The sequence below is a fragment of the Suncus etruscus genome, chromosome 3 (genome assembly GCF_024139225.1).
Source record: "Suncus etruscus isolate mSunEtr1 chromosome 3, mSunEtr1.pri.cur, whole genome shotgun sequence".
Lineage (NCBI taxonomy): Eukaryota > Metazoa > Chordata > Mammalia > Eulipotyphla > Soricidae > Suncus > Suncus etruscus.
The window spans coordinates 45,182,072-45,252,716 of NC_064850.1; the positions used below are offsets into that span (position 1 = coordinate 45,182,072).

Sequence of the window (70,645 nt, forward strand, 5' to 3'; positions counted from 1 at the left end):
CAGGGCAGCTCAAGTTGAGGTCCCAGATCTTGTCTGTCCAGGGCTGGCTTTAGACTCTGTTCTCCCAAAAATGCCAGTCTGGGTTTCCTATGTATAATGAATTGTACCCAATGTATAATTTATTAGGCACTATAGATTTATACTTTTTTCCTTATTTGAAAACCAATCGAGTCCAAAGGCATTTAAGGTTTTCAACATAGATCTGGAGCCTTTTTTCGTGTGTGTGTGTGTGTGTGTGTGTGTGTGTGTGTATGGGGGGGGGTGAGTTTGCACCAAGACTTGCACATGCTCTGTGTTCTCTCTCTTTCTTTCTTTCTTTCTTTCTTTCTTTCTTTCTTTCTTTCTTTCTTTCTTTCTTTCTTTCTTTCTTTCTTTCTTTCTTTCTTCTTTCTTTCTTTCTTTCTTTCTTTCTTTCTTTCTTTCTTTCTTTCTTTCTTTCTTTCTTTCTTTCTTTCTTTCTTCCTTTCTTCCTTTCTTCCTTCCTTCCTTCCTTCCTTCCTTCCTTCCTTCCTTCCTTCCTTCCTTCCTTCCTTCCTTCCTTCCTTCCTTTCTTTTTATTTTTTTTTGTTTTTGGGTCACACCTGGCAGAGGGTTACTCCTGGCTCTATGCTCAGAAATCACTCCTGGCAGCTCGGGTGACCATATGGGATGCCGGGATTTGAACCACCGTCCTTCTGCATGCAAGGCAAATGCCTTTCCTCCATGCTATCTCTCCGGCCCCTCCACTCTGGGTTTTAAGTCTGTCCCCAAGGAAGTAGAAAGTTCTGGAATGGGACCTTCTGAGACAGCAGCTTCCCTCTCTGTCCCCACAAAAGAGAAGACAGGAAGTTCTAGCATTAGAACTTTTTAGAGGTGGAAACTCAGAGTCAGGCCTGTGCAGCTCCATCCTACACTGTGCAGCTCCAACTCCTACCCATGACTCATTATCTGTTTATTTTTGGGGGGCCACACCCAGCAGTACTCAGGAATCACTCCTGGCAGGGCTCAGGGATCCTACAGGGAGCTGGGGACAGAGCCTGGGTTGGCCATGTGCAAAGCAAGTGTCCTTTCTGCTGTCCTATGGTCTGCTCTCTCCCCAAGTGAGAAAAAGCACAAAGGTCTTTCTCATAGCCCATTGGTTGCCCTCACCTCACCTCACCCAACTTCACACTAACTTGCCTCACTCACCTCATCTCACCTCACCTCACCTCACCCCACCACAACTCACCTCACCTCATCTCACTCACCTCACTTTAATCTCACCTCACCTCATCACCTCACCTCACCTCAGTGTGGCATCACCAGGCCCATAGGACTTTCCAGTGGGACAAGTCGACTTGTTCAGGGACAATGACACCATCCAGAGATAGCCTCACTGAGGAGGGTGAAGGCCAGGCTCAATGTTTACCCCACACAGTGCTCCATCTTCTCTGTCAGTGTCCCTCCATGCTCCAACTCTCGCACACATGTTCCCACTTTGCTGGAAGGTTCTTTACAAAGCCAAGTAAAGCCCAACAAACACAGTAAACGTGACGGTTGCCTGGACAAACTCAGCCCCAGGAGGGGCCCCTCACAGTGTCTCGTAATTCAGGGGCGGCAGGCTGGAGGGTCCAAGGCTCTCCATGAAGTCCTGAAGGAAGAGGCACGAGGCAGCTGGGATCCTCGTCTGTGATCCTCATGGAACCCAGAGACTGTCCATGGAGTGAGGAAAAGAGATGCAAATAGGCATGAAGAGCAGATCACTATAACTGCTGGTTGGCCTCCATCGTCTGACAGCACAGCCTGGGGAGGGCCTGCCTGCCTCCCCCATCAGACAACATCAACTGTGGAGGGCCCCCCTGCACCCTCCCTCAGACAGAAAACTAAGTAGAAATGACCTCATTTCTCAGTTGCTGTAGCCGCCCACGGTGCGGCCAATAGCCAATACGGCGGGAGGGTCTCCACACCCAAGCCTGCTCCATCTTCATTGTCCCAACCCAAACCTCCATTTCATCTGGTTCATGGGGCCTCAGCCTGGGCTCAGATGGGGAGGAGGGAGAGTCAAAGCAGGGAAGCATCCTCCTCCCTTACCATCTCCCTCTTTGCTGTCACCAAGCCCTACTGGACCTCTCCTCATCTGGTCCTGGACCCTGCCCTGCCTTGCACCTGCCCTGCTTCGCTCTGATCTGCTCTACGGCCTCTACACCCACTCAGACTCAGAGCCTGCCTGCCCCTGGTGGACACACAATAACCTGGGAACTTGGGGTGCTGTACTGGAGCGATAGCACAGCGGAAAGAGCCTTTGCCTTGAACCTAGCTGACCCAGGTTTGATCCCCAGCATTCAATAAGTCCCCTGAGCCTGCCAGGGGTAATTTCTGAATGTGAATCCAGGAGTGGACCCAAAACAACAAAATCTCAAATCAGGGCCTAGAGCAGTGTTCTCAAATAGTGGGGCCCACATGAGGCTCCGTAAAGGGGGTGCGTTTGACCTTGGCAAACACTGTCATAACCAGCTAAGCCCCTTGTTTATGTCTCTGTATGTCTCTGGAGCTGAGTTGCTGTGTCTTGCTTCAAACCTGCTTCGAAAAGCTATGTATTGCAAAACATACTCATGGTAGCCATTAATCCAGACATCAACTCTGATTAAAAAATCAGCTCAGGGGCCGGAGAGATAGCATGGAGGTAAGGCATTTGCCTTTCATGCAGGAGGTCATCAGTTCAAATCCTGGTGCCCCACATGGTCCCCTGTGCCTGCCAGGAGCAATTTCTGAGCCTGGAGCCAGGAATAACCCCTGAGCACTGCCGGGTGTGACCCAAAAACCACACACACACACACACACACACACACACACACACACACACACACACACACACACACATACACACACAAATCAGCTCAAATTATTTTATATATTTTTGTTTTGCAGCTTAAAGTTTTCTTAATAAAGATACTATTTACAGTCATGCGGGGGGGGGCACGAAAAATGTTTTCTTCTTCCTAGGGGGCATGACAGTAAATAATTGAGCACTGGCCTAGAGTTATAGCACAGTGGGTAGAACCCTTGCCTTTCACACTGCTGACCTGGGTTTGATTCCCGGTATCCCATATGGTCCCTCAAGCCTGTCAGGAGGGATTTTTGAGTATAGAGTCAGAGTAATCCTAGAGCCAGGAGTAACTTTTGAGCATCAGTGGGTCAAAAGAAATAACAAACAAAAAAAAAAAAAAAGAAAGAAAATTTCAAGTCACACAAAGTATTGCCGTCTTCCTAAAACTTGTGCCTTTACTACAGAACACCCACAAAGAGTCACAGAGTTCACTGCACACTCACTGTGGGCACTCCATGGGTACTCTGTGGTCATCCAGTGGTTACTCTGGTTTCTCTGTGATTATTCCATGGTTACTCTGTGGTCACCCCAAGGTTACTCCATGGTCACTCTATGGTTACCCCAAGGTTACTCTATGGTTACTCTGTGGTCACCCTATATCCACCTGCATGCTGTGGCCAGATGATTTTAACTGTGTGTGCCAGGCAAAAAGTGGACACACACACACACACACACACACACACACACACACACACACACACACACACAGCTGTTCTAAAAATTTCCAGTAAATCTGGGATTTGGGCTGAAGCAAGTGTGCTGGGGGATGAAATTAATTTAGTGGTGGAGCCAACATTCTTCCCTGACAAGAGAAATAGCTACACCGTGAGTTTGATATTTGGGCAAAGGAAGGCGCTGCTTCTCAGGGAGGGAGAGGCCCTCAGATCACTGGGTGGAGCCTTTCATTCGTTCTCTGTGACTCATCTAAGGCCAAAACAACCCCCAGAACACCATCATCCAGATCTTGCACCAGCTAGCCTGTGAGCACTGAAGGCTGTAGTGACCTGGTGAGGAGGGATCAGGGGGCCCCAATTTTTGAGAGGAATCTTCCAGTTGTCCCCTTCATGACTTTCTAACACCCTCTCCAAGTAGCCATTGCCATCCAGGACATGTCCCAGCCTGAAAAGGCTAAATTGTTTTAACTGTGTGTGCCAGGCAAAAAGTGAATATACACACGTACATAAACTTGTGCAAACATGTGCGTGCACACACACACACACACACACACACACACACACACACACACACACACACGCGGCTGTTCTAAAAACTTCCAGTAAATCTGGGATTTGGGCTCAAGCAAGCATGCTGGGGGATGAAATAAATTTAGCAGTGGAGCCAATATTCTTCCTTGACAGAGAAAAAAAATTGACGATACTTTGTCTGAAAAGCCCTTCAGATAACCACAGGCTGGCCCAGGATGCGAGTTCAGAGTCTATGGGAAACCCGGTGTCTGATGCAGTCTGACTGTGGATGGAGAAATGGCAAGTGAGAGGTAAGGGACAGGAGTGAGCCAGAGGGTGCCCCTGGTCGGAGGCAGTTTCATTGTGAGCACACAATGCAAGGCAGGAAGCAGCGCTTGTTATTGTTGAGTAAATATAGCCGGGTCTCCCCTTCCTGCGGAGGCCCCAGGCACCTTTCCCGCCATCTGCCCAGCTTCTCACCCACAGCCCCTAAGGAGCCTCCTGGGAGCTGCCCAGTGTCTGCCTCGCCCCTTATTCACAATGCCTGCAGAAGCACATATCCACCCTGTGGCCCTGGGCATAACGCAGCTGTGTCTTCTTTTATCCGGCTAGTTCTGGATTGAATGACATTTGGAGGTCCTGTTTGGGGGTTCCAGGGAACAGCATAAGTGCAGTATCCTGTTCACCTTTCCCGGATTCTTGTGGAGTCCACCCTGATGCCACCGCTCATCTGAATCCCCATGTGTGTCCTGTGGGTGCTGCCCAGAGCTCAGGGCTCAACCTAGGAGGGACCTGGAGAGATGAAGAATCAGGCCCCCTGAGAGTTGGGGTCAGATACCACAGGTAAGGGTCAGGCACCCCTGGGCTTGAGACTCTGAGATGTCCCTGTTTTGCCAACATGGCGTGGCTCCCCTTGGTTTAGAGCAGGCCCACTCGTGTTTGAGGGTCTATGCAGAGGGCAGGAAGGAAGAGGGCCTGGCAGGGAAGGGTCCATGACCTGGACCTGCTGAGCATTTGGACCCTTTGCCACAAGGGCCCCTCTCAGGATCTGGGAAAGCTACTGAAGCAGAGTTCCAGAATCCCAGAATCTGAGGGGTTGGCCCAGAACAAAGACCCCCAAGAATAACCTAGGCTTCCAGACCCTCAGAACCCCAGAAGTGGATTGTGTGGAGGTATTCAGGGCTGAGAAGAGGGCCACTGTGCCCACTCTGATCACGTGGGTGGATGGGGTGGCACCTGGTACTCTGGTCCCCAGACACCTCAGTGATCTGGTTTGGACTAGCCAGGCCTGTGAGTGGTGGCCCTTCCCTTCCCTCAAAGCTTTCTGGGGAGACCCGCAGGCCTCCTGCAAGCCAAAGCCTCAGCGCCCAGTAGCCCAGACATTGCAGGGCTGGAGCTGGCCTTGGCCCGGCATGACCCCAAGGCAGCTACCCGCCCATCCCCTCCACCCCCACCATCGCTTTCACCCAGGGACCGCGCCTCTCTTCCTTGGATCTCCAGAACTCTTCGTCCCTGTCCCTGCTCAACCCATCATCTGCCCAGCCTGGCCTTCCTCTGACTTTGTCAGAGCATGTAGGGGTCTCCTGCCTAAATCTTGTCCCATTTGCTCCCCAGGGGCAAGGGCGGGTGTCAGGCAGGGGAGGGGCTATATGCACATCCCAAGCTGAGACGGTGGGTGGCAGGAGGGGAAAAGATGCGGGGTGGGGTGGGGGGAGAGCCCAAGACTGAGGTTCCCTGATGCTCCCACCTTCCCCCCCTCCACCCCCAGCCTCCCAGATCTGGGTCCAATGCTGAACTGGGGTCCTCGGGTCCATCCTGTCCTTAGGAAGTGGAAATGACAGCAAAGAGCTGAGAGGACAGCTGGGGGCAGCTGGGAGGAGCCGAAGGGGGTGCGAGCAAGCAACTGCGTCCCTCTGACTGGGGGAACCACTCCCGCCTCGTTTCAGCTGGAGAGCCTGTCTGCTGAGCGAGCAGGATGGCCCTTGCTTGCCCTCTAGTGGCTGCTGTGCGCCGGGCAGGCGTGGGATGAGCAGGAAGGAGGGGGAGAGGGCAGGGAGCAATGGTGAGGGTTAAGAAGGGGCATTTGGGACATTGAGGATGGGAAGGTTGCACTGGTGAAGGGGTTGTTCTTTACATGACTGAAACCCAACTACAATCGTATTTGTAATCAAGGTGTTTAAATAAAGATATTAATAAAAAAAAGAAGGGGCATCCCAAATCCTATATGTGACACAAGACCAGAATTCGGGGTGACCCACTACGGCACACACCTGGTGAGAGTAGAGGGTCTCCAATCTGCTCAGCACAGACCAGAGACTCCCAGCTAAATATAGGGATGAAAAGAGCATGGCATGCCTGTGTGTATACATGTGTGTGTTCTGTGTGTCTGCTCATGCATGTTGTGTTGTACACACATGTGATGTTTTGGTGTGTGCTTATCTATGCATGTGTGTTTGCATTGTCCATGTCTTGTGCACATGCGTGCATTGTGTATTGTGCCTATGTGAGTGAGCATCTTCATGTGCCTGTTTTTAACAGCGAGTCTCTGTGAATATGTTTTGTGTATACACACATTCGTGAATGTACGCACACAGATCTGCATGGTCAGATGCGCAGTGTCTGGGTTTTCCAACGTCACACTAGATCTAGAAGGTGCCGCTTTGGCCCAGAGGGCTTAGAGACCCTGTGTTGTTCATGAGATTCCCAGGCTGCCACAGCCAACGTGGGACAGACCAAAGCTACTCACAGCAGGTCCATTTCTTGACCATATCAGCCCCAGGTCCTCGGGCCACAAGCTGCTAGTTAACCAGAAAGGCAGGAAGGAGGGCAGCCTGGTTACTCCTGAGGAGAGCTAGTGTCTGTCAGAGTGACAGACACAGGAGGGGAAGCAGCAATTAACAATTCACATCTGCTGGAGCCAGCAGGGGGACCTCCTGGGCCCCCACTCCTGCTGCCCCAGAGGAACAGGGCTGGTGGAGGCTGGAGTGCAGGCAAGGGTGGGCAGGGTGGCAGTCCCTGAGCCTGCCCATCACCTCTGTGCCATCTGGCTGCTGTAGATTCATTAACACCCTCAGGTCCCAGTAAATGTCCCACCCCCAACTGCACATATTCCCAGGGAACTTCATATGTCCCCTGCTGGCTCCCTCCACTTGCAGCCCCCCCCCCCCGTACCCCTTTCTATTACCCCAGTCTACCCCAGCTCTAACCCAGTAGACACTCCTGTGACTGCCCACTGAGGCAGAACCCCAGGCTGTTGTGCCTGCTGGAACATCTGGCTCTGCTAGGGAGCAGGTAGGACACATTCCCCAGCACACAGTGATCAGGAAGGGACGGGCCAGTAGGATGGAGGATGCTGTGGAAGAAGAATGCTATCAGTGGAGGCTGTTGACAGTGCTCCTAGAAAACAGGGGTGGGGGCTCATATGGCAGCCAGGGGTGCAGAAGCAGCTTGCAGATGGCTCAACACCCAGCACCCAGGTATCCAGCACCTAAGGACCTGGCATCCAGGGACACAGGGGCAGAATGACCCCTCAAAGCTGCTGGAGAGTCAGTAGAGCCAGAGCACCAGAACTCATGGATCAGGGTGTCCCGAAGCATTGGCTCAGGCAGCTCTGTGCAGACCCAACGCCTTCCCTTCCCCTCTGCCCTCTCCCTCCTCTGCTCTCCTCCCTTTTCCTCTTCTTTCCCCTTCCCCTCTGCCTCCCCACTCTGCCCTCTTCTCTCTCTCCTTTCTGCGTTCCCCTATGCCCTTGCTGCCTTCCCCACTGCCTCCTGTGCTGTAATATCTGCTTCCCATCCCAGGAGCCCCTCCTGAGGCCGCACCTGCCCTGGTTCTACTCCTGGCACTGCCCCTCAAGATGGAAGATAGACAGATGGGCAGACAGACAGATAGCAAGGGGGAGTCAGGCCCTGGGACTGCAATTCTAGTCCCTTATTTGCATTCAGTGCAGAGGGAGATCCTAGAACATAACCTCCCCTCTTCATTCCAGGAATCTAATTGTTATTTCTGTGTTTGCGCAAGATAAAGGATTAGCTAGAGTGCTTTGCATTAAGGTGGCATTTGTAAATGCGTTATAATTATTTATGAAATTATCCCACCTTTTACAGCAGGGGAGATAACTTAAATCAACTTATTCAACATGCAGAGCCATAATTTCAGCCTCAGCACGTGCTTCTCTGTGGGACCATCACTCCATGATCTGGAAAGTGGCATTCATGAAAAAGAAAGGGCGGGAGGCGGGGATGGGGGACACAGCCTCTCCCTTGAAGACAGTTTCTAATCTGGCCGCAGCACTCCACTTGCTTGAAGTGGAAGCTAATTCCTAAATTAAAAGGCCAATGATTGGGCCATCCCGTCCCAGGATGGATCGATGGACACAGCTGGACAAAACTCACTGGTTCTGGCCCCAGGGAATCAGCTAGACCTCTTTTAGGAATCATGGAGGGGGCAAGGAGCAAGGGACACCCCAAAGATAGGGAGCGGGTGTGTTTCTCACAGTCTGTGTATGGCATTGGGGAAGCAGGGAAAAGGGACCAGGAGATGGGCAGGACCTGGAGTTCAGAGGGTCATAAGGAGCCACTTGGGGAGAACAGTGTGTGGCCTGAGTGCCCTCTGCCGAGCACAAGTGCCACTGCACGTGCTCCCTTAGGCTCACAGGGTACTTCCTGCACCAAACCCAGTCCAGGGCTCAGGGACTGTGTCTAGTGTCTAGCAGGACCCATGGCTCAGCACTTGGAGGGGGCGGGCAAGGCATTCATTTGTTCTAAGGTTTTTGTGCCTGGGTTAAGCACTGAGCCAGGAGGACCCTTTCCTCTGTCCCCCAGAGAGGAGAGAGAAAGTGTCTCCAGCAGTGCTAGGCTCAGTGCACTGACTTCTGAACCTCCACTTGACAGGGATGGTGAAGAGACTCTTCAGAGGGAAGGCCCTGGGATCTGCCATTCAAGACCTGCTAAGTTCCCTGTCTTTCTCAGTTTTCGTGCCCTCCTTTTCCCCTTTTCCCTTTCTTCTTCCTCTCTCTTTCTCTCTCTCTTCTCTCTCTTTTCTCTCTCCTCTCTCTCCCCTCTCTCTCTTTCTCTCTCTGTTTTTGTTTTTTGGGTCACACCCAGCAGCGCTCAGGGGTTCCTCTTAGCTCTACTCTCAGAAATTGTTCCTGGAAGGCTCAGGGAACCATGTGGGATGCCTGAATTCGAACCACTATCCTGCATGTAAGGCAAACGTCCTACCTCCATGCTACCTCTCCGGTCCCCTCCCTTCTTTTTCCCTCCCTCCTTCCTTCCCCCTTCCCTCCTTCCATTCTCCCTTCTTTCTCCCTTCCTTTTCCCCTCCCCTCCTCCCTTCCCTTTTTTCTTCTGCCACCCTTTTCCAGCACCCCAGGCTGCTGTAACCCTGCCTGCAGTCTCTTATTTCTCTTCAGTAGGATGCCCAGAGTAGGTATGACTGACTTGCCCTGCACAGCTTCAGATCTGGGAGGATGGCCCCTGGGGTAGTCCAACAAGGAAGAGCAGCCTTACATGGAGATCCCTGGTAAGGCTGCGTGGGACCCCAAGGCAGGGAAAGCTAGGTGACAGCTTGGGCCTGACCAGGGCTGTTGTCAGCCGATAATGACAGTCCCATTTATTCACATAAAGGCACCCTAAAGAGGCACACTTTTAATTAGCCAATGGGCAGCATGATATTCATTTTCTCCAGCATTAGTTAGGGCCAAGGACCCTCCTGTCAGCACTTACCTTGAGGGAGGGTGACTGTGCAGGACTTAATTAGAAGGAGATAATAAAAGCTCCAGGTGTCTCCCACTCTCCCTAGACAGAGCAGGCTTTGAAAGTCACATAAAAGGGGCCAGAGAGATAACATGGAGGTAAGGCAATTGCCTTGCATGCAGAAGGGCAGTGGTTTGAATTCCGGCATCTTCTATGGTCCCCTGAGCCTGCCAGGAGTGATTTCTGAGCGTAGAGTCAGGAGGAACCCCTGAGTGCTGCCGGGTGTAACCCAAAAACCAAAACCAAAAAAAAAGAAGAAAGTCACATAACCTTATCTAATATAGACTTTCTGAACTTGGGATTCATTCCTTTCCCAGGGAGCATCTGACAAGAAGGTGAAGCACCATCAGGCTCCTGCCAAGCTCTGGGCACCGGCCGGCCGGCAGAGGTTTACTGAGGGGCAGGTAGGAGAGATCCCCAGAAAAAGGATTTGTGATTTGTGATTGTGTCTGTGTGAGCATGTGCATGTCAGTGTGCAAGCATCTCTGCGCATGCACATATGCACATATCTGGGTACACGTGTGTCCTGTACATGAATGTCCATGTATACATATTTGTGTCTTTGTACATATGTGAAATCTTGAGGCAAAATTCATCTGGGGTTTTTGGTGGGTGGAAAGTGAGTGTAGCCTAATCCTATACTCTCAAGCCCTGTATCCCAAACCCTGTAACCTCAATCTGGAATCCCCAGCCCTGCCACCCGCAGCCCAGCAGCTCCCTCCTCCAGCCCCACAGCCCCCACCTCACCACATTTGCTTTCATGAATGTGAGGATGCTTTTATCCAGTAAACTTTATTTATATATAACAACAGTACAAATGTGTCCTTGGCTTGCAAAATAGGAGTTTTCATATTTACAATAGGTTCACAATAATATATTAGAATAACAAAAACCCCATTTTGTTGGGACATTTTAAATACTTCATTTTCTTACAGTGTTTGATCCACAATATTTGTAAAAACAACAGAACCAGACAATGATCATTGAATCTTCTTAAAAATATATATAACACGATTGTAGTGTGCCAGGCTGGCTCCCTTGGGGCACCTGTGGGCCACAGAAGGCAGGGCAGGGTCCCTGTCACAGGGCTCCTGTGTGGGACCCTTTTGACGAGTGGCCCCATAAACCAGAAGAGGCCCTTTGCATTCTTCATGGACAAAGCTGATCCCCCAGATATAGGAGTCAGCCCCGGTAGGTCCAGGGCCAGGAGGAGGAGGGTGCCTCAGAGGTGCCCAGGAGCCTCACAGCCTGACCCCCCATGGCTCTCTGCAGGGCACCAGCTGTCCCATCCTCCTCAGAGGAGGCACCTATATGGGGAGACCCACCAGCCCATCTGCACAGCCAATGGCTTGTGGGGTCAGGGGGTTAAGAATGGAGCCAAGGCTCCGAGCCCCTGTGCTGGGGTCTCTCTCTGGATACACTCTCCCAAACCTCTCAAACTTTCTCCCAGGCCCCTTTGTGGGGGTCTGGCCTCACCAGTAATAAGCAGATAGGCAGGAGCTGACACAAGTTCCAAGCTCCCCTTTGGCCTCTGTCTCCTGTTTCTCCCCACCTAGAGAGGTCCTGGAGGTAGGGCAGTTATTCTTGGCCCGCCCCTGTCCTAACCAGTGGGGCTGTCTCCTCTGCTCCTTATTCCTTCACATGATGGACCATGATGGGCCCTGTGGCACTGGGGGATAGGTGCCCAAGGTGGGCGAGGCAGAGGTGGATGGGGGGCAGGTGCCTTCCGTCCTGGCAATTGCCCTTTTATGACACCATGAGGCTCTGTCCCCATTAACTCAGAGTGCCCAGGGGGTTGCGGGCCAGGCCCTGCTTCTTGGAGCTTCTTCAGAGCTCACTGCGGGACAAAGGAAGTGTAGGGCATCTGCCCCCTCGGGGCTCAGAGAACGATCCCTTTGGCTTGTGGGGAGGCGTGTTCAGCCCATGATATGGCTGCTGTGGTGAGCAAGCGAGCAAGCGAGGAGAGATTCCTGAGTATTGGCCTGGCTGCCCTCAGAACCCTGCCTGGTCCTGCTCCAGCTGGGCAGGGCCTTTGGCATTGGATTTAGGGGCTAGTGCAGTGGCCTGGGGACTAGAAAGGGGGTGGCTAGCCCCAGCCTGCCACATGCAGGTTGTCTTCTTGGGGGCAGGGGTCCCCAGCGCCTTCCTGGGTGGTAGGAGGCCACAGGTTGGTGGAGCTTTGGTCTCTGGTTCAGAAGCTGCACGCAGGAGATGGTCCTGGGTTTGAGGTGTGGCTGGAGGAGCTGCAGGCAGGCAGCGAGGATAGGGCAAATGCCCACAGGTGTCCACAATCTCGATCATTCTTCAAGTATTGCTCGTTGTAAACGGGTTTGACTTCGTCCTGCAGTGGCTTCTGCAGTGTCTGTGGGGCCCTGTGCCTGCTTCCTGCTGGGCTGGGCTGCCTCCTTCTATCCCTTTTGGCCATGTTCTGAGAGCCCAAGGCAGGGGAGCGAGGGCAGAGGCCAGGATCAGGGCTCACATGAAGCAAGCTCGGCACAGGCACAGGGAGGCATTTCTGAGGCTTTATTTCTGGATTTCCCCTTTTCTTAAAACTGTTCAAGTTTCATTTCCCCAGATACATCAGGAGTTTCCATGCAAAGGGGCCAAGCTGGCCATGCCCACCTCTCCACTTGTGCCTCTGGCCCTGCTGATTCTGGCAGGTGTCTGCAGCGATTAGGGGCATCCCCTCTCCGAAGTCCCCGCAGGCCCCATCCTTCCTGGGTGACCTGGTGTGGTCCTTTGTGAAATAGGCCTGTATCAGCTCTCAAAAGACATGGCGCTGATGAGCTGCTCTACCTTGTAGGCCAGACGCTGCCGCCTTGCCTGCTCATCCTGCTCCAGGGCCCCCATGAGCTGTGGAGAGACCAAAATGAGGACCTGCCTCTGCTGCCAGGAACATGGCATGTACCACAGAGCCAGGCATCCCATACACACGTATGCACAAGTGTGTATATACATATAAACACATGTATCATGGATGACTGATCACCCTCTGAACATGCATGTATATACATGTAGGCCCATAAGCACCAAGAAACTCATACATGTAAGTATATGTCCAAGGTAGACCCATGGATGACTAAGTAGCTAATATAATACATGGACATATGTGTACAGACATGGATGACCAAGAATCCCATGCACCTATATGTACACATGTAGGCACAAGGCACCTGAGCAGCTCATATCTGTAGATGAATGTCCTCAATAGACCCATGGGTGACTGGGTAGCTCATATGCTACACAGACATATGTATACACACATGTATATATAGGCCCATGGATGACAGAGTACCTTAAACACATGCATGTACATGTGTATACATATACATTCACACACCCAGTGCACCCATAAGCAATTGAGCACTTCATATATGTACACATATAAATGCCCATACATGGGAGCATGGGTAAACATGTATCTCATGTACATATATGCATTACATAACATGTATCAATGACTAACTAGTATCTCATATATGTACTTACATATGAAAGTACTTCACGTCATGTAGCTCACATGACATATGCCAATATGTGTGTAGTTAATGTGTTCTGACATGTACCTGGTTATGTACATGTTTGTGTATGTGTGGAGGTGATCATCTATGAACATCATGTTCATCCATGTGTGTGCTATAGCCCTTCACATGACCACATGCACATGCATGACACATGCTCACATGGTGCCAGCATACAGGAAAAGCTGCCTTGCGTTTATCCTATGGGGGCCAGGAGGAGCAGGGCATTGGGTCAAGTTCATGCCCAATGCCCATTGTCCAGAGAAGCTATATGGGGCCTGGCGTGGGTGTCAGAAAGGTGTCAGGGCTGCCTGATAGGGCAGGAGGTACACCAAATTCTGGTGGGAATGAGGGTTGGGTGGGCACACAGGGGATCAACTCCTCAATGTACCTGCCCACTAGGAGAATATCTGAGGGACACACTCACCTCTTCACTGAGATATTTGAGGGACACTCACCTCCTCGCTGTACTTGCTCACATACGAGTACATCTCACTGAGGGCACTCAGCATGCTGAAGTCACCTGCGTGCAGGCGGGACTGCTCAGCCAGGTACGCATTCATGTCCTGGTCACTGATGGCTGGCAGTTTGGTGATATCTGCATAGTACCTGCAAAGGAGAAGACAGGGGCTCTGGGGCCAGGGACTCTTGGGCCAAGGTCTCTCGAGATAGGACAGGGCCTCTCAGTGCTGTATGTCTACTACCTCAGGTACCTCCCCTCCCAGCTGCCAGGTGACCTGCACACCAGACCCTAAGGGGCATTTTCTGCAGGGCAGAATGCCCAGAGCCTGACCTAGTGGTGGGTTCCTAGGCATTGGTACAGCCTGGGACCATTTCCTTCTCTTAAGTAGAACAATAGATCGGCTTCTTGTTTGTAAGGGGCAGAGGTCTGGAGTGATCTCACCTCTCCCTAGGCACAGATCTCTCAGGCTTGGGACAGAGCAGGAGCCTCAGTAGAAATGGATGATGCCCAGGGGTGTGCAGAGGCTGGGCTCTGGGTGTCTGCTGTGTAGAGAGGGACAGGGCAGTCCCTACATGAACATAGGGGGCCTAGTCTGGGACAGATAGGCCCAGGCCTGAGGGTCTGGGGGTATGAGGTCCACCCACCTCTCCACCCAGCTCTTGTAGCTGGGAATGTCCTTGGCATAGAGCAGTTTATTGGATGGCGAGTCCTTGCCCAGCCGGTGCTCGGATGTGGAACAGGAGTCCATGAAGGTCTGTGCCACCACTGACAGGCAGGCATCCGTGATGCTGCCCTTGTGGATGTCGAACACGAACTGCGGGTTCTTGATTACATTCACCCAGAAGCGCAGCGGCAAGCTAGGGGGAGGGCCTGGCTGAGTATGTGGTCAGCAGTTCCTCGTGACCCAAGCCATGTGACTGCATGGCCAGGGCTGGGTCTTCTACGAGGGCCCTTTCTGCCCTTTGCTGGCTGCTTGACAATCCCACAGCCCTGGACATGGGCACCACCCAGGACAAGGCCCCAGGATGGCTGTGCAGGGCAGTACGAGTTATGAGCAGTGGGTGTGGTGGGTCACTGCATCCATGGTCCACACCTGCCCATGTCTCAGGCATCATGTGGGAAGGTGGGTTTGTTAGCCATGGTGAAACTCCATAGCACCCCAATCTTTGTTCACTGCATGATACCCCCTCTTCCCTGAGGAATACAGCACCCAGCAGCTCACAGGCTTTTAATGCCAACTGAGACATGTCCCCAAATTCATGCTGTGACCAAACCAATTGACCCAAGGGGACCCTGACAGCTAACCTACGGAGGGGTAGCTCCATCAATGTTGGACCCATCTGTCCCTGTGCTGTCTGGAACTCTGACCCTACACAGAGGCCTCATGCTCTGTTCTTTGCCCAGCGGTAGTGTCGCTGATCAGACTCACAGAGGTCTGTTCTCCAGGGCAGAGAAATAGGGGAGCCTGGTGGGCAGGCGTGGCCCTAGTCTGACCTCTCCCTGGCTCCACAGGTGACAGAGCTGGACTGTCCCTATGGAGCAAGGGGTTAGGGGGTGATAACTATCTGGGAGCCCTGTCCCATAGGGGGTGAGCACAGTCCTAGGAGCCCCATCCCTACCAGTTGCTCTTCCACGTATGACGCACATCTGTGTCGTGGATGCCATGTCTGTCCGCCTGCTCATCCAGAAAGTCAAACATGTACTTGATGGCTAGGGGCAGTGCGCTCCCACGGTGAACAGTGCTGAAGAGCGTCTCCAAGAGGTCATCCACAAACTTCTGCAGTGTTCCCTAGGAAGTCAACAGGCCAGAGAAGGGATACAGGGTGAAAAAAGGGGGCACAGGCCAGAGAAGCATCATAGGTCAGAGAAGGGGCACAGGAAAGCAACATGGTCCAACGATCATGTGTGGGTCCAGCCGCACCTTTGTGGCCAGCAGGCGTGTCAGGTAGACCTCAGACACCATCTTGCCGCCACGTTCTCCCTCCTTCTGTTCACCGTGCTCGTGGTTCCGCACCAGATGCCACACCTTGGCGCCACTGTCCAGGTCGGGTGTGATCATGGGCGTGCGTGACCGCAGGCTGTCGGGGCTGCCTGTGTACCTGAGGGACGAGTCTGGGGGACGGCTCCATCAGGGACACGGGAGACAACCCCCTCCAGGGTCAATATTCTGGTTGAGGTCCCAGAGTGCCCGGGACATGGGGTGCTCCCACTGCGCCCGCAATGGGGGCAGCACAGATGGGTGGGGCAGGGATCAAGAAATACTGGGGGCAGAGGATACTGGGGCAGTACAGAAGCTAGATGGATCAGAGGTACTGGGGTCAGAGTGGGTGGAGTCAGAAGTCAAGGGTCAGAGGAATAGGGGTGAGAGGGAACAGGAGTCAGAGGAAATGGGGGTCAGAGGTACTGGGAGTTAGACGTAACAGGGGCATAGGTACTGGGGTCAAAGGGGACAGGGTCAGAGGTACTAGGGGTCAGGGGACAGGGTCAGAGGTATTGGGGAAGAAGGCTTCTGCATGGCGGAGGGTACTGGGCTGTAGAGCAGAGCTATAGTGCTGAGGCCGCATGTGGGGGTCAGCCTTGTGTTTGTCTTTGTGTGCATGGTAGGAATCCCAGAGTCACTGAGCACTGCAAGTGGGCGAGCCCAGACATGTCCTTACCATATCTGCTGATGGAGGAGCGGGAGATGCTGGCTGAGGCTGGGATGTTGTAGGAGGATGTTTGCTTGGGCACCAGGGCCACTATCGACCTGTCCGATACCTGCTCCAGAGGGTGACAGAAACAGGAGGTGAGGACACTAGAAGTGAACATACAGGAGGTGAGCACATGGGAAGTGAGGACATGGGAGGTGAAGACACTGGAGGTGACCACAGGGGAAGTGAAGACATGGAAGAGAGCTGACAGGCACCCTGGTGGTGGGCAGCCCTTCACTTTCTTTTCCCTGGTGGGAGGTCTATTCTCACTCGACTCCATCCTGGCTGAGCTCTGGGAGATCTTGAGGTGCCCTTGCTGGACCTCACTACCGAGTCCCACATAACTGTGAGTCCAATGCAGACCCAGAAGCAGCTTTCAGCTGTTTCCTATTCTGTCTGGGAACAGAGACCCTGGAATTGTGGGACCCAGTTGGGCATCAGGCAGAGGAAGAAATCACCAAAATAGCACCGTGGGCTGCAGATGTCCCTATTAAGTCATTTCTGATTCCAACACATTTGATGAGTTCTAGAAGTTGTGCAATGGTGCCAGCTGTAACCATCCTTCAGGATCTTGGCCTGCCAGCTGCCTCGCAGAAGCAGCACAATGCCTGGGGTGCTTCCCTAATACTGCCTGTTCTCTCCCCGCACAGCTCTGTGCACCTGACGGCAACACGCAGGCTTCTCCAGGGATGGGGCAGTGCACAGTGAGTGGCTTCTGGCACCCTCCAGGCAGAGCCTGAAGCTCTTTGGAAACCTGGCAGGCAGGTACTCAGGGGGTGTCTGGGGGGTGTCCAGGGCTGGGGCGACCTGTCATGTGACCTCACCTGCTAGTATGCTAGTGAGACTATGACCAGGAAGGTGGGGTCTCCTCACCTGGTAGTGTACCAGTGTGTTGAGCCGCTTCCAGTCTCCCTCGATTTTGGTGGTGATGTCCTCATCCTGCAGCACCACCCGAGCGATGCGGCCCTGGCGCCACTCTGCGGGCAGGTGCATCGTCAGGGCCTGAGCTCCAACCCGCTGCCCCCACAGACCCCACGCTGGCTCCTACCCAGGTCCATGTCGGTGGCACGGGGCCTCTGGGAGTAGGGTACGTTCTTGTACACAGCGTCCAGGATCTTCTCCTTGGCCTGCGTGATGGTGTCACAGTTGAGCACTTTCACAGGGATCTCCGGGCTGTTTTCATTGTCAGGGTTCACGCAATTCAGGATCTGGGGGACAGGCAAGACTGAGACTCAGCACTGGCGACCTGATCATGCCCTCTCCTCAGAACCAGGGCTCTGGGGCTCTGGCATAGGGCCTCTGAACCGAGAGCAGGTGGGTGCTTGGAGAGCAGGGCAATAGCGTGGCTCTGCCCTCACCAGCGTCTTGTAGTCGATCTGCTGCCGGATGAGCTTGTCCTCACTCAGAGAGTAGCGTGCTTCACCCGTCACCGCGTCGATTGGGCCCTTTTCCATCTGCTGCTTGATGGCGCAGTAGAGCATGAACAGGGGCTCCCCGGCACACTCCTGCAGGGTAGAAAGGCAGGTGTGATTGTGGGGTGGCTGCAAGTGGCTGCAGGCTCTCCTGTCCCAGAGTCCTCCCTGCCCTGGCATTTCCTGACCCTGTACCCTCCCGCTGACCTTCAGAAACTTGTGCAGGAGGAAAGCGAACCAGTTGGTGAGCATCTTCTCAGCCACAGACTCCGTCCTGCGGGAGATGGGGGGAGGGATGGCTCAAGGGGCGTCGGGGTACAAGGAGTAGTGGGCATAGGGCAGAACATGGATGGATGTGGGGCCCAAGGGAGGTTGAGGAGGGGGAGGGAGGCAGCGGGGGAGTGAATGTCTCCCTCTGAGAGCTGCTCTGGGCCTTGGCAGCTGGTCTTGGGTGCAGGTGGGAGTAATGCTGGCTTCAGTCCAGGCCTGAGATCACAGCCTGGGAAGGGCTTTGAGGGGGGCAGTGCTGGACTAAGTCTTGGGGAGTCCACACCACAGAATGGGCCCCTCTGCTTCACGGCCTCCTGCAGACCCCACCACCAACTCAGATTTAACCTCACAATTTTGGAGAGCATCTTGAAAGCCCCAACTTTGAAGTTGGTGGGGGGGGGGATAGGCCCCTGAGGCCCCGCCCCACAGAAGCCACACCCCATGACAAGCCCGTGCCCCGCCCATAAGACCACGCCCCCTCTCGAGCCCGCCTACAGCCCATCCTCCGCAGGCTCCGCCCATGGACACACCCCTCGGTGGGATCAGCCAATGGCCACGCTCTCGTTGGGCCCCGCCCCGCCCCACCCACCCTCCGGCCCCGCCCCCTCGGACCTCCGCAGCAGCAGCTTGGGGTGGTTGCGGTTCTCCAGGTTCCTAGCGATGAGGTCGCACAGAAGCTGCTTGAGCACGTCGGTGGCGTACTCCAGGCGCGCCTGCAGCGCCGTCATGATGAGCGAGGCCACCGTGCCGCGGTCGCGCATGGAAAAGCCGCGCTGCGCCTCCAGCGTGCGGATGAAGGTCAGCAGGAAGACCTTGTTGTGCAGCAGCTGCGCGAACAGCTTCAGCGCCCGCTCCACCTGCTGCTGCCCGTGGCCCTGCACCTGGGGGCGGACGGAAGGTCTCTGCACGCTGGCCCGCAGCCCCTGCCTGACCCACCTGCCTGTCCCAGTCAGAGCAGAGTCTCTGCCCTATGTCACCTGCTGAGACCCCATTTCCCCAGCCCCCCCATCCCCCCGAACCACTAGGATTAATCTGTGGACAAGCCTGTGCCCTGTCCAGGGAACCCGGCACCAGGATCATGGTGTGTTCCCGACCCCTCACGCCTCGCTAGCCCCAGTGCTGTGGCCCCCGTGGGCAGCCCACCTCTAGCTCCCGCAGGACCGGGTGGTCCTCGATTCCCGGGAACAGCACACGCATGGCATAGGTGCGGTAGTCCAGGTAGGGGATACCAGCACGGTCCAGGTCACTGGTCAGCTCGTTGATGTCCGTCTGAAGCTCTGCAAAGGCTGCGGGGCAGGAAATTAGTCACGGAGTGGATCAGGGAGAGGGTCAAAGGGTGGGTCAGAAGGCAGATGGGGGTGGGTGAGGGGCGGGTCAGGGGCAAGTCAGGGGGTTAAGGAGATTGTCAGAGCGGTCAGAATGAGCCAGGGGCAGCATGGCCTCCACACTCATTGTGTGACTGGGAGCTGAGCTGGGGGACCACTTGGGTGGATCCCAGGCTGCGTGAACGATTCATGTTCTACACATGCACACCCAGCACACACCAGCTCCTATACACGCATTCGCACACACGACACACATGCACTTTGACATACAGGACACATGGATACCCACAGGAACACCCACTATCACACACAAGTCACACATGCACATAGGTACCCCTGAACACACACATCACACGGACACACATGTGTATACGCACGCACATATGCACAGGATGCAAGGTGCACACACAACACATGCATGTGCTCATATACACAGATGCACAACAAATACTCACATGCACGTGCTCACATACACCCACATGCACAGGGCACCTGTGTGCTCACACAACACATGTGTGCTCATATGCATGCACAATGCATCAGATGTACTTACACGCAGCACAGACACAACTACATGCACACGTTGCACCCACAACGCATGTTCGCTCCAGGACAAGTCACATGAGTGATGCCTCCACTGCCCCCTAGCTTGGCTTGCTTTCCCAATAGGCCAGGGGTCTTCAAACTTTTTAAAGTGGGGGCCGGATTACGGTCCCTTAGAGAGCTGGAGGGCCGGACTATATGAGCTACTAATTCCTACTCACACTGCACATATCTTATATAAATAAAATGAAAACCATTTATAAATAAACAGATCATGCACCAGTATTTCAATGGGAACTGTGGGCCTGCTTTTGGCTAAAGAGATGGTCAATGTCCGGTTCCATATTTGTCACTGCCAGCCGTAACAAGTGATGCAAATGGGCATCAGTTAATCTTGATCTGGTTGGAGATTTCAGATGTTTCATTCTTGAAAAAGTCTGTTCATAGGCATAAGTGCTACCAAAGATGGTTACCATTTTGAGTGCATGGTTCCTGATATTTGGATATACACTGAGTGTTTATGCTGGCAGGTATCTTGGCAACCAAACAGCGCTCACTGCTGGCAGGCCGGATCAGACTCCTCTGCGGGCCGTAGTTTGAAGACCCCTGCAATAGGGGCATCTGTCCTGACCTGCTGCTCCACCGGGTGAGGAGACAGGGCCTGTCCTCTCCCAGGGCAAAGGAAGAGGTGGCCCAGCTGGGCTGTATGTGGGTGTGTGATGTATATTGTATATGAGCTGTATGTGGTGTGTATGATGTGTGTGAGCTGCATGTGGTGTGTATAAGCTCTGTGTTGTGCGTGTGATATAGATGAGGTATGTGAAGTATGTGCGCCGTGTGTCATGTTTGTGGGAAGTGTGTAATGTGTGTGGTGTGTATGAGCTGTGAGTGGTATATACAGGCTGTGTGGGGGGAGTAAGGGTAAGCAGACTTACCCTCCTTGCACTCCAGTGCCACACGGGACTCCAGACTGTCCATCTGCATTTGCAGACGCTTGAGTGTGAGATCGTTCTCACGGGACTTGCGCTTGTAGGCAACCAGGACGATGATGACGATGACGAGGAGCAGGCTGCCACCTGCTGCGATGCTTACGATGGCAGGCAGGGTGAGCAGGCTGTCGGCCGCCACACTCACCAGGCCAGGTGAGAAGACCATGCCACCCACGAGTACCTGCAATAGAGGTTGTGAGCTGCACCCCCAGACCTACCACCTATGGCCCTGACACCCGCTGTGTCTTGTGGCCTCAGCAACTCCCCACACCACCCCTGGGGCTGCTCTCACACCCCCAGAAACAGGCTCAGTGGGGGTGGGGAGCAGGGGCTGGCTAAGAACAGGGAACAGAGGACACGTGGAGGCCCAGAGACTCACCATGACCTTGTGCTGCCCTGTGAGGTTCGGGGGTTCACAAAGCAGCTGCGTCTCAGACACAGTGACAGCACATGGCGTGTCCCCCACGAGCACTGTGTAGTTGAGCTTGGCACCCCCCGAAGTGGGTGGGCAGAGATTCTTGCCCTGTGGAGAATTGCTGCTCAGAGGGGACCCAGACCCCTGGCTGAAGAGACTCCAGACTGGCTCTCCCACTATGGGCATGCCCCTGGGACAACAGCCTGGACTCAGCTGACAGGGCAAGGTGGGGACAAGTGAGGCTGGGAAGCGTGAGGTGCTGGGTGGCACCTGGATGGAAACAAGCTCTGGGCATGGGCATTTGTTTCTGCTACAGGCCCAGAACATTCTAACCCAGTGAGGTAGAGTACCAGGAACTCATGAAACTCGGTTCAGAGTCATCTGCCAGCTCCATAGGTGTCATGGCACTGAGGGCCCAGAACCCCATACAGGGCCCTACAGAACCCCACATAGACAAAACCCACAGAGACAGAACCCACAAAAACAGGACAGAACCTCCTAGAGACAGAACCCCACACAGATAATAGAAGCACACAAAGACAGACAGAGCCCGGCTGGAGCGGTACCTTCAGGATGATGGGGGAGCCAGGCTTCTGGTCCAGGATCCCAGTGGGGCTGAGCAACTCGAAGGTGGGGTTGGGGTAGTAGGTGAACTTGGTATCGTTGTACACGAGCAGGGACCGCACATTGTTGAAGACGAAGCCAAACTCCTCAGGCCGCTCCACGGTATCCAGGCCAGGCCGGTAGTCAGTGGTGAGGGACGGAGCCAGGCAAGTGAGCGTGGTGGTATTCACAGTCCGGCATACCTGAACCATGCACAGCCCTCAGCATGGCCAGTCGTGCCCAGTGGGGGTAGGAAAGGCACAGACACTTCTGGGGGGCAGGGGTACAGGCTGGCTGTACTGTGATGTCCTTTGCCCACTGCAGCCTCACCAGGGCTCCCACTTGTTCCTGAGCAGGGTGAGCCCAAGAAGAAAAGGCTGAGTGTGGGATGCAGCCATTACTGGGTACCCAGTGCCAGGTCAGCATTAAGGGGGCAGCTAGTCTCATAGGCCTGGAGGCACATATGAAGCTGCAAGAGCCCTGGGCAGAGAGTGTGGATGCAAGACAAACATGAGTGTGCAAGGAATGGGGAGAGTGTGTGGAATGTGCAAGGGAAGGAAGAGATCCGAGTATGCAAGTGTGAGTATGTAAGAAAGGGAGAGAGAGAGCATGGAGTGTGCAAGTGTGAATGGGCAAGGAACGAGAAAGTACAAAGTGCAGGTATGTACAATTGTCCGTGTGCAGGGTGCACAGGTGTGAATGTACCTGCACGTGAAAACATGCACGAATGCATGTATGTGGGTACACATGAATGTCTATTGCAGGGCTGCATGTGCATATGTGTAGTGGATCATAGCTCTGTGTAACTGAGTTGCACAGGTGTGAACATGTGTGGGCAGGCACATACAATGACATGGTGCATGTCTGCATACGCAAAGGCAAAGGGAAATCCAGTTGGGCACATGGTGCCATGTGACTGATCCTTATGCCCCTGCCTGCACAGACACATGCTCATACACCCTGTCACTGCACCCTCGCTCCCTCGTGCCCATGTGCCCTCACTCACATTCACAGACTCTTTGCCATTGAACTTGATTCGGACTCTGGGCTCCTGGATGACATCCAGATTGAAGCCTGTGATGGTCAGGGGCGTGTGGCCACTGTGGGCAAGGAGAGCCAGTCAGGGTTCATCCTGGCCTCCCACCTGCCCTTCTGGGCCCCCTGCCCTTACCTGGCAATACTCCAGGCAGGCTCAATACGCTGCACCCGAGGGTCATCGATGTACTCAAACTGCAGGTCGTTGTCCACATGAGCCCTGTCCACACTCACCCAAACAGGGACCGGGCCCAGGCCGATGGACGAGGGCGGGGACAGGCACATGATCTCATTCATGGACCTCCTGGTAGGACAGCAGGAGTAAAGGTTGGACCGGGTGCTGCTTTGCACCTCTCCTGCAATCCCGGTGGAGGTAACCTGTGTCCTGTGACCACTGGGTAAGGGTGTACCTATATGCCCTGTGAGGAGGGCAGGACTGAGGGGGCATAGGCAGAGAGACCCCTCTGAAAATTTCTAGGAAGTGGTCCTTAAAGTGACGGCTGGTGAACCTCATGTTGGGCCTCACCACATAACATGGGGTTGTGGGACCCGGACCGGCATGAACCCAACCCCTCCTTAACACTTCTACAGCTGCCGTGACCAGAAATGAACCTCCCATGGGAGCTCAGGAGACCCCGGATGCTCCTAGCACCACCATGGTTCTGGTCACGATGTCCACTACACACCCAGTGTCCTCGCACAAACACACATGAGGACACATGTGAAAACTCATGGGACATGCAATACAAGGGCAAGTGTGCACTCATAGGACATATATGTATACCCATAGGACACATGATTGTGTCCAAGGCGCATATGTGTGCAGTCACACAACATGTGTGCAAACTCCACAGGGCATACATATATTCCCACCCACAGAGCACATGCACACCCTTAGGACACACATGTATACACCCACAGGACATACCACGCAATCATGGGACATGTGTACATACCCACAAGACACGTGTACTTATGCCAAGGACACATGTGCACACCCAACATGGCATGTATGTGCACCCACAGGACACACATTTGTGCCCACAGGATATGCCCCCCACAGGACCACTCACTCAGGACCCAAAACAGGACCCAGCCCTGCCTCAGAGCCCACCTCACCCATAGAACTCGCAGGTCTGGTTGCCCAAGTGCACAGCCACGAGACTCCCAGCTCCCAGGTGGTGTCCAGTGAGGGTGACCATGGTGCCCCCTGACTCAGGGCCCCGGATAGGGCTGAGCGAATGTACAGCAGGGTGCTGGGGGAAAGAAGAAAGGGTGGGTGGGCCAACTGCCAGCTGAACCAAAAGGCCAGCTACTGACTGGGGAGCTGTGCTGAGGAAAGTCTGAGGGAGTGGCTGGTAACAGTCTGGGCTCATCAGACAGGGCCGGAGCTCTGCACCAGAGTTGCTGTGGACACAGGCCCTAGGGCTAGACCAAGGAGTCCTGCCAGGGGTGGGAGTTCAGGAGGAACTGCAGTGGTGGCTGATAGGCAAATAATCCCTGTGTCTATCCAAAGACACAGGGTGCCAGCTTGTCCAGTGGTGTCTAGTGACATGGGGAAGGGCCCAGCTCTATCCCGTGTCCCCAGGAAGGAGTTCAAGAGCCAAGAGGACCATCTAGCAGAAGAGGTGAAGTCTCTGTGAATGCCAACTGTTGTATCCCTTCCAGGTCCACCCCCAGCTGTTGGGTGCCCCAGAGAGGGTGATAGCAGAGGGCCGTGAGGGGGATTCAAGTCTAGACATGGGGCCCTGCCTTTGCCCCAGCTTCCTGCAAGAGCTGATGGGTGGGTTCCCAAGCAGGGTAGAGATACTTTGGAGTGTTTCTGGTGCCTCAAAGACCCCCCCCACTCCCACTGGGAGCCCCCCAAAGGTACAGAAACTCAGACAGTGGACACCTCAGCACTCACCACGAAGGTGAACTCCTGTTGGGATCTGGCTGTAAACTCAGGTCTGCATTCGCCCACACACAGATGTGCTGGCCCTGCTGTAGCAGTCCTGGGGGCAGGTCCCATCTCACACACAATCCTGCATGGATAGTGAACAGGGGACAGAGTCAGGCCTGCTGAGCCAGGCGCAGGGAGGCTGAGGGAGCTGACACGTGGCAAAGATAGTGTCTGCACTTTGGGGCTCTCAGGACTGAGGCAGTGACAGCGGGCACAAAGAGAGGCACCTAGGCAGCAAGGGCATCTGTTCTTCAAGCAGTGAGATCAGACCCCCGAGTCACATTGGGGCCCGGGGAAACTGTGTTCTACCCCTCTCCACCCACTCCCTGCCCACAAACTGCAAAGGAGTACCTCTCAGTCCATAAGCCCATCCCCAATGCCACTCCTGGCACACACCCTCATTTCTAGCCCATGCTGCTCTGGTGATAAATATGTCTGTGCAGGCTAGAACTCAGCTGCCACCAGAGCCCTGGGACTAATACTTTGTTTCTAGGCCTGTGGCATGGGTGTGATGTTAGCCTTAACAGGGGTATCAGTGCTGGTGTGTGAGTGTGGTGGTTGGTGTACGTGTTAGCATTAGTGTTGGTGTCAGTGTGGGTGTTAGTGCTGGTTTTGGTGTGGGTGTTGGTGTAGGTACTGGTGCTGGTGTTGGTGCAGGTGAGTGCTGATGAGGGTGCGGGTGTTGGTGCGGATGTCAGTGAAGGTGCTCTGTGGGTCAGTGGGTCTGTGGGTTGATATGGTGCTCTCCAATGTGGTGCAGGGAGAGACAGGCCAGGCAGGTGGTGGATCCCACTGAGCTGTCAGTGGGTAGCCATATGGATGGTGGTATCACCGGTGGTGTGTATCAGACTCACTGTTCAGCAACGATGTAGTCCTCAGGGAGGGGTGTGCAAGGCACCCCGGCTACCCGCACATACTGCGCAATATCCGCGAAGTTCAGGCCCAGGTTCACACCACGAATGGTCACCCGTGTGCCTCCTTCTGGGGGTCCTGACACTGTCAGCATCTGTGCGGGGGTGGGGGAGTGGAGCTGGACCAGGAACTTCAGGGTTCCCAGAGATCTTCCTCCCCCACATTAATCCTATTCTAGGGAATCAGAGCTGAGCTCACAGCAACCTGGGTCGAGACTCCCACCCAGTCTCGGGAGCTTCCGATAAAGGTTTGGGAATGGGAGTGTCACTGTGGCCGCCTGCAGGCAGTTTCAGGAAACTTCAGGAAGGAGGAGAGTCAGGGTTACTGGAAGGCAGAACAGGAGGAAAAGGTGGGGAGGGACAGAGGTGTGAGGGCAGGTGAAGGGTGGTGAGAGACCACAGGGGAGAGAACAAAAGTGGGGGACAATCACAGGGGAGAGGTGGGAAGAGAGAGGCAATGCAGGGCGGAGAGGCGGGCAGACAGGACTATGTGCCACCTTCATTATGGAGGATGTTGACTTGCTTGGGAATCTGAAGGGCACAAGCTGCCTCTGGCACTACTTTTGTGCCCTATAAGTCTGAAATTATCCCCCCCAAGAGATGTTCAAAAGTGGAAAATGAGGGGGAGAGGGAATGAGAGATAGAGGAGGCCTCAGACCTCAGTTCCTTCAGGCTTCTCCACGAAGGTCAGCCATTTCTCCCAGGACCCCACCTCCGGCATCCGGTGACCCCACAGGTCCCTGTGACCCCCTATTTCCCAACACCAGCTGAGTCTTAGCTCTAAGACCTTTGATAGGAACAGGGCCTGCTCTTGAGTGTCAGCCATGGGGCAACTGTTGGTCACATGTAGGACATTCGCTTGCTGCTCACAGAGCCACATGGGACAGGGACCCACTGTGTAGTCACCTGGGACACGGGCCCCAGTGTGCCACTCACCTCTGTGATCTGGGGGTTGGAACACTTGACGCTGTGGCTGGACCAGTCGAGCCAGGGCCCGGCAGAGCCGCTGCAGTGCTGGGGCAGGGTGCATCTGCGCTCGCCACGGCACCAGCCGCACCCGAACTTGCGCTCGGCCTTGAGGCAGAGTCCACAGCTGTCCCGCTGGGCCGCACACTTGTACAGGTGCACTGCAAGGGAGCTGGGGTGGGCGGGGGCCAGCCACGATACAGACACCCCCCACCAACACCCCCACCTGGAACCCTGTGCTATCTCCCGCCACCAGGGGGTGCTGCATACCCTTCAGGCCCTGTGGGTTGTCGATGACGAAGTTCCCATTCCACACCACAGCAAAATCCACGGCCAGACTGCTGCGCTCCATCCCCTCGTACTGGTACTGGGCAGAGAGAAGGGTTAAAGGTGAGAGGTGAGAGACCCTCCCCAGGAAAGGTCCCACAAGCCGAGGGATTCCCATGTCGAAATGGTGCCTCTTGTCACCAACACCAGCAGGTTCCACTGGTCCCATGCATGGCTGCCCCCCTCGAACCCCTGCACTGCCTCCTCCACACACCCCTGCATTGAGCCCTCCTGTGCCTCACCGAGCTGTTCTGGCACTGCACACTGGAGCTGTTGAAGCGTAGGGCGGGCACGCGGTGGATGGTGCCCTGGATGCGGAGGACACACTCGTAGCCACGCTGCCCCGACTGGGGCTGTGGGAGGTTCCAGGCCTTGAGCGTGATAGGCTCCACCTCCCCCACGGGGATCAGGACTTCGGCTGTGGGCACCAGCTGGGGGCAGTCCTGTGGGGCAGGGTGGGCCTAGTCAGGGCCTAACTTGACCAGGTGACCCTGAGCCCCTCAATATCTGGGCTATTCTGGGCATCCCTGAAGCAGACGGCTTGTTCCTGCCTTCCCATGCTCCAGGTGGGGACCGTCCTCCCCGACATCCATCAAAGACAGCGCCCCCCCCCCCCCCATGGCCTGTTGGGCTGCACACCTCTGAGGCATGGATCCGGCCCTCTTGGAAGGAGCAGCTGGAGGGGTCATGCGTGCACAGGTTCCGGTACTTGCACCAGTGGCAGCGGAAGGCGCTGGTGACGCAGGACAGGCAGCTGGGCCAGGTAGAAAAGTGGGTGAGGCCTGGCACACACACTCCGTGTCTGGGCCAGGACACCCATGTGACAGAGGGAACTGAGCCTCCAGCAGAGACCCACCCAGGGCTGAGCTCCACAGACAAACAGTGTCACCTCTACACAGTATGGGCTGTGCTCCAACCCCCACCTGCTGCAGCTTGTATCACACCCTGCCCCAATACCCCACTGCCTCCTGGAAAGAGGCTATTGCCACTCAGCTCTAGCTATCTTGGGTGAGGCCCCTAGCTGTGGGGACACATGTCTTCAGCAGGGCAGTAGGGCCTGAGCCTCCCTGTTGGGCGCTGCATGTCCCATGGGCACATGAGGCTTTGGCCAGGGACATGGCTGGTAGCTGGCATGCGCTGCGGCCTCCCTGGTGGGGAGAAGCTCCTGGAAGCAGCTATTCTGGACCTCCTGCCCTGGCTCAGGATCCTCCATAAGGGGTTCAGAGATCTGGTGACGAATATGGCTGCTTAAAGGAACTCCCTGGAAGAAGCAGGTGGAGTGACTCCCTTGACCTCAGGGGCTATGGGCCAGGACCAGAGACACCCCCTCCCCCAAATTCCCAGCCAGGCTTACAGCTGGTGGGCGCTGCAGTTGTAGAACTTGAACTCGGTGCTGACGAATATCCGCCCGGTCTCCTTGGACTTCAGCTGAAGCTCCACCCCGTACCAATCTGAGAAGGAAAGTGGGGTCACCTGCTCCGCTGGGGCCTGAAAGGATCCTGCTTGCACCATCTCACCCTGGGGCTTTGCCTCTACCATCATACTACAGGGACCCTGCCTGCACCATCTCATCATGATGATCCTGCCTGTACCATCTCACCATGGTGGCCTTTCTTCCACCTCATTGTGGGTGCCATGCTTGTACCACTTCAGCAAGAGGGCTGTGTTTGCACCATCTAACCATGGGGCCCTATCTGTACCACCTCACCACAGCGACCCTGCCTACACCACCTCACCATAGGTCTGCACCATCTCACCACAGGTACGGTGCTGGTCAAGCCCCTTCCAGGAAGGGCCTCTCGTCTTGGGTGGGTCTGGGTATGGCTGCTAAACTTACTCCCATAAAAGGAACATGAACTGGTCCTGGTACCCCAGGAGCAACCAGGGTCCAGTGTGCTACCTGGCCAGTCCTTGCTCCGCCACCTCTGAGCACCTACCTTGGTCCAGCGGAATGACAGGCACGTCCCTGGGCCCAGGCGAGATGCAGAGCACCCGGCTTCCATCCACTTGCCCCTCCACCTCTGTCAGGTTCCCAAAGGCACAGGAGACCCCCACGGAGAGACTTGGGGCATCACTGACCACTAGGGATAGCTGTGAGGAGCAGAGGAGAGGACAGTGGAAGGGGGTGACTAGACCCGGGTGATGTGGATGTGGGCACTCTGCCAGCTTTCTTAGATGTGTGAGACAATGCTACAGCCCCAGGAGCCTGAATTCTGTAGGGGTTGGGTTCCCTTGTGTGGGCATCCAGCCTGTGGGGCTGCTGAGGTTCCACAGGGGCAACACCCTCAGTACCCACCATCCAGGGGCCAGGCAGACTCCCACAGGCCTATGGGACAATCTCATGGTGGAGGCTATTGCCTCGGTTGGGGGTTCCTGCTGTGTCCAGGCTGTGCCATTGTCAGGAGATTCAGGCCCTGAGTCTGTGCTAGGGAGACCACATCCCAGAGGGAGAGGATGGGAACATCAAGAGCAAGAGCTGAACAGCTCTGGAAATGGCATAATATGTGTGTGGGGCTATGCCAGGAGCTGAGACTGCTCCCCAAACAGAATGTACTGGCTCTCTTGTCCATCCATCTGTTCATTCATAAATCCACATATGTCCACTCACTCATCTATCCATTCATCCACTTGTTTACTATCCATCTATCCACCCCCACCTACCCATTCATTCATCTACCATCCATCAACCCATCCATCCATCGACCCACCCACCCATTATCCATACATCCACCCATCCATCTATCCACCCACCCACCCATTGATCCATCGATCCATCCACTCATTCATCCATTCACCTACCCACTCACTCACCCATTCACCCACCCATGCACTCATCTATCCATACACCTATCCTCCCACCCATCCATCCATATACCTATCCTTCCACCCACCCATCCATACACCTATCCATATACCTCTACACCCACCTATCCATCCACTTATCCATCCACCTATCCATTTATCCATCCACCCACCCATCCATCCATCGATCCACCCACCCATCCACTCATCTATCCATACACCTATCCTCCCACCCATCCATCCATACACCTATCCATACACCTCTCCACCTACCCATCCATTGATCCATCCATGCATTGATCCACCCACTCACCCATCTATCGATCCATTAATCCATCTATCGATCCATTGATCCATTCACTCATCCACTCACCCATCATATACCTATCCTTCCACCCATCCATCCATCTATCCATCCACCCACCCATCGATCCATCAATCTATCCAACCATCCATCCATTCACCCACCCACCCATCCACTCATCCATCCATACACCTCTCCACCCACCCACCCATCCACTTATCCATCCACCCATCCATCCATCTATCCACCCACCCACCCATCCATCCATCCATCCATCCATCCATCCATCCATCCATCCATTGATCCACCCACTGTTAATCCATAAATCCACATCTGTCCACTGACGCATCTATCCATTCATCCATTAGTTTACTATCCATCTATCCACCCCCATTTATCCATCCACCATCCATCCACCCACCTATCCATCCATCCATCAACCCATCCATCCACTCATCCATCTATCCACCCACCCACTCATCCATACACCTATTCTCCCACCCGTCCGTCCATACACCTATCCATACACCTCTCCACCCACCCATTCATCCACTTATCCACCCACCCATCCATCCATCATCCATCTATCCATCCATCAATCCAATCTATCCATCCACCCACTCATCTGACCATCTACCCACCCAACCACCCAATCATCCATCCACCCATTCCTCCATACATCTACCCATCCATTCATCCACCATCCATCTATCAATCTATCTAACCATCCATCCCCCATCCATCCATCAATCCATCCATCCATCCATCCATCTATTCATCTATCCATCCATCCATCCAACTATCTGTTCTCACATCCATTCATTTGGTTGTCTTTCACACTTGTGGATCCTATTGGAGTCACAGCACAGACCAGTTGTGGAGTATAGGAGCATTCCTGGGGGGGCTGTTTCACTCCAGGGGAGCAGTAACCCAGATGCACTACTGGCCGAGGGAAGGAGACCAGGACTTGAGGGACCATGGGTGCTGTGTCTGATCCTTCTGGACATGGGAAAGCCTGCCATTGCTCCACTCACCATTCGGCGCTGCTCAGACACAGAGATGCTGCTGGGCTCCACTTGGAGCCGCACACATTGGCTGAGGCTGGCTGCGAAGCGGTAGGGCTCCCAGGCACGTGGACAATGGTCCCTGCGGGAGCACCTGTGGGCAGAAATGGATGAGAGACTGCACCAAGGAGGCAGAACACCCCAAGGGATGCCCACCACGGGTCCCCCAACAGAAATCTGCCTGAGTGCTGGGATGGCAACCACATGGGGCATTGGGATGGGTGCTGCTGCCTCTCTACCTGTCCCTCTGCTAGTTACAGTTCAGTCCTGAGACACTGAAATGTCCCAGAAAAGGACAGGCTGGGCCTGTCCCTCCTTGCTGGCTGCACCTGGTACATGTCATGTGTGTGGAGACGCTGAGATGGGCAGACATGAAGACACATGGTATAGACACTGGGACAGGTGGGGCAGGGTGGAGACAGGTGTTCAGATGCTGGGACAGACAGGACAGACATGGGGCAGACACTGGGGCAGTTGGGGACAGAAGGGACAAGGCCTGGCCACCTTCTGGTCCCGGAGCACCTGCCAGTCCTGAGACCATTTGGGCATTGAGTTAGCCCTGCCGGCTCTAACCCCAGCTTCAAAGGAAAGGTTTGGGGACAAGGGACAGAGCTATGAGAAGTGGGGAAAGAGGAGATGTGGGGTTAGGGAACCCAGAGCCACCCTGAAATGGGGATGTGGAGCAACATGTCTGGGGGCCTCAGCTGTGACATACAAGCAGTGTACCCTCTGAGGAGTGGGGGAGGGAGGCAGCTAATAGAGCTTCCTTCAGGGCCAGCCCCACCTCAATGCCCCTGGGAGGCACCTAACACCCTGGCCCAACTCAGTGGGGCCCATGGCGGTCACCTATGGCCCTGGGGAGCAGGTACAGCTTGATTCAGGCCCTCTATGAGGACCCATGCCAGAGCCAGGAACCTGTGGGGGCCCTAACCTGGGGCCTCAGCACTCCCCTCAGGTTTCAGTGCTCAGGGATGGAGACTGGCCTTGTAGCCCCAGCTGAGCGCTCCCTCCCCTTTCCAGCCTCCCAGGTGCATGGGTTACTTACATGCTGTGCAGGGAGCACCAACCACAATGGGGGTCCCCCGCACTTAGGCACTCCACACACGTAGTATACTGCTCACATGCCTCCACCGGTACCCGTGTCACCTGCGGGTAAGGACAGTCAGGAAGAAGACAGGCCTTGGATCCCACAGTTGGGAGCCCCAGGATGGGGCCATTCCCTGGTTTGTGGTGTGTGAGTGTATGTACACACAGGTATAAAGTGTGTATATTGTATGTATATGCATGTACGAGAATGTGCGTGTTGTGTGCATGCATGTATGAGTCTTTGTGAATATGTGTGTGTGTGTGTGTTTATGTGTGTGTGTATGTGTGAGAAAGGGGAGACTGCCAGCTACCAGGGCAGGAGGGAAGCTTGTGGATCAGGTCAGAAGGCATCTCTGCTCTCATAAGACCTGATGGTACCCGGATGCACTTCCATGGTCTCCCCGCCATGGCCAAGCCCCTCACATCTGTCTCAAAGGACAAAGCCCAGCCACGTCCCACCGTTGTCCTCAGTCCCAGCCCCCAGCTGAGTGAAGCAGGCATCTGGCTGCAGTGGGAACTACCGTGCCCTCAGCTCAGCCGCCGTCTAAACACAGCAGCTCCCAGCAGCTGGCTGCACTGAATGGGGCTGTGTGTCCCTAACAAAGCCACTTTCTCAGGGGGCCTTGGACACCGGGGAACTCTCCAACAAGCTCCTCACTGCTTCCCGGGCCTCCTCGAAGGGGTTTTTTAATTAGCTGAGTTGAAGAGCAACGTGAGAAGGGAAAGATGGGCGGGTCTCACCGGAGCACTTCCACGAGCTAGGGCAGCCGCATCCGGATACTCTAGGCCCCACACACCCTTGTCACCACATGCAACTTATCCTAGGATTCTAGTGCCCACTGCTAGCCCTGTGGGAACCAGGACAAGAGGCTCTGGGTCAGGGTGGCGAGGCTAGGCTCAACCCATGATGCACCTTCCTGGTGCCCAACATGGCCAGAAGCTGGGAGTGATACACAGCTAGACCCAGGAAGTCAGAAAGTGCAGAGTTCCCATGAGTGGGGTTGCAGGCAGCAGGGTTCAGGGGATCAAAAGGAAAATGTTGCATTTTCCACACATGCAAAAGGCTCACACCATTCACTGCTCTGGCTCCCAGGAACTGGGCCTGCCCAGGTTATTGGTCTGTTGGGTCCATGTCCTGATTAGAGGCTGAGGACAGGAATGCTGCCCCCAGGGCTCAATTTCTGTGGGAGACCTGGAATAGGTCAGGAGTGAGGAGCATTTGGGCTGGTGTGGCCATGGATATGATTGGTCCCTCTGATACACAGATGGGCCTCTAGCACCTGCCCGAATAGTATATGGAGTGTGGGTGACCAGGGCCCCACAGCTGGACTTGGCCAACCAGAGTTGCAGACAAATTTCTATGTGCATTCATATTTCTATATGTCCATGCAACTGTGTACCTCTATATCTGCATCTGTGCACCCATGTTTGTGTATGTGTATGTGCACCAATGTGTCCTGCATATGTGTCCATACTCCTCTATGCCCACGTATCCTTGTTCTGTACATCCAAACATCTGTGCATCAGCATGTTTGTTGGTCTGTGAAACTGTACGGCTGTGCACCAAAGTGCCCACACATCATGCATCTGTACACCTGTGTCTATGTGTCTATGCATCTGTGTCTGTCCTTGTGAATCTGTGCATCTATGTGTCTATGGGTCTGTGAGTCTGTGCTTCTGTGTATCCGTACATCTGTGCGTCTATGTGTCCTTGTGTCTGTGTTTGTGAGGCTGAGGCCAGAGGAAGTTGATGGACATTTTGGGGCTCCTCCCTCCTTTCAGAGCCTGCGGGCCCTCAAGGACCAGAGCCATGCTTGGGATTTGGCAAGTCATTCAATCCAGGAGCAAGAACACGCAGGCAGTGACGCAGCACAGGTACAGCCAGAGAAGGCCCGGTTCAAGTAGGTGACTCTCAACAGGGCAGGGTGGGCCACTTCCAACCCAGGTGTGACAGGAACCTGCTGGCCCGTGTGGCCAGGCCAGTCTGCGAGCAGTGAGGACATGGTTCCTTTTCCTGGATTGTGGCCACCATGTGGGGCGGCACCATCAGTGCTGACTCAGACTTAATGGGACACCATGAAGCCTTAATTTGTGTTTGTTTATTATGATTGCATTTTAATCGTGCCCCGGCCCCCCCTTGGTGCTGGGCCGGGGGTGGCTGGGCTGGCAAGAGTGTGTTGCTGGGAATGGCAGGGTGCGCCCCACCCCACGGGGGCTCCACAGCTACTCTGCAGGGCCTCCATGCATGAGGGCTGCATTCCTTCTCGCTTGGTCGTATCTCCTAATTACGCCTCTAATGAGTGTAACTGTCCTATTAAGTCATTTACTTAAGAAATACTCTTAATTAAAGGTGACTCACGCTGAGCTTTTAGATCCTGGGTCTGGGGGCCTGGCTCTGCCCATGCTGGGAAATGCCTGAACCTTGTGGGTGTTCTCAGGGCGGAGCAGGGGTGGTGAGACAGAGCTGGGCTGGGGTGTCAGGGGTCCCACCCTCCAGCCCAGGGCTGATGCTCCACATCTCAACCTCTGGCCAGGCAGTGACCTTGGGCAGGTTTGGGGTTTTTCTGTGCCAGAGACAGCAGGAAGCCGGGTATGGGCATGGGCCAGAAGGCAGGTGGGAAATGGCATCCCAGACACGCTGGGCACAAGGGTGCCAGCTCTGCGGCTCACTCAGAATGATCCACGGGGCAGGTGGGGGTCACAGGGGTGCTGAGAGGAGTTCCAGACAGTGAAGACCACAGGGCAGGGTCTCCCAGACAGTGAGGCTGATAGAGAGGGCCAGGCAGGCAGTCAGCAGGAGCCTTCACCCCACAGAGGAACTTCCTTAAATCTCTCAAAGAAAGATGACCAGAAGGGCAGGACTGGAGCATCTCACCTGATGTTTCCCTGGACCAAACCTATGCCCTCACTCTTCCCAGCTCCCTCACCCCTCCCCTGCTACCTCACTCCTTTCCATCTCCTTCACCCTTCTCCTGAGTCCTTGCCCCACCCTTGTACCCTCATTCCTCTTCTGAGGCCTCATCCCTGTCCTGTGCCCACATCCCTCCCCTGCACCCACACAGAGGCAGCCAGAGCCTGAGAGGGTCAGCCAGGAGATAATCGAGATGCAGGGTCTGGGGGCAGAGCACAGCCTAGGCTTGGGGTCAGATCAACTGGCAGCTGAAACTCTCTGGGAGCCTCCAGTGCCTCCTCTACCCGTGTTCTAGCAAGCATGTTTGGAACCCCTTCATGATTTCGAGGTCTGAGGAGTTCGAAGCCCACAGGCCACACCCGGGAACTCATGCTCCTCCTGAGAACACTGTGTCCAGCCTGGCAGCACTGATAAGAACTCTGGGCATTGTGGGGCAAAAACACAGAGGAACCAAGGGAGCAGAGGCAGGAAGAGGCTGACCCTGAGTTGCCAGGACATATCAGCAGAAGACCCTAGACTCTAGCAGGAAGGAGCACAAGAGCAGGGAAGACTTCCCAGAGGCAGCATCTGTCTGCCAGGTCATCATCCTCAGCCTGGGTTGCAAACAGGAAGCAGAGCAGGAAGAGCTCTCTGCCTTGAGGGGGTGCGGGATCTGCCACTGGCCAGTGCCCTCTTCCTGCAAAGCCCTACCACTGCCTCCAGGCAGCCCTATCTGACCAGCTCAGAAACCTCCAATTGCTTAGTCGTGGAGCTGAGATGGATTTTTACTTGCTAGGTTGCCTCCAGCACCAACTTCTACATCCTCATCTGAGACCTCCCTGGACCCTGCACCTGTTTCTTGTACAAAACAGGCCTATAAATACCTGGTGTGGGGCTGCTGCTGCCGCCGTGAGACAGGCTTATTTTAGGCTCCTCAGGAGCTCACGAGGAACAAGGGATTTTCTCAGGGGCTGCACTTGGATGACGTCTGCTGGGGTGAAGCGAGGTGAACAGGCATTGTGGGGTATGGGGGTGGCAGGCGATGCTCACTACTGCAGTGTTAGGCACTCCTGCTATGGAACCACACTGCCATGGATCCACACTGCCACAGAACCACACAGCCGTAAACCACATTACCTTAGAACCACACTGCCATGAAGCCATACTGCTATGGGCCACACTGCCACCGGCCATATTGCTACGAGTCACATTGTTTTGGACAGGTAAGCTCTAGAGGCCTAGCCTGGGGTATGTTCTGCCCCCAAATCCTCTCAGAGCAGTAGGCAAATGGAGGAAGTCTAGCTGGGAGAGGGCTCAGCTCAGTGGTGGAACTACAGGCTTCTCTCCTCATAGAAGCTTGGACAATGAAGAGAGCAGAGACAAGGGGTTGAGGAGGCTTTCCAGGGCAATACCGAGTAACCTGGAGAAGGATTCTCCGAGATTTGGGTTATGACTGATGTGATTAGGCGCTCGGTGAACACAAGTGCTTGGCTGCACTTATCAAAATGACAGTTTTAATCAGGACATTGCTGAGGCGGCATTAATGGGACAGCACAGGGAAGGGAGAGGCAGACAATACTCTGCTGACCCCAGGCCCACTGGACATGCAGTGGCTCTTCCCTATATCTGGGCCTCTATGCCCCAGAGCCTTGCCCTGTGTCCATGCTGAGTGGTCCTAATTGGGCATCTAGCCACAGGGCAAAGTATTCTGTGGCAGTTACCTGAGGGCTGACCCACTTACTCAGTGGGACACCTGTCCTCATAGCCTGCAGGTACTCATAGGCCTGCCTAGCCCTGCCCTGTGACCCCCATGACCTGTGACCCCCACAATCCCACCACCTGGTCCTGACCCTGGGCCACTGACCATCCAGCCCAGAACCTCATCATGTCCCAAATGGAGCAAAGACGGAATCAGTGACCCACGGGAAGAGTGGGTGGGTCGTAGGTAGACATGCTCCACACTGATCTCATTTTGAGAGAGCATGTGAAACACACACATGTGTACATATGAGCAGGCACGTGGCTGACACACAGCACATGGCTAGCATATGGCTAGCCATCACTGGGTCCTAAGCAGCCCCCGAGGTAAATATAGAGAACCCAAGCAAGCAGGCAGGAGCAGCACCACAGCCATGCTGAAGACCTTGTCAGGGGCTGCGTCCTGAGAACATGGGCAGGAAACTCGTCTGCTTGGGCGAGATTTGGGTCTCCTGGTGTTCCCGTCTGCTTTTGCTGCCCTTTGCAGGAAAGAGAATTCTCCACCCCTGGGGTTTGATGGGGGCAGCATCTCCTCTAGGAAACACCCCAGCAACTATGCCTCAGGCTGCCCTCCAGGCTACAGTTGCAGGGTGCCCCCTCCCCACACAGACTCTCATGTACTCTACAGCCGGGTAGGCTGAACCCCGGCCTAAGGACAGGCGCAGCTGGCGGCACAGCTGTTCTGACACCTGGTTCCAATTTCAAGCTCAGAGACAGAGGGGGAGGTAGGAGAGGGGGAAAGGGAGGCAGAGGGGAGGGAGGAGCCCCGGGCGGGGGGCACTGGGCAGGCAGAGAGGCTTCAGAGGGATTGACAAAACACCAGAACCACATGGACAACACCTGAACATGGTCCGGCTCACTACCCTACACCCCAGCCTCGCTGTCCTGATCATCTGGACTAGGGGAGTCAAGCTTAGGGGATCAGATTCAGGGTGATACCCCTCATGGCCCCCTCTCCTGCTGCTGGAACTCAGAACTGAGTTGAGCTCATGGGAGTAGTTGCAGAGCCCGTCCAAGGCGGCAGGGGCAGCGTCTGGCTTGGGTCAGGAAAGGCTACAGGATGTGTGGGTGGCAAGGAACCCTGCCAAGGGCACAACACGCCCGGCATAGCTCCTGACATGATGTCATTTTTGCAGAACCTCACATCCTACCACTGGGTGCATTGCGCGCCTTTCCTCAGAATGCTCCCACCTCAGAGGTCCCCTAATTCAATGTGCTCCTGCCTCAGAGTGCTACTGCCTCAGATTTGTTCCTGCCACAGAGGTCCTTACTTTAGAATGCTCTTGCCCCAGGATGTTCCCAGAGGGGACAGGGGAGGTCCTGAAGAGCAGAGCAGGGAGCTGCCAGTCACCCCTCAAGGGACTGTGGGCTCTAGGTTCAGGCCTGCATCCTCTACTCTGCTGCCCAACCCTAGGGGGCCAGTGTCCTCTGAGTGGCTCCAGGGTGGCCAGGTGACTGCCCTAGCCATACAAGGAGGCTGACACTCACCTGGTGCTCAGACATAACGTAGAGGTAGCGCTGGTCGATGGAGAAGGCCATGTCCCTCAGGATGGGGCTGCGGTCCTTGAGCACCGATACTGTCTCATACTGGACACCTCCATGTGGTGGCCCATCAGCCCGGATCTGCAAGACAGTAAGGGTGGTCTCAGCGGGGGCTCCTGCCACAGGGGGTCACTGCAGCCAGGCTTGGCAGGAGCCAGGAGCTGCATGAGTGTGCATGTGTAAGTGTTCGTGTGCATAGACGTGTGTGTGAGTACAGATGAGTGTAAGTACAGATGAGTGTTTGTGTGTGTTAGAGTACAAGTGTGTGTCTATGACACACACATGCAGCTGTGCTGGGCTATGTCCATAGCACATGTGCATGGCTGTGCTGGGCTTCACGGGTAGCACATGTGACAGCATTTGCCAGAGGCTGAGGCCTGAGCTCTTACCACCCCAGGAAGCCCTTATGAGGTGCCTGCAGCTGCGTATTCAGAGCTGCAGAAAGATTCCAGCTTAAGTTGGTTTTCTGGCACTTCATGACCCAAATTATTTATAGACGGCAGGGCCTGTGAGCCTCATCCCCGAGCCCCACACGTGTTCACACAGAACAGGGGTGGCTAGTCCCTGGGACAGGGGCAGTGTTCCCTAAGCAAGCACACCTGGGACTCAGACCAAGAGAAGCCAGAGGGGTCACTGAGATGAACTCAGGGCCCCTCTCCCCAGGCGCACACACACATGCAGAACCATCTGTCCCCGGCACACGCATTCACACACCCTCCCCTGGCACATGGATGTTTCCAGTATTTCCCAGAGAGCTGTCAGCTGTCAGGGCTGATGCCTGGAGTCTGACATTCCCACGCACGCTCCTTCTGCTCAGTGCGGCTCAGAATCTGCTTAGATCCACCTCAGGGAAGGCTGTGGGCTTCCAGAGTGCCAGAACAGGGGCCTTTCACCTGAGGGGCTGCTCTTAGCTGCTGCAGCCAGGTGGGACAAGAGTCTGAGAGCAAGAGCATGACTCAGAGAGGGAGGACGAGGGGTACAAATAAGGGGGTGTGGGTGAGCAGGTGCAGGGGGATGTGAGGAGGTGTAGGGTGAGGTGAGGGGTACAGGGGGAGTTAAGGGGTGCAGGTGATGCGAGGGGTACAGGTGAGGTGAGGAGTACAGGGAGAGGTGAGGCAGTGATGCTTCTCATGAGTGCTGAACTGCTGTGACCCAGTGTCCATCTCCGTCCATCCATCCTTCTGTCCTCTGAGAAGACTCCTTGGCATGCCCACTGGCCCCAGGATGCAGCTGAACCCCGAGGATCTGGACCCTTGCTCCCAAAGGATTGCACCCCAAGCCCTCTCTTCCTTTCTTTTGTGTGATGCTTTATACCTCCCTCTGCCCTCAGAGCACTTAGAGAGAAGAATGGGGCAGCGGAGCTCTGACCTCATTCTGTCCCTCTCACAGTGCCCACAGGATAGTGCTCTGACCATCATCACCAGAGCAGCAGGGCTCCTGTGCCTCCAGCAGGGCACCCCAGGCGTGGTCACAGGTAGGGAGAGGTGCCTGCAGGGAGCTACTGGGCTGGGTCTGGTGTCCCAGTCAAACATGGGGCACGAGGGAGGGTTATGGGGGGGGGTTGTTAAGCTGAGAGAGTGATCTTGGAGGTGCTATATGGCCAGCTCAGCCTGGTCAGCCCCCAGGTCCTTCCTGGGACCCTCCTGTGAGTCCGATTTCCTATTCAAGCGGGATGGTGGTACTTGAGTCCTGAGCCCTGTATTGGGACTCAGGTTCCCAGAGCAAACCTGTCCCTGTTCCCAATCACAGACCCTTCTGAAGCCAGAACCACTCTGAGCCCTGGACAGGTGAGTTACCAGCACAGCCTGGCTCCAGAACCTGCGTCAAGGCTGCTCCCAGGTAGCTGGCTCTGGACAGGCTCTGAAGGGGCTTGCAAGGGGCCTCAACCCAGCTGCCACCTTGGAATGTGGGAACCTGACCCGGCTCCTGACCCCCTTCCAGCCTCTTGCTCCCAGGCCCTCCCTCAGCACAGGGCCTGGTGGACTCTGATCAGACCCAGGAGTCTCAGAATTGTAGGGGGAGCCTACTGGGCAGAGCTGACTGGGGGTGGGATGTGCAGCACAAAAATAGGCTCAGAGAGCGGGTGTGTCTCCATGCTGATGATAGGGGGATGACATCCTTTTTAGCACCCACACGGCCTCATGGGCAGCCCACCTGATCCAGATGGACTGCCCCTGGTAGTTGATTCTGCCTCCATTGACTGATATTTTCCTTAATGACTAATTCTGCTGAACACAGTATGGGGAGTTGGGATGAGGGTCGTAGACTCACAGTAGCCCACATGATCAGAACAGTGGGTTCTGTGTAGAGGAGCCACTGTGGAAGGTCATGTCCTGGGCAGCTCTGAACCCTGCCTGCTCGCCCAACCCCTGCATCTTCTAAGCTCTGTTCTCTCCTCAGGGAAGGACTGGGTTGGGCAGAGAAGCTCAGACTTGACTAGTCCAAAGCATGGACTTGCAGCTTCTTACTGACCCCAAGTCACTCATAGGCCCCAGACTCTGCATTTCCCACGATGGGAGGGGCTATGCCCCTCGGCTACCCCCTCCCTGTCTGTAGGTGGGCACATTGTCTCCACATCATTCGGCTGTTGAAACTGCTGTTCACGGCAAGTCATTTTCTCTCCTAAGTACTCCAGGAGTTTTTTCTCTTATAAGGGAAAAATCCAAGGTCTGATTTGCAAGCCTGAATTTTACCTTAAAGAGACAGACAGAGCATCACTTGTCTTCCTCTGAGCTTCAAGGGAGGAAGAGGAGGAAGAAGTGTAGCCCAGCCTTCCTGGAGACTGGGGTGGTGAGTGCAGGGACCCCTGTGTGGGTGAATCAGGTACTGTCGCACAGCATGGACTCAGCACCTGAGACCACACAGCATTTGCAAGCCTGGAGGTCAGGCAACAGAGATGTGGCCGCAGGGATGGGCTTGTGCATCAGCTCACTTCCCCTCGGTGACCCCTGGCCAGACTGTGCCTGCCCATGTGACGCTCCACTCCACAGTTATAGACTCAACCATGTTACTGCAGAGCACATGGCCTCTTGGCTGCTCCCACTGCCATGGGCTGCAGGCGCCCCACGGTGCTGAGTGTCTCCTGTCCCAACTGACCCCTACAGTGCCCAGGAATGCTACTGGACATGTGGGCAGAGCTCAAGCCAGCTTCGCCCCGAGCTCCTACTGGTGGGGTCTGATGGGTTTGAACTTGACCTGAAATGGAGCCTGGCCAACAGCATTGATCATTACTGCTCCACAGTCAGATCTGGAGAGGGAAGGAACTAGGGATGGGAGCTGGTAGCTCTCCTCTGACCTGGATATCAGAGAAGCAGATGAATATGCTGTTGGGAGCCTGATGGAACTGCCTCCAATGAATACCATGGGGCCTGAGTAGGCCTGGAACCAGGTAAACCTGAGCTGGGTGGGGTCTGCACTGGGGCAGGGCATCAGCTGGATGATGCCTGAGTGGAGTCCCGAGTCTAGGCAGGACCTGAGTGAGCGTGGCATGCAGAGGGCAGGCCGAGTCAGAGGAGGACTCTCAATCTGGGTGGTGGGTGGGAGCATCAACAACAGAAGTGTGTGCTGGACTGATTTCTGCCCCATGCTGCAGCTAGATGACACCTGGCTCAGGCTCTGAATGTCCCCATGAGCAAGGCCCAGCCTCCACCATCACTGCTCTGGTTGCACCGAGCCTGGGTTGCTCCCACTTACGCCCGCTGCAGCCTTTCAGCCCCTGCCACGGCCTCATCGGGAAAGGAGAGGCAGCTGGCTGGACCCCAGGGCCTTCTCAGGTGACGGCACAGAGCCTGGCGCCAGGATTCTCATGGGCGCAGCAGCTCTGGGGCAGGATGGGGCCTGTGGGCCCACCCATGGCCCTGCCAAGTTCTAGGGTGCAGCTCCGGTTCTGCAGAGGCAGCACAGCCAGCTCAGGCATAGAGATCTGCAAGGGAGATGTTGGCACCAGAGCAGCTAAAGCCTGTTGGTGAGGGAGGGATGGAGGAACAGAGGGAGGATGGAGGAAGGGAGAGAGGAAAGAGGAATGGAGGAACAGAGCGAAGAAGGATGGAGGGACAGAGGAAGGGGGAGAGAGGGAAGAGGATAGAAGGAGGGAGGAAGGATAGAAGGATGGAGAAGCCCAGACTGCAGAGACCCCAAGGGAGGGTCCTGAAGCTGCAGGTGATGGGGGGACAGTCAATCTGATCATGCCCCCTCCTCACATGTCAGCGACCCTTGCAAGAGGGTGAGGGCTAGCTTAGGAGGAGGGCAGAAGTTGAGAGACAGGCTCCTACCTGTGTCTCCCTCAGAGCTGTGGCCTGGACACATGAGGGGCACTATGCTTTATTGCTGGGGCAAACCTGGGGGATCACAGGTCCCCTTAGTGTAGTATCCTCATGATGGGAATGTGCCTGTGCTCAGCATCCAGTCTGGTCTAGAGAACTGGTGCCCATGGGAACAGCCCTCAGGCAGGGGTCGAAGTGTCCCCTGGAGGTCCCTGGAGACCCCAGGAAGGCTGGAGAGTTTGCATGAGATAAGAGTCTCTCCTCTGGAGTCCTCACATCACCTCTGGGGGAAAGGGTACCCCCTTGTATGAGGACACAAGAGAACCCCTTATACAAGGGCAGTGTGGCCTGAACTGGGGTGGGGTATGTGAAGAGGATCCAGCAGGGTGGAGGAGGGCCCTGCTTCTCCCTGACATAAAGGCCAGTCTGGGAGGTCCCACTATTGGACATAGGGCATTGTGCCCTTCACAGTCCTGAGAACCCCAACACAGGAGTCTCCCTATCAGTGCTATTGAGGGCCTAGGAGATGCTGGGCCTGTGCCTCGGCCTCCCTGTACCTCAGACTGTCCTGTGGGTCAACTCACAGGCTGACCCCAGAGAGATGCTGAGGGTCTATGTGTAGAGTGGGTGACTGGCCCGGGCAACAGCCCCCCCCCCAGCTTCCGGTTGTCATCACAGCCTTGATCCCCATTCTTCGCAGCAGGAAATCATTCTAGCCCCAGGCATACAGAACAGTGAGCAAACACTGCAGATGGTGGTGGTGGTGGTGGTGGTGGTGGTGGTGGTGGTGGTGGTGGTGGTGGTGGTGGTGGTGTGTGTGTGTGTGTGTGTGTGTGTGTGTGTGTGTGTGTGTGTGTGTGTGTGTGTGTGTGTGTGTGTGTGTGTGTGTGTGTGTGTGACCTACATCAGCTCAAGTCATTATAACAGCCAGGAGAGGGTGCAGAGACTTCAGGGGAGCAGGGCTTTCCAAGGACCCCAGAGCGAGGGGCAGTGGCACAGAGTAGATGTAGCACAGAGAGAGTGGCAGCTAGGTGGTGAGGGAACCCTCAGCAATGCTGCTCTGGTAGTGGGGGCCAGTGTAGATGCTCCCCCCATATTAAGGGCCAGGGCCAGGGGCTGGGTGCTGTGGCCAACCCAGGTGGGGCTGCTCTCCAACTGGAAGCTGCATTTCAGCCCTGTACCAGCTGGAGCCTTGTCGGGATCCCAGAACTCCCAGGAGTCTCATGTCTAACCCAGCCCAGGGCACGTTCCTCAGGCCCTGCCCAGACTGCAACCCCCCCTTTGCTAAAACTCACTGTGAAGAGACCTCTGACCTCAGCCTGTGTTCTCGAAGTCCCGCCTCTTACCTGCCCCAGAGAGGGGCAGCTCAGTCGTGCAAGAGACAGGGGGGCAAAAGCCGTCCCATGCCCCATGCAGGGAGCAGAAGGAGGTCAGACCCTTACCCCCCTTCTCTCCATATAGCAGCAGGAGGATGGGGAGGGGTGTGTGAGGAGAGACAGAGTCAAGATCCTCACTTTCAGGAGGAGGGTGGGAGAGAAACCGGGGACAATGATGATGGGAAATGTGCACCGATGAAGGGTGTAGGACACTGTATGACTAAAATTCAACCATAAACAACTTTATAACTACAGGTATGTATCTCAAAGTAAATCAAGAAGAAAAATACAGATTGTACATTTAAAATCTGCTCTATGTGTGAATTTAAGAATATTCTCTATAAAGAATAAAATGTAGGTGGTGGATAAGCAAAAAAAAATAAATAAATAAAAGATGTTCAGTTCCACTTCTGTCCCTGTAAACTGTTCCCTTCTCCTACTCCCCACGGCCTCCCTCCTCTGTCCTTCCTACCTCCCTGCCTTCTCCCTGTTCTCTCTCCTTCCTTCCCTCTTCTCTCCTTTCTCCCACCCTCTCTGCACTCCTCCTACCCTCCTCCTGTTTCCCTCCTCCCTGTCTTCCTCCTTACTCCTCTCTCCCTCCTCCCACCTTCCCTGCCAGCAGTGGAGACAGCCAGCAGGAGCTGAGCTCTGAGGAGAAGCCTGAGGTGGGGCCATGATTGCTGACAAATAGGTTCTGCCTTGCCCTGATATAACTGACAGGCCACACCTACCTTTCAATTCCATCAGGGCAAGGCAGAACCTATTTGAGGTGAAGGTGATGGTTGGATATTGGATACAGGGTTGTGGGGCCCTGACAAATAGGACACTACACAGTCAATTCCAGTTGTCACAGGACCGACTGAGGAGAGCACTCAGGGCAGGGGCCAGGGTAGATGCCATCCACAAATATGTGCACAAAATGCAAACATATGTGAAGCACAACTGTATATTTGTGCATACAATACATGTGCATGTACCAACATAGCCCCACACATGTGCACACAACATACAAGTGCATGTATACTCACACAGTATGTATACCTCTACACACACCATACTTGTGCATATATACTCATACACAGTGTGTATACCTATAACTACAACATACATGTGCATGTACCCACACAGTCCCCCACATGTGCACATAACACAGTTGCATGCTCTCCTGTGCAGCTATACACACACAGACTAGCAGGGGCTCAGCCACCCAGGCCCTATCCCCCTGCCTTGTGCCTGTCCCTCACATTCCCATCTTCCCCCTGGATCCTTGAACCCTCCAGATCCTTCCTGCAGGGCCAAGATCCAAGGGCAGCCTGACCAGGAACCTAACCAGGAGCCCAATCAGGAGCCTGCCTAGGAGATGGACACCAAGCCAGACACCAAGGTGTCCAGATGGAGCTGCTCAGGCCCAGAAATTAGAGGAGCACCTCATGCAGAAAGGGAGCATCTCCGTCAGCTCAGCTCAGGAAGCACCTCCCACAAAATGAAGAAGCTCCTTCATCTCAGGTGGGGGTACTCCCTCAGGTTAGGGAGAACCTCCTTCAGCCCAGGGAGCACATCCATCAGGCTCAAGAGCACCTCTCTCAGCCCATGGAGCATCTCCCTCAGGTCAGGGAACACCTTCCTCAGTTCAGTGTCTACATGGCTATAGTCACACAATCACAGAACTCAAGTCCTGGCATCAGCTCCCTCTCCTGACTGGACTTTGCCATCTCCCCATCCCTGTCTCCACTGAGTAGAGCTGCCAGGAGCCCCACCTCGAGGTTCATTCCCTTGCACAGCCTGAGGGGAATCTCTGGTCACTGTGAACAAGGGGCCAAGCCCACTTCAGTCCCTCTGGGTGATACATTCGGGGCCAACAGTGCCCAGGAGGACCGGCCAGGATCCAATGGAGCCAGCAGAAAACATGGCACTTTCCCTAAGAGAGAATATGGGAAAGTGAGGGAGTCACGGCTAGGGACCTTCCTGCTGCTCCTGGAGTCCAGGGGCTGAGGCAGGGCTGGTGAGGCTTGGGCAGGCATGAGAACAAGCAACAACAACCCATCACAGCCAGCAGCCCACCCAGACACATAGGCCTGTGCAGTGCTGGCCATGCCAGGTTTATGAGATTAAAGGCTGGAGACTAAAAATTCAGCAGTTGGTGGCAAACATTATACTCTGTAACTCTGCCTCTAGTGGCAGCAAAGCATAGACTTGGGGGGGGGGGCAGAAAGCAGCCTGGCAGGCCTGAGGGACCCCCCAGTCCAGCCCCAGTACTCATGGCTATTGACCTCCAGGGAGGAGCCTGAAGGTCTGACCAGAATGGTTTCTACCTTGCAAGTCCCCCCAGGGTTCCTACAGCCTTGAGGCTCTATCCAGCCAGCTACACATGAACCAGAGAGCAGGGACTGAGGTGGGGGGCCCAGTGTGATGCCCAGCCCCTCAAAGCCATCCTTTCCTCTCTGCAGACTTGGCTCAGCACAGTTAAGGGACTATGGCAGACCCCTCGGGCTCTCAGGAGGATCCAAGGGCATCCCAGCTGCTCTCTCCCTGGATGCATCCACAGATCTCCCTGGGAGGCAGGTGGAGGCCCTGCAGGAGTGAGGGCATCCCCCCAGCACAAGCAGGGGCTCAAGCTCAGTGTGACAGAGGGCCACACTAGCTAGAGCATTGAGCCGGGCATCTTCTCAACCTGAGGGTGAAGCTGGGAGGCTTTTCTCCTGGACATGAGGTTGTGGGTCTGGGGCTTCTTGCCTGCCTGTGAAATGGGGCATGAAATGGGGACTCCAGCTCTTGGTGAGCGAGCATGGATGGCCCAGAACACAGGGCACAAGGTTCTTGAGGGAAGCCCAGAAAACTCTTCTCTATTTCCTGGGCTCCGCCAGTCATGGTGCTGTCACCCCAGCATCAGGGTTTCTCCCCCTGTACCCCCCAAAAGAGTATTTGCAATCTCACTTATGCCAGATCGCTTGGTGCTCAATTTGGGGTGCCCAAGGGCCATGGCCCCACAAACTCTGACCCAGCACTAGCACCTCCAAGTCCTTCTAGATGTCTCACAAATATGGTACCTCAGAGAGCAGATTTGGGAATACCCATGGACTTCTCTGGTACATGGAGCAGGATGGTTAAGGCCCCGAGACTGATGTTTCTCCTGGAGCCTGGAAGGCTTCCTGGAGGCAGATACAGAGGGCAGAAGCAGAGGAAAAAGCAACTACTGCCTCTCTGCTGCCACTCTCATACAGGACACTATGATTCTAAACCAGGAAGGCCCGGCTCTGGGCAACCCCTGAACCCACTTCCTAGCAAAGGCCCCTGTGAGTGACTGCTCCCCCTGCAGCCTTCCCTTAGCCTTCCTGCCTCCAGGGCCTTCCAGAGGAGCCGGAAAGTTGGGGGTGGGGGTAGGCAGGAGCATGTGAGGACAGAGCCCAGCCCTTCCTAGCTGAGGGGAGCCAGGCCCTGCATGTGAGCCCACATGGGCCCTGCAGATGGGGAGCCAGGTCCTGGGCATTGTCCTGTCTACCTGTTGCATGTCCATGAGCCCTGGCTACTATCCTGCTGTCCCTGTAGTGTGTGTCCTCATCAGCAGTGTGTGTCCACATTGGATCCCCGAAGCATGGGCTGTGGCACTGGATCCAACATGACAGGGCTGAGTCCCTGAGAAATGTCTGGAATTGGTACCTCTGCTCTCCCAAGTTCAGGTGCCCTCAGCCTCCCCCTTTCATGGCTCTGGGAAGAGGACCCAGGTGTCCCCCTACCCCTGTCCTGGGACCCTAGTGAGCTGGACAGCAGCTCTGAGAATCCTTATGGCTGTCTCCCCAGCAGCCCTAGGCCAGGAGCCTAGTATGCAACAGAACCCACAGCGGCTTGGCAGCCGGAAGCTGGGCAGGTGCCAAGTCAGACGAGGGTGTGGGTGCCCGTGGCACCCCCTCTGCAGGCGCTCAGGAGGGGGTGGGGGCTGGCAGAGCTGTGTTTACCGGCCTGCTCGGAGACGCTGAGTCACTTCCACCTCAGGAGCCAGCGGCTATTGTTCGGGCTCAGGAGGCCTGTCCCTGCTTTCCTCCAGCCCTGCCCTGTTCAGGCCAGAGAAGGCTGAGAGACTCTTGCCCCTGTAGACTGTGGTGGCACCTTCAGGAAAGGGACCTTGGCAAGAGCCCATGACCCTCCTACTCAGAGGGCCTGGCTGGAGCTGTGTCTGCCCATTACAGGACCCGGGGAAATCAGGGAGGGTAACGGACTGCAGTATTGGGGACAAAGGGGATCCCATGCCTGTGGTTGGAGCCGTGGGAGGAGGAGCCAAGCTGGGAGTGGTCCCCAGCATTCAGGGACCAGCTTGGTGGTCTGAACACTTGGGGGAATCGGCCGATGCCTCTGTCTGCCCTGACAGAACCCACAGAGTTGGGGTTCAGAACAGGCTCCCAGACCTTAGACCCCCCCCCCAAAGCCCCACTGCTCTCTCCTCCATGGCTGGATATCCTCACCTGCTGTCACCAACCTGTTTGACAGGCCGGGGTTTTGGGCCATACGGGATCACCCCAATCAAACTGCTGGCCACACTCTCACTGTGCAGAGCGCTGGTTGGGGCCCCTCCTGGACCCTGCCACTCTGCTTACAGCCTGTTGTCTCCTCAGTGGATCCCGTGTCCATCCCTTGGCCATTCACATGGCAGGTCCAGCCCTCAGTGTGCCCTGTGTCCACTCACGCTTGCTGGCACAGCCAGTCCCTCTGGCCCCTCCTAATAGTGTCAGGCCCAGAGCACTCCCTCCCCACTGTCCCTCTGCAGCCCTCAGAGATCCTATCTCCATCTCCTTCCTGCAAAGCAGCTTCCGAATTCCCAGGGACATGATGAGGATTCCTGGGGCCCCTCCCTGCCTGGGAGCTGGTCACGAGTGTGTGGGCACCAGATATAGCAGCAACACCCTGAAAATCCACTGACCTGTTCATCTGGGATCAGCACCCATGGACCCCTATCCGGGCACCCTTGTGCATGTGGGGCTATGTCTCCCCAGCAGCCCAAGGCCAGGAGCCTGGGATGCAGCAGAACCCACAAAGCGGCCACTCTCAGTTCACCAGGACACAGGAAAGAGGCATCTTCCAGACTCAGTTTCCCTACATGCTCTGGGGTTGCAGGGGAGGGGGGAGAGTGGACAAGGCAGGCTCACCCATACCTGGATTACCCAGAGCAGGGCTGGCCCCCTGAGTAGGGGAGGAGCACTTGAGACCCAAACAACGCAACCCCAGAGATCAGGTCAGAGTCCCATTGGTGCGGTCAGAATGGGGAGGCAGCCTGAGCACAGGGTCCCCAAGAAAGGCACCTATGTAGCACATGACCCAGGTCCCCTATGGTAAGTGCTGACTCAGCCCCCCCCAGGTCACTTCCTAAACCAGGACCCCCGTCACTCCTTGACACAGGACCCCTGTAGTCTCTCCCTGACCCAGATCCCCTTGGCCACCCTCCAACCCAACCTAAGTCCCCTCCTGGCAGGTTTCCAGCCTACCTTCTTCAGTTTGCCACTCTGGGTGCCCAGGAAGACCACGCTGTGGCTGTTGTACACGTAGGCGGCCACGGAGGTGAGGCGGTCGTGGCTGGTGGTGTAGAGGGGCAGCCCCTCCACAGGTGTGGACCCTCCCAGTGGCTGGTTGATGTCAAGGCCACAGAAGTCATCGTCAATGGGCACTGGCTGTAGGAGAAGGCCGTGAGTGGGTGCAGTTGAGGGTACTTCTCCATCCTGCCCATGACACCCAGATCCCTCTGGTTTGGCCCTTGGCAGGATAGCTGGGTCACAGGTCCTGCTGAGACTTGGCTTTGACTAGGGACTATAGAGGTCCCTGCTGGTCACTCCCTGCTGTCCTACCTGAGGTGGTATTGGCCAGTAACTCTTTCTGGTTCCTGACCTAAGCCATGTGGGGAGGGACCCCAGGGAGATAGAAGGTAAGAAGGGGTGTCAGTTCAGTTCAGATAGGCCCATAGTCAGCAGGCCTCCTGGACAGGCCACCTGGACAGACCCCATGAACAGATCCCTGCTGCAGCCATCAGGAGGCCCTGAAGGGTTGCTCCCACCAAGCATAGAACAGGCAGAGACAACCAGGGACCATCTCTGTGTACCTGGGGACCCCAGGCTGCTTCCCAGGGGTAGGTGTCAACCAAACTGCCCAGCATGCCTGACCAGAGCTGCTCCTGACGGGGTGGCCTGGCCCTTTCCAGGTGCCCCACCTTGCATTGAGTCCATGTCCTCTGGGACATGAGACCCCAGACTTAGGAAGCCCTAGAGCTAGCTCCTGCTGAGGAAAAAAGGTGCAGGGACCTGATATCATCTCTCCTGTCACTTGTCCGGGCCTGTCCCCACAGGCCCCTGGCTGGCTGCCGCCCCAGGCAATGGATCGGCTGCTTCCGTCCTCCCACATCCCAGCCTGTCCTCCCCGCCCCCGGACAGCCATGTTGCTGCTGCACTAGGGTGACTGGAGTCCCCAATACCTGCCCTTTCTACCTCATGGTGACTTTCAGGTGCGGGATTCCCTGGACAGGTGGCAGGCTCTTACCCAGACCAGGTTCAACATGCCCGGTGTCACCCCATGTCACCCTGTGTCACCCCATGCCCAGCATCATAGACCTGAGTGTGAACCTGGCTGAGGGGACAGCTCGCTGGACAGGACATGATGGAGTCACAGCAGAACCCACTTTCCAGTGCTCCCAGGGTAGCTTGAGAAGCTGTTAGTGTCATACTGCCCCCATCCACTTCTGGAGCCAGTGGTCCCAGCCCCCCCTCTCCCCAGGCCAGCCTCATAGGAGGTTCGAGTTTCCCCTCAGGGCCACAGAGACTAAGAGCACCTGCTCCTGACTTAGACTCAAAGGAGCTCCTGCCTTCTTATCTCATTCTGCCCATTCTAAGATACAGAAAATCCTACTCATGCTCCCTGGTGCCCACGCCAGGGAGGAGCAGCCACCCTCAGTCTGCAGATAGATGGGATGAAGGATGAGGGGACCCTGAGCTCTCAGCCCTCTGGGGGAGCTAAAGTTTCTCAGTCCAACCCTTAAGGTCCAGCTGCAAAACCCCCAGAGGCAAGGACCCCCCCCAGACTGAGGGGGATACCTCTGGCACCCACAGGAACCCATTTCTGATAACAGGGGGCTCAGCCCAGCCTTGTGCAGAATCAGGCTCGACAGTATGGTGAGCCTGGAGTACAGGAGCCTGGAGGCAATGCCAGGGGTGGGAACCAGGGCACCTGAGCAGAGGGAAGACCTCTTGGGTCCCTCACAGAGTGGTCCCGGGGTGTCCCTGGCAGGGTAGGGCTCACCGCCTTGGTGCACTGCACGTCTTTGCCCAGAAGCCAGCTAAGCTCCAGGTGGCCCTCGCCCTGGTAGCAGGAGCGTAGCCGCTCTGTGATGCGCTGGTTGACAGCACGCAGTGGGAAGGCACAGAGTGCAGAGTCGTCAGGTGGCTGGTGGTACTGTTTCTGGCCCTTGGAGAACACAGCAAAGAGCACATCTTCATGGCTGCTGATGTTGAAGGCCTGGGCCAGCGCAGTTCCCGGCTTGGCCAAGTAGGCAGCCTGCAGTAGCCGGTACTCCACGCCAGCGCGCGTGCAACCAAAGGGCAGCGACACATACGAGTGGAACTTGGGGTCATCCTGGCACAGGCGCACAATGCGGGATGTGTAGAAAAGGTCGCCGGCTGTGCCGAGGGGGCCACCCTCAGGGGTCTCCGGCTGCACCGTGAGGAAATAGACGAAGCCGCCACTGGCAAAGCCGTAGATGTAGAAGATGTCGAAGTGCGCCACGAGCGCCAGCGTGTCCGATGGGATCTTTATGAGTGACGACACGAAGTCACTGTGCAGCTCGTAGTCCAACATTGCAGCCGACTCAGGGTCGCGTGGCAGCTTGCGGCTGGACAGCGTGGGGAAGTAGTCCTGCTTGCCGTCCACAGCCGTGCCGATGAAGAGTGTGCCGTCGTGGCCGCGTGCACGCACGATCACGCCAAACATGGTGCCTGTGCGGTTGACGCTGGACAGGTAGTGCTCCTTCTTGTGCGTGGGCTCGCCCAGTGTGAAGAGGTCGGCCAGCCGCAGCAGCTTGCACACACCCTGGTACAGGCTGCCGCAGGCCAGCAGGCGCTCCTCGGGGTAATCAATGAGTAGCAGCTTGTTGACATTGTTGGTGAGTGTCAGTGTTTCCGTGCAAGGCTGCACAATGAGTGGCGGATAGCAGGCTTTGCTATCCTCCTCAGGCCCCGTCTTGTGGGCCACCTGAAGCGTCAGGTTGTCTGCCAGTTTGTACACCCGGTTTACAGCACCCACATAGACGGCACCCGTCCCACGATGCACCGTCAGGTGGTTGAAGGTCCAATCCCGGGTCTCGGCATGAAAAGTGCTGAACTGCGGAAGGGCAGCTGCTGCAGTGGGGGCTGGTGGCAGCAGCAGCACCCCAAGGGCTGCACACAGCAGCAGGGGTGGCGGGGACATTGCTTGTGTATTGCGGGCTCTTGGAGCTGGGATGTCCACCGCGGGGCCCTCACATGCTCCTGAAAAACAAAGTTCAGGGTAAGGGTGGGACCAAAGCCATGGCACTTGTACACACCTTGGGACGCTCTTCTGGCAGACTGTTTCAGGGGGCTTCTCATCTATTCCACACCCACCCCAGACACAGGGGGGCAGGGCACTGCAACACGGGACACAGAGGGCCCAGGGAACTGCACCCCAGGACAGAGTCCTTAGGCACTGCACCCTGAGACATGGGTGGGGGCAGGGCACAGGACAGAACCTCAGCCTCACTCTAGCTGACCTTCCAGTGACCTTCTAGCTGACACTGTGCTTTCAGGGTGAAGAAGGTGGGGGGAGGCAGATAGCAGGGCTGAGTCTCAGGAGCCCCCTTTCAAGGTAGCAGCTCAAAATCATCTGCACAGGGGCTACAGGGTGGTTGGGGGTCAGGCAGGCTGCCTGGGGATAAAAGGGCTGGGGGTGATTGAGAGGACTGTGGGGTGGGAGTGATATGGAGGGCTGCCTGTCTGTTTGCACCCAAGGTGATTGGTGCTGCTTCCTCCGGAAGAGGAAGAGGAAGGAGCCACTGCAGGGGATGGACACAGCCCTTCCGCCCCACATGCACCCAGTGCTGGCCTGAGCTGGCTATTTTTAGTGTGTCCTGAGGCCCGTGCAGGACGTGAATTCCTCATGGAGCTCAGAGAGGAAATAACAGGTCCCCCTTCCAACAGACAGACTCGCTGGCTCAGGACCCTGCAGGAGCTACAGGCCCATGCACAGTCACCCCAGTGCTCTGTAGGCTGTTCTGAGATCCCATGTCAGCACAGTGTTACACATGTTTGCAGGACCCAAACACACATACCATGTTCAAACACACGTGTGCACTTTCTAGGGACCCAAATACATGGAACCATAACATATGAGTTCTGTGAAAACATATGTACACATAGGTGTTGTGTGTGCCACAGTAGAAACATCACATATGTGTGAAGCCTATGAAGCACATCCTTCACAATATAAAAGTGTCCCAGCCATACATTCAGAGGGAGGGGACCTATCCACAGCACATGCCTGAACCTTGTGCTCAGACACATGTATGTCTTGGATAGCTGCAGAGGGGGAGCTGGAGGGCTGCAGAGGGAGAACTGGGAGGCATGTAGGGAGAGCGAAGAGGGCTGCAGTGATGCAGCTGTGCTTCCCCCTGAGCAGGACTTACTTGGGATAGTTTGGGGTGAATGGGCAGGGTGGTCCTCTCTATGCCTGGGCAGGATGGGCACAGCCTGGTGCAGCCACCGGCTCCCTCACAAGAAGCTCCACTTGCCGGGCTCACGCCCACATGGCAGCTGCCACCAACTCATCAGGTGTTCTGCTGCTCTTCACAGCCCATCCACTAGCTATGCCACGGCCAGTCCCAGTTGCTCCAGCTGCAGGTCCCAGGACTCTGAGAGTCAGAGCTCGCACTGAGCGGGCGTGAATGTCCTGGGTGGTCCATCCCTGCCCACTGGCCTGTCTCCCTGTCATGCTGGGGTGTCAGAGGGCCAGGTGCAGTGTATGCCAACCTGGACTGTCTGAGCAGAAGGGCCAGGAGCAGACTGGATGGTGGAAGTGGCACAAGGCAAGAGGTAGTTGGTGGGAAGAGAGCTGTGGACTGGGGTGGGGAGGCCTCGGGGGGCTGTAGTGTGGGAGCTGGGTGTGGAGGGAGGACTTGGGTTCTGGTATCGAGGGAGGACTTAGAGTCTGATGGGAAAACTTGGGGTCTGATGGGAGGATTCAAAATCTGGATGTGGAGGGAGGACTAGGATTCTAGTGTGGAGAAAGGACTCAGGTGTGGGAGGGAGGACTCTAGTTTTGATGTAGAGGGAGGACAATTAATTTTGAAGAAGGACTTGGGGTCTGGGTATGGGGAGAGGACTTGGAGTCTGTTTAGAGGAAGATTTGTGGTCTGGGTATGAAGGGAAAACTTGGGGTGTGGAGGGGAGATTCAGAGTTTGCATATAGAGGGAGGACTTAGGTCAGTGTGAAGGGAGGTCTTATACCTCACAGGCATCTGCAGGTGGAGTCTCAGGTGTCTGCTCCCCTGTTCAGGCCACTCACTGCAGTCAGTCCCCCTTTGTACTTTAGTCATCAAGGATGATGAGACACTGAGTTGTAGGACAGTCAGGGGTGCAGCGATACCTCCGATCTCAGCACGTGTCCCCCACTTCAGGAGGAATGTGGGGGCACTCAAGTAGGGCCCCAGGTGTCCCATGGACTACAGAGGTGAGGGCTACAGGGGGACCCCAATTAAGCTGGAGGGAGTGAGCTAGTGTTTAAGTCATTATTCGGGACCTATAATCACTGGGTGCTGCTGGCTCTGTCACTGATGGTGTTGGTGATATGACAGCAGGGGCTGGGTTGTCACTCCCCCTTGATGAGAAGCTGGAGGGAGCCTCCCTTGTCCCAGCTGTCACTGTCACAAACCCCAGGATGGTCATTAGCACATTTTATACACATGAGGAGGGGGCGCCTCCACCAAAAATCACGAAAATTGCGGGACCAAAGAGACAATTTAGATGTCAGTGCCAGGCAGCTGCGCTCGCTTCATTAACTGGATGTCACTCCTGTTCGGGCTCTGAGTGCATGCAGGGGACTGGACGGGACAGAGGGACAGGAAGACAAGGCAGAGGACACGCAGGTGAGAGTCTGTGGCCAGACCCTCAGTGACAGGCTCCTCTCCCCTGACAAGAGCCTCTTGTTTTCACACTGACCTGATGGGGCCCGGTCACAGGCGGGACAAGGGCATGGTAAGGCCTTGGCCAAGGGAAGGTAAGAGCTTGTCCCCTCAGGAAGGACTGAACCCCACAGCCCATGAAGGCTCCTCCCTTAGACCCCACAGCCCCTCCTGGAGGATGGGAGAGGAAAGGAGTGAGGGAATAGGGATGAGGTAGAGGGGAAGGAAGAGGGAGCAGAAGAGGGGCCCACTACGTCAGCAGGATCTGCGTCCAGCCAGGCTGGTAAGACTGAAGGGGCTGCCTCATACTCTAGGTGCAGAGAAGTGCCAGTGGAACTGGGGACTCATCCCAGGGGCAGAGCTGGCCACCCTGAGTGAAGGTATGAGAATAGGTGGGCCTGGGTTCCGGAGAAAGTCAGGGGATCGGTGCAACCCTCTGTCATAGGCCCTCCACACCCTCCTGTGGCCATGCCCACACCCCACCCAGGGCCCCACCAAGCCAAGATCCACCCACAACCCCCCACTAAGGCCCCACTATAGGGCCCTTCCAACCACCCCACTCAAGGTTCTACCACAGGAAGGGTCCATTGGAAACCTTATCAACACCCATCTCTACCTGTTCTTTAAGGTATCGCCTCTTCCCCTATGCAGCACACTCCCTGCACCTTCCCCCACTGGGCACTTCCCCACAGGTACTTACTTTCCCCCATCTGGCATCTCCTCACAGGTAACTCACCTTCCCCCACCTGGCATCTCCTCACAGGTAACTTACCTTCCCTCCCCTGGGACTTCTTTGCAGGTAACCTCCCTTCCTGGGCACCAAGCCCTCAGTAGTGTCTCTTCCCCAACCTGGACAGGATTCTGGCTGCTCCCGCCTCCCGATAGGACAAGTTCTGGCCTCTCCCTGCCCTCAGAACCTCCCCAAGTATCACACAGTGGCCTGCATGACACCGGTTCTAGGTTCCTCATACCCTTATTGGCCATAATTGTGCACACAGGGAACCTCCACTCCTCAGTTCCTTGGCTCCCCTCCAGCTGTGGTCAAGGGTCCACAGAGTCCACAGAGACACCACAGCCTTGGACCAGAGCACCAGAACTGCTGTGGCTCTGCACTGAGGGAACTGTAGACTCCAGAGGGACAAGAGGACAATTGGCCCAGGCAGGGAGCAAGAAGGGGGAGGGTGATGCATCCCATCTCCCAGGGCAGACATATACTGCCTGTCTCTACAGTCCCCACTCGGGGTTCACCTGACCACACACAGGCACATATGGGCCCACACATAGCCCATGTGGACTTGTATAAATCCATATGAACTCACATGGGCTCACATAGGTCCATATGGATCCACACAGACTTGCAGAGACTCATCTAGGTTCCCACAGGTCCACCACCCTTTGGGACCCCACAAGGCCTCACCCAGATGCCCCTACATAGCCCTGCCTGACCCTGGACACTCTGGACACCTCTGCACAGCCCTACGTGGCCTTGCATGGCTCTCACCTGCTGCTTCCTGGCAAAGTTCAGTGTTACATTGCCTACTGGAAAGCACAGACTTCCCGGATCTACACACCCAGGGCTGGGCCCTGATGTCTGCCCTCTGGCCAGCTCCCCTGTCCCCTCCAATTGCCACTATGTCTGTCTGCCCAGCTCTTAGGCTTGAGGCTCAGACAGAGGCTGCACAGGGTCCTCCTCCCACCTGCCTGTTCCCTAGATGGGAGCAACTGAGCACGCACAGTAGGACGCTGGAGGATGTTACCACACCCCATATGTTTAGGAGTGTGTGCTTTTGGTATATGCACTTGGACATGTGCAACTGCCTGAATAGGTGTAGGAAAAGGCTTTGAACCACATGTGGTCTTGTATACATGCATGCATGTGCGAAGGGAGATGTGTGTAACTGCATGCGTGCATGTGTTTGCATGTGTAGGAATGTGTGTACTTGCATGTGAGTGGTGTGTAGGAATGTATGTAACTGTGTGGAATGTGCCTGTATGAATGTGTAACCACCTATGGTTTGTGCACTTATATGTGTGTATTTGTAAGGGGGTGAGTGTAATTGCACATGTACTCTGTAAGAATATGTAACTGTGATGTGTGTGTACATGTATGTGTATATATATATGCGTGGTACACACATGGATGTATGTAGGAGAGTGCTCATAACGACATTGTGGTGTGCACACGGACACTCTTTACACATGAGTATGTGTTACTGATGTGTGAAGCATGTGAGGGCACATGCATGTGCTTGTGCATGTAACAGCACATGTGAGTGTGTATGTGTAACTGTATACGTGCATGTGTGACATGCTTGTGTCAAATGGAGTGCACAGAGCCAGGTTTGCACCCCTTCTATGGATGGGGGTGATGGGGGTCAGGCACACCTGGTGCCCCTGCAGCAGAAGTAGGTTGACGAACCTGGACACTCCAGTCCCAGCTTAGATCAGGAGTGCCCGGGCATTGGGCAGCTTCAGAGGGGAGCATGGACAGACCCCAGAACCCAGGAGAAAGCAGGGGTGCCAGGCAGCTGGGCCTGGCTGTGCTAACTTAAGATGGGGGTGGTGGCACCTCCTAGGGCAGCCCCCCAGCCCCCCCGCAGGCCCCACCCATCTGGCAGACAGGCCAAGAGGCCCGGTTCTGGTCTGGTGACAGCTGAAGCTTCTAATATATCTCATCTATTTTTCCTTCTTAAAAAAAAAAAAAAAAAAAAAAAAAAAGCACAAAAGTGCCAGTAAGGCGTCTGGGGGGTGGGGGGGAAATCCCAAGAGCCCCCTAGTGGACAGAACTGCTCTTTCTGTGGGACCCAGGTGAGCGCCCTGGTGCCCCCTACTCCAGCTTGGCTCTCTAGGGGTCCCCCAGAATATCTGTCCCCCATGACCTCTTCCATGCCCTCTGGGTCTTACACAGACCCTTCTTCCTGGACAGGATGCAGTGACTAGGGCTGGGGACTGCTGGGGCCAGGCTGGCACTGACCTCAAAGGTGTCCTGAACCCCTGAGCTATGCCTGAACTGTGCTCTCTGGGAGAAGGTAGGCTCCATGGAGCCCTATGCCTGGGGCCCCCTGAGCTAACCCAGCCTGGGAAGGGTAGGGGTGGGAACTCAGGACCCCTCAGCCCCACCATGCCTCAGCCCCAGAAACCCAGGCAGCAGCTGCCTCGTCTCCTTTTCAGCCTGGCCCCTGCCTCCCCAGTAGGAATCCTGCTCCCAACAAAGGACTTTCTCGCCTCTGCCCCGAGCTGTGCGGGATCTGTGTGGTGGGACAAAGAGGTTCCATATGCCCCGACAGTGTCCGGTAGCGGGCGGGTCGGGGGCTGTGTGGAGGCGGGAGCCATCTGTGACCCCAGGAGAAGCACCTTTTCTGCAGCTCGGCAGGGCTCACCTTTAGAAATGACTGAGAGGCAGTGGCCGCGCTGCCCCGCAGTCAGGCATGAAATCGGGAACGGAGAGAAACTGCCCGTTGCACAGGCATATGTGGAGAGAAACAGAATATTCTGGATAATGAATTGATAACAGACTGCTGGGCAGGGGGGGGGGGCAGGCTGCCTGCATTTGTGAGGCCGCCGGCAGCTCCCGCGGGCTGGAACACAAGCCCCAGGCCCTCCTTGTGCCTGCACGGACATGGGACTGGGCGTCTGCTGTGTTCGGGACAGCTGTGTGGCCATGCAAGGGACAGCTGCAGGGGCAGGATATGCCTCCCCCAAGTCGATCCCCACACTGGGGGCACAGCTGCAGGCCGGGGGGGTGGCCCCAGGGTCTGTGAGAGAGTGACACTCGCATGTGAGACAGTCTGACTGACTGCCCACATGAAGGACAGGCCGGCTGCCCATACCGGGCCCCTCCAACCCCTTCAGAAACGCATGTGGGAACTTCACAGGTTGGAGCAGGCTGTAGGGCTGTGAGGGCCCAGCATAGGCTGGGGCTCCTGGTCTCCCTATCATTGCCTCAGTTTCCCCCCGGGTGCCCACTGTAGCCTCCTCTAAGCTGCTTTGTCAGTTCACATGTGTCTAAGAGGGTCCTGGGAGGACTGGGCAGCCTGGAGGTGGAAAGAAGGGAATCAGGGGGGTGCCCCCAAGTCATCTTCAGGCACAGTCCAAGCAAGATGCAGAACCAGCTTTCTTGGGCCTTGGGGGCCACTATGGGAAGTTTGGCCTTGAGGTGCTGGAGCTCTCTGGGGGTTCCCTCTTCTGCCTGGCCCTGCCAGGTCAGGAATGGAAGCTTGCTGGAGTGAGGGTGAAGTTACAGTCCGGGAATGAGGCCCAGCAGGAAGGAGCAGCCACGGGGGGCGGGGTCACCCCAAGCCTTGTCCAGCCCAGCAGCACCTCCTGTGGTCCCTGCTGGTTCCGCAGACACCCCCACCCCCCAATGTGGCTCTGATGTGCGTCCACCTCCAGTTGTCTTGGTGGCCTTGCCCCTATGGTCCTCCTGGCTAGGCAGAAACTGGCTGGTACCCTACTGTTATCCTGTAACCCCTCAAACCTAGGATCTGATGGTGAGCAGCCCCCAAAGAGGCACGTGGGGCCGCTGGTGGTCAGAAGCCTGGCCACCCGCGCGTGCTTGAAGATGACCCCATAGGTCTGACAGGGAAGGACTCAAAATTTCCGCCGCCAGCATCCCTAAGGGGGGCGCACACGGAACAAGACTCAGGACTCAAGATGCGGGGCGGGGGGGTCATCAGCCTCCCGTCCAGCTCAGGCTGCTCAGAGAGAGCGAGGGTGCCTCCGGGAGGGGTTTTGGGAGGCCCGGGAGGGTGGTGGTGGTGGGGTGGCTCTGGGCGCTGAGCCCACCGGGCCCTCCGAGGAGCAGAGCCATCCCCCGGCTCCCAGCCGACTACAGCGGATCGCGGGTGCGCTCGCACTGGACAGCCCCGCGCCGGGTCCCGAGCACGCAGGGCGCCCGCCGGCAGGTGCGCGGATAGAGTCCGGCACCCCAAAAGCGGGCAGCCGGGCCGAGGACGAGGGAACGGCGCCGCGTCTCCCCAGCAAAGTGTCCGTGCGTGGGGACCCCGCGGGGTCGCGGCCAGGGCGCCGCCACTTACCCGGCGCGGTGGTGGCGGTGGCGGTGGCGGCCGCGGCGTCCGTCCCCGGGTCGCCGCTCCAGCTCGCGGCCGCGGAATCCGCCTCCAGCCTCGGTGCTCCGGGGCGGCCGCTAGCTAGGCTCGGGCGCGGCGTTCCGTCCGGCGCGTCACGCGCGGAGCCATGTCCCCGCGGCCAAGGGGGAACCCGCGGGAGCCGGGCCCGGCGCTGCTGCTGCTGCTCCCGCCGCCTCGGCCGCGGCTTCTGGAGCCTGCGCCGCCCCCGGCCCCGCGCGCGCGCTCCCAGCCGCGCCTCCCGATCGTCGGGGCCGCGCGGCCCGCGCCCGCGTCCGCGCCCGGCCCTCCCCGCCCGCTGTCAACAAAGGGGAGGCGGGTCGGCCCAGCGCGCGCCCCGGCGGGAGGCCCGGGGCACCGAGGGGCACCGGGGGGCGCGGAGAGGCTCGCAGGGGCCGGGCCCGGGGTGATCGCGCCCCCTCGCTCCGTCCCTCGGCGTCACCTGTCACCAGCACCCCGGCCTGCGCGCCCCTTCCCCGGGCGCGGGCGTTGGAGCCGGGAGGGCGCGCGGGGCCGGGCCGGGCCGTGTGGGTCCGGAGGCGCCGAGGCCGCCGCGGCAGACACGGTTTGCAGCGGCTCGGGACCGCCGCCGTTTCTTTCCATCCAGCCCGGAGGAGCCGCACGGAAGCCCCCCGGAGCAGCAGCGCCCCGGAGACGCCAAGGTGGCGCAGCACCCCGAGGGCGCAGGGGAGCGGGCGCGGCGCGGTAGGACGACCTCGGTTCCCGGCCCCAGATGATTCGGTTCGGGAAGGGCCGGTGCGATCCGCACCCCCCCCCCCAAGTCCGTCCCGCCGCGCCGAGCCCAGGGGGAGCCCGGGACCGTGGACACTCCGTGCCAGAGCTGGAGACGCGCGCGCGCGCCTCGGGCCGCTCAGTCCAGCCGGCTGGTTTGCTCCGCGCCCGCGGGACCGGCCAATTCGCCCCAAACCGCAATTCCTGGCCGCCAGCCCGAATGTGGCTCCTGGGCCCAGGCGCCCCCGGGGCTGCCCACATCCCGCCATCTGCGCACACGCCCTTCCACTCAACCCCCAGTCTCTCCCCCCACCCCCAATAAGTAGGTCTTCGTCCCCTCTCACCTCCCGCCAGCGGGACCCGAAAGCACCATCATCTATTGCCGCGCGCCTTGAGGTCAGCATTCCTGGACATTAGGACGGGCCATCAGCCTGCATGCACTCCACTAGGCGTCCCCAGGACAGGCCTACGGTACTCTGGGCCTCCCGGGGCTGGACGCTGGCGGCTGATGCCTTCTAGGGGGGAAGCTTGCTCTGGGCTCTGAAAGAGCCCCCACCCCCAGCCTCACTGTAATCGCATCTTGGGGAGATCATAGCGCAGTGTAATCATTTCTCATCCCACCACCCCGGCAGGGGTCCAGAAATAACTGCTGAGAGGAAGAGAGGGGAGGTGACAGGGGCAGGCCCCCTCCCCCAGCACCCCTGTCCTCCTCCTTCTCCTCCTCCAGGACCCCAGGGGGCAAGTAATTTGGTCTTCCCAGAGCCTGGCTGAGCAGGGAGAGCCAAATGCCTTTGTTCCAGTGATTCCAAGTTTCTCTGTCAGCTGCCTACAGTGCTCAGCGGGGCACTACTGGACCAGGTAAGCAAGTACCCAGGCAGCAGAGCAAGGGCATAGCTGCCACTCAGGTTGGAGGGTCTTTAGTCCTGTTGGCCCGAGCCTGGAGCACCAAGTAGACCTTATGAGATCTGTGCCGGGACCCAGTGGTCAGCACGTTGCTGTGGTTTTGGGGAATAAAGTCATTCCAGTCTGGCTCTTGGTTTGTGGTCATATCTGCCATCTTCAGAGCAGCGGGGCCCACTAGCCCTCGTGTATAGACGTCTGGGATCATCGTCCTCAGATCACCCCCAACACAGAGGGCCTGGCCATGCTCAGGGCAGATTTCTCCCCGATGAATCAGAGTATTTCTCTTTCCCAGAGGCTGCGGGAAGTACCTGGCCTCGGCTTCCCCAGTCTGTGTAGTATCAGGCCCATGCCTTGGAACTGGCAGCAATGCCCACAGAGCGCTAGGTATCAGGAAAGTGCTCACTAATGGGCACATGGAGGGAGGGTGGAGACAGGTTGGTAGATGTCAGACTGATGGAAGGTGGGTGTCTGGAGGGTGGGTAGGTGATGAGTGGATGGACAGAGGATGGTAGGTAGGTGGGTGGATGAATGGATATTGAGTGGATGGATGGTTGGATAAAATGATGGTTGTGTGGGTGGATGGATGGTGGGTGGTGGATAGCGGTGGATGGTTGATGGAAAGAATGATGGGTGGATGGATGGTGAGTGGGTTGATGGTGGGTGAATGGGTGGATGGTAAGTGGGTCGTGGTTGCTGCAGAGCACCATGTTCTGGTACTCTCAGGCTGGATGAGGCAGGGACTAAGTGATGGGATGACCAGAGGGAGGGGGTAATGAATTGGCAGCACGGTAGGGGACAGGAAGGCAGCCACAGCCCCTCCAATGGGCTCTGGAAGGCCTCTGACTTACTGGAGTTATGAGGGTGGGGACCCTATTGCCACCTTGCCCCTGCCTCGGTTTCCTCATCCAACACTCCCACTTGCCCCATGTCTGGATGGAAGTGAAGCCCCCATCGGGTTTCCTCTGCCCTGTGTGGAGCCAAGCATGGCCCCATGGGACAACACAGCAGGTTATCAGTGCCCCTTGCTCCTAGTGGCCATCTGCCCAGCAACAGGGCATCTGTGTCCCAGCCCTGAGACATCCTGTAGTAGACCCATTCAGGGAAGAAGTGATCAACTCCATCTTAAGAACCCCATGAGGGGCCCCAGAAATATCTGATACACTGGTCCAGAACCCAGGATCCTTGGCCAAGTGTCACTTGCCGGGAGAGATTCCTGGTTGTCTTGGTGGTGATGACCAGAAAGCTGGGCATCCCAGAACCTGGCTGCCCCCTGACTTCTAGAAAATACCATGCCAGTGTTCCTTGGAACTGAGAACTTGAGAACCCAGGCAAGTGGCTTTTTCACCCAGGCCCTTCATGTTCACAAGCATCCCCTTGGCCAGTGCCAGCTCTCTGCTGGGATTTGTCCACGGGCACATGCACCCTGGCCTGTGCTGACCCCACGGGATTTCAAGACCTGCTGTAAAGCCTGTTTTGAGGGCAGGTGGCTGCCCAGTGGTGGCAGGGTGGTGAAGGCAGGCTGGACACCATCTGTGCTGCCCCATCTGCTTCAGAATGGCAAAGTCAGATTCTCTGCCAGGGCATGGGGTCTTGCCCTGCCCCCTGCCCAGGAGATTCTGTGGCCCGGTCACAGATCACAGCATACTCACACTCCCTGACTATGCAATCAGAGTGGGCCGTGAGTGTGAGAATATGTGGTTGTGTATGATTGAGTGAGCAGTTGTGCATGTGTGAATTGGTGAGCATTTGTGTGAGTGTGTGTGCCTGAGTGAGCATGTGGGTATGAGCCTGCATCAGTGTGAAAACGAGTGAACATGTCTGAGTGAGCATGTGTGAATGTGGGCATGTGTGAGAATGAGCATGTCTAAGTGAGCATTGTGAATTGTGAGAATGAACATGTAAGCGTGATTATGAGTGTATGAGTGTGAGAAAGTGTATAAACGTATATGTGACTGTGAGTCAGAGTGTTTAATTATATATGTTCAAAAGTAGATATGTATATATGAGGGCTTGTGCGTCTGTGACTGGGCGAGTGTGTATGATTGAGTGAACAGGTGTGTGTGATTGAGCATGGATGCACAAGAGTGCATGAATGTGGATGTACCTTGCATGTGTGTGAATGTACACGTATGAGTGAATATGTATGCATGTGTACAAATGTGTGAGGTTCTATATATTAGTGCGAATGTGAGTGTATACATATGTGTGAATGTGCAGTGTATATGAATGTGAACATGTGTGTGCTCCTGAATAGGTATAAGTGTGCATGTGTGACTGTTCATGAATATGTGTGTGAGTTGTGTACATATATGTGGGTGTGTGCATGTACGAACAGGGGCAAGAAAGGGCAGTCAACAGGGCCCTCCCTGGCCCCACCCTCTCTTCCTCAGCTGCTCCGGCTTTTCAGAGGAGAGGGTTGGGGTCAATGACAGACTCAACAAGTCAGAGTGAAGCAGGTGGGGGAGGTGCCCCAAGGATCCCTGCGCACCCACACACCTGCTCCTTAGTACTTGGGCGCCTGACGCTGCCAAGAGCCCACTCCAGCTGTTTGGATAAGATGGAGATTTCAGAGGAGTTTCCTGGCAAACACACTTGGCTCTGCAGTCCCGGGGCTGCTTCTGACGCAGACACGGTGCAGGGAGGGGCAGCCCAAGGGGGGTCCCTTTGTTTGTGGGTGATGGACGGTGCCCCCTGCCTGTCTGAGCAGGCCAGCCTGAGGGTCGCCTATGGGGGGTGAGACAGAAGCGCCCAGACCTGGGCAGGGATCTGCCTTCTGTCAACCAGAATGAAGGGGGCAGAGGCACAAGCTCCACAGGGAGCCTCACTAGAAAGATGAGACCTAAAAATGAGTCAGCCAGCGTATCTCCCCGGGCAAAGACATGTGTGAGCTTTGCTGGACCCTGAGGGCTTCAGGGCTAGAAGGTGAAGGGGCGGTCCTGCCGAAAGACACCACAGCCTCTACAAACCCTCTTCACACCCTCCTTACACCCTCCTCACCCTCCTCATCCCCTCTAACTACCCTCCTCATCCCCTCCTCACAACCTACACAACCCTCCACACACCCTCCATGCCACACAGAGCTTGGGCTCTAGATGGAGATGTCAGAGCCCATCAGGTTTCTGACTCATTTACATACAGTTGAATGTGAGCCTCCCCACACCCAGCTCCAAAGCTAGCCTCTCCCTTCTGACTTGGTCTCCTCCTTCTGACACAACCTCCCCAACCTTACATACCCTCTTCTACCCCCTCCCCCCATCTAGCCTTCCTCCTTTGAGAGTCTCCCCTCTCTAACCTGGTTTCCCTGCTCTTCCTGGGCCTCCCTCCTGTGGCCCTCCTTCCCTCTCCCGTCTGGAGTTTTTGGGCTCCTCCATTGAGACAGGCTACTTTCTCCTGCCAGGTTTCTCTCCTTCCAAGGAGGAGCTGGGCCTCCTGATCCTGGGAGTTCTGGCATTTATTCCTGAGTGAATGATGCGTGAACACCTCAATGGTGGGGGCCAGCCTCTGAGCTCAGGGCCCAGCACCTTGTGAGGTTAGTTTTCGGCTCTGCTCTTGCTCCCAAGGTCAGGGTCCCCCTCGGGCAACCCTCAGTGCCCTTCAGCCTCTGGGCAGGGCTGCAGAGGACAGACCCATCTGTGATGTCTCCCCGGGCCCTAGACAGGCTAGGCCCTGACACAAGCTCAGGCCATGGGGCCTTAAAGCCGGGTGCCCTGGGTTGGGCCACAGCTCAGAGCCAGCTGTGCCAGCCCTGTATGTATGCCAGCCCTATCCAGTCTCAGTCTTATGTCTCTGAGGGCCCACCTGCCTTGTTTGTTCAGTGTTGTGGACTCCTGGCCGGGACCCCTCCTTTTCTGCCCCTCTAGGTACACTGAGGCTCATCCATCACATTCATACCTCTTGCTCCTACCTACTCCCACCAGGGCAGTTCTTGTTCTCTCTAGAAGCTTCTGTGCAGTCCTCAGAGAAGTTCTCCCCCACTTTCATGCCGAGCCTGCTGTGGCTACTCTAGGCCCCCACAGCTGAGATGGATGAGAGTGGGGCCATTGGTAGGCACAGTGGATAATCAAAATGGGACATGCATCCATGGCTGGGGTATGGGCACTATCCCTAGACTCCCCAGGCCCCCAGCCTCCCCAACCCTCAGGCAGTGCTGACTACAGAGGATGGAACGCTTGAGGAGCCCTGGCTCGGCCCGAATTGCCTTTCCGCTTCAGGAGTCAGCTGGGTTGCCCGCCCTGCCTCGTGCATTTATCATATCGATCGTATAAGAAATAGATCATAAGCAGAATGAAATTACCGAAGGCAATGATCTGGGGAGGCTGATGGGCTGGATCAATCTCGGAGCTTGGAAGTCTCTGCAGAAGCACACTGTGAGGAGGGAGTTCCCTCTGCCACACTAGTAGAGACAGTGCTGAGGGCCATGGGACAGGAAGGGCAGGGTCCTGCAGGAGCTGGTAATGTCCCCAAGTCTGCACCAAAGATGTTTCCACAATGCCAAACATGCCTGAACAGGCTCTCAGCCCCTAAATTAACTGTCCCTTAGACTCAATGTCCAGGTCTCACTATCCCTTAGACTCACTGTCCTCTGCTCACTGTCCCTGAACTCACTCACTGACCCTGTTCTCAATGTCCTGGCCTCACTGTTCTCAGTGCCTGGTCAATCCCAGAGTTCATACTTCCTGAGCATGAGGTTCCAACCAACACACTGAATCTCAAGGGCTCCAGGGGACATGGCCCCCCTTCCACCTTGCCTCAGGGCTATAGGCCCCAGAAGTAACCCAGAAGGGACCAGAGAGATAGCACAGTGGTAGGGTATTGGCCTTGCATGCAGCTGACCCAGGACTGACGGTGGTTCGAATCCCAGCAATCTACATGGTCCTCAGTGCTTGTCAGGAGTGATTTCTGAGTGTAGAGCCAGGAGTAACCCCTGAGCACCACTGTGTGTGACCCAAAAACCAAAAAAAGAAAGAAAGAAAAGTACCCCAGAGAAGGGGGAAAAGAGATATAAGGAGCACTTGGCCCAGGATTTGGGGACTGCTATGGGGCAGCTCATTCTTCAGAGGACTCACCCAGGGCACCATCCTGAGGTTGTATCCCTGAGAATCCACCCCCCAGAAACTCCCCCAGGGTTCTGCTTCCACTTGCCTTAGGGGATGGCTGGGGGCCAGCCTTAGGGGGGCAGACAAGGGCAGAACTGGAGTGGAGCTGGTGTGAGGGCCTAGGGGTCCCTGTGGCTTTCTGGAGGAGGACCCTCAGTCATTAGCTGGGGGTCTGTAGCCTCTGCTAGCTCACAGGCTCCCCCACAGTGCTCCCTCCTCCTCCACTCTCCGAGGGGCAGGACCCCACAGCTCTGGAGAGAGAACAGACGCGCACGAAGGAGATGCAGTTAACGTGCGTCTGGCGGGTGAAAACTTGCACAAGATAAATTAAAGTGTTTTCTGGCAGAATGGAGCAAGGGGCAGGGTGGTGGAGATAATTTTCCCAGGACCGGAGTGATTTATCTTATCTCGGGCGCTTTAGACAAGAGGTTCCGTTTATTTAGTCATTCATTTTATTCATTTTCAGGAGACAGCAGCCACCCCCCAGGCACCACACTTGGCATAGGGATTGAGTGGTGTGGGAGGGGGGACACTGCCAGACGCCACAGCCATGGCCAAGGCTGCCCAGATTTCCAAGTACCCAGAGAGCCATGATCTAACCTGGCTGCTGCCAAAAAGGACTGTAGGCACCCATGGGAGTGGGACCCACTCCATACGCTGGCCTGTGCTGGGCCTCAGCAGGCCCATGTCCACTTCTCCAGTGTGGCGCTATTGGGCTTTTAGTCCTTGCCGCGTGGGATCCTGGTGCTCTCTGACCTCTCAGAGCTCCTCAAGTGCTCCAGCTGAGAGGAGGGTTGAAAGGTCACACCGGAACTGCTTGCCACGCCCCAGCAGAGGCTTCCTGTGGCCATAGTACTGGGACAGTTCTCCCAAGTTGCCCCCAGAAGCCCGTGGTCCAAGAGCTGAACAACTCCTCCTGAGTCACAATGGACAGAGGGAACACTGCACTGGACTTTTAAGTCATGGCAGGCAGAGGGGACTGCACTGGACTTTCTACAGGGGGGCGTATCCTGGTTGTGACAGTGCCAGGCTGCAGGGTGGGGCCTTGCCTGGTGCCCTTTGTAGACCTGGTTCCAGATCTACCCTCAAGAGTTTGGGCCAAATGGAGCAATCCTTCTGTATGTATACAGCATGTCGAAGTGCTCTATGATATGTGCATGCATATCTCTGTGCATCTGTCTCTGTGCATTTGCACGTGCACATGTGTCTCTCTGTGTACCATAGGTGAGTGCCTGGGGACATCCCATGTGCATGCATCTGTATGTATACATGCTTGTGTGTATGTATACATATTCATGAGTATATGTATGCACCCATGTATATGTGTTCACAGTCTTTACACCTCTGCACACGTGGTCATGTATGTATTCATAAATGCACACGATCACGTACATTGTTGTGTGTGTGTTCATGTGTATGCACACATGTGTGTATGTGTTCGTGTGCATAAGCATTGTATATACATGTCCTGTGTTATGTACACATTTCTGTGTGTATACATGTTCATGTTTGGATACATCTGTATGTATATGTGTTTATGTACATGTGTAGACATCTGTATGTATACATGTTTGTGTATGCATTTATACACATTGGTGTTTGTACATGTATGTTCGTATATGTACAAACACCAATGTGTATGGATGCATACATGTACACTAATCTCCATGCATGTGTGTTTGTGTGGTGTGTAATGCTTGTGTTTATGCTTTTGTGTGTTCATATGTGCGTATGTGTATATGTTTCTGTGTATGAATATTTGTGTGTGCATGTCTCCCCATGCTAATGTTGCACTGTGTTCCTTCTCTACCTGCACACATATGTTGTGTCTGTGCACCATATGAACATGCATTTGTACATATGTGTACCTGAATACATAGTCACTTACGCTTGTGAGTGTGTCCAGTGTGCACCTGCATGTGTGCTGATGTGCCAAATGTGAGGTGGTCTGATGGGATGTGGACATGAGGCTGTCTGACATGCTGTGGCATGAGGTGGTCTGGCTGTCTGTGGGCATGAGGCTACAGGTCCTCTCCTGGCTCTGTCTAAACCAATCGTCTCAAACTCGCGGCCCGTGGGCTGCATACAGCCCTCCGTACATTTTGTGGCCCTTCCCTAGAGGAATCTTGTTTTGTTTTGTTTTGTTTTAGTTGTTTGGGTCACAACCCCCAATGTTCAAGGCTTACTACTGACTTTGCACTCAAGGATCACCCCGACTTTGCCTTCTGTGGCCCCCAGGTAAATTGAGTTTGAGACCCCTGGAACCCTGAGGTCCTGAGTTGTGTCCTCACTGTAGTAAATCTCCCCCACACATGATTTCCACTCCTAGAAGGCGCAAGAAGCTCAGCTGGTAGCTCAACTAGAGGTGGGTGGTTGCCCCTGTGGAAGCACCGAGACCTGTGGTGCAGGTGTGGAGGGGACAGGGCTGGGCTGGGTGGGTCTCAGGCAGTGTCTGGTGCAGACTCAGCTTGCCCCGGTCTCATTTACTACTGCCCTTGGCTGTGGCACAGCTGCTTCACTCAGTCCGTTCTGTGCACAGATGCCACTAGCCAGCCGTGAGGCTCAGCCCTGGGGCTCTGACATAGCCCAGTGCCCTGTGTGCCAGAGCTCATGGTGTCTCCACTTCCTGCCTTGAGTCGGCCACAGCCTGGGCTGGGGACAGCATGCTAGGATGGTGCACCAGTGTGCCTGCCCCTTCAGTGCCATCTGGAGCTCCAGGCTGCCTGTCGTGGGGTGCAGGGGCCAGGCTGGGTAGTCACACTGGCAGCTGAAGCTCAGAGCTGAGTCCACACAGTGGCCCCTGCATCCCTGCTCTGCCCAGTCCGAGCATCTGAGTCTTGGGGTCTCTGTGCAGAATGAGGATCCCTTACCAACCCGGCTCTGGACTTCTGTGGAAAGACACAGCTGAGAACGGGGGATTGTGAATACACACAAACCCTCTTCTCCATGTGAAGGTCTGTCCCAGCTCAGTGATACCCCATCTTAGCTGCTCCTTCCCACAGGCATCAGCGAACCAAGTGGGACCTAGATGCAGAGGGGGACTGCCCCATCAAGCAAGACCTTCTTTGCCCATCTGTCTGTCCATCTCAGTGTGACCCCAGGACTCACTTTCACACAGTGTCCTGCCCTGCTTCATTCATGCAGCACTGAGGTTCAGTTCCTCACATTCCTCTCACTTCTAAGAAGCACAAAGACCCAGGACTTGGGGCATGACTTGGTGGTCTGCAATCTTGGCACGAATGGTATGTAGTCTCCATGGTCCATATTTCAGATTCCTTCCTTGCAGCATCTAATAGTCACGGAGCTGCTTCCTGCCAGCAAGACCCCACAGAGCAGGCTAAGGCCCATTGCTTCCCATGAAATTTCTCCTTGGTGCTGCCCAGTG

General features: G+C 56.0%; 1 protein-coding gene across 1 annotated transcript; it reads right to left on the minus strand.

The window, feature by feature from the left end:
- Nucleotides 1-11,600: 11,600 nt before the first annotated feature.
- PLXNA2 (plexin A2) lies at nt 11,601-52,771 on the minus strand. Its single transcript, XM_049769774.1, has 31 exons — nt 51,554-52,771; nt 49,756-49,938; nt 38,590-38,724; nt 32,413-32,513; nt 31,338-31,461; nt 29,135-29,288; nt 28,552-28,648; nt 27,837-27,951; nt 27,440-27,640; nt 27,141-27,237; nt 26,841-27,031; nt 25,848-25,999; nt 24,958-25,075; nt 24,171-24,307; nt 23,188-23,355; nt 23,023-23,116; nt 21,980-22,219; nt 21,378-21,521; nt 20,945-21,179; nt 19,285-19,427; nt 18,754-19,022; nt 18,079-18,145; nt 17,818-17,964; nt 17,508-17,667; nt 17,333-17,436; nt 16,427-16,526; nt 15,691-15,881; nt 15,389-15,558; nt 14,414-14,626; nt 13,765-13,915; nt 11,601-12,638 (listed from the first exon to the last, which is right to left on the minus strand). The coding sequence occupies exons 1-31, from the start codon at nt 52,715-52,717 to the stop codon at nt 12,543-12,545; spliced, it is 5,661 nt and encodes a 1,886-aa protein (XP_049625731.1). The 5' UTR covers nt 52,718-52,771; the 3' UTR covers nt 11,601-12,542.
- Between the last annotated feature and the right edge of the window lie 17,874 nt (nt 52,772-70,645).

Excerpts from the sequence above, each read along its gene's own strand:
- PLXNA2 (XM_049769774.1), bottom strand. The coding sequence starts at position 52,717 with ATGTCCCCGCCACCCCTGCTGCTGTGTGCAGCCCTTGGGGTGCTGCTG. Across the intron at positions 18,146-18,753 it reads CCCAAGCTGCTGCTGCGGAG|GACGGAGTCTGTGGCTGAGA; the intron begins GTCCGAGGGGGC and ends CATCTCCCGCAG. Across the intron at positions 17,965-18,078 it reads TCCTGCACAAGTTTCTGAAG|GAGTGTGCCGGGGAGCCCCT; the intron begins GTCAGCGGGAGG and ends TCTACCCTGCAG.